We start from the raw sequence: 72,089 nt of genomic DNA, 5'->3' as shown, positions 1-72,089 counted from the left end.
CGTTCTGTATTCTATTTGTTTCCCTCCTTATTTCCTCCTTTTTGCTCCTGTGTTTTAGATTTGTTGGTGATATTCTGTGCTGTTGCTCTCAAGTGCTTTTTTAGATGGATGGACTGTCCCCAGTAAGTGTCAACCTTCCTATTATTTTGCACATACTTTGCAAATAGTGTTGACTATTTAATGTCATGCACTGAAGTTTTCCATTCAGTATCTAGATTTAAAAAAAAAAAATCCAACTGCTCTTCAATACCATCTGGTTAAGCTTTGAAATTTTTAGACAGGAAAATATAAAATGTTGGTGATATTTAGCTGCAGGTTTCTTGCCAGGTCCTATTCAAGTTTTATGTCACAACTGAATTTCTCTTCTCCTTGAGGCTATGATTTTCACTCTTGGGGTATGGGAAAGTTGAGATCAGAATCATGCTCCAAACCTTCTAGATTGAAGTGAGACAATCTGGCAGTGTCTCAGACACTAAAAAGGTCTAATTCCGGACACAAATGGATTGGTATCCCAAAGCCATGGCCTTGGAGGAGGTGATAAATGATCTTGTGCTGAGTCTTGCTCCATCACTTTGTTTGGTTTTTGGCTTTTGACTAAAACTTTTCTTTTTTCCATGAGGGTATTTATCATGATAGACATATGTTTTTAATGGATCAATCAGGAGGGTGTGTGGTCTTGTTTGTTCCTGATTAAAAAGCCTATGTCAAATAAAAATTATTTCAAAGTTGCAGTAATAATTGGAGCAATAAGATGGTACGGGGTAATTAAAGGATGCGGCTTTCTTTCAGAAACAGAAACGAATCTGGGGACCACATGTATTCTCCTCCTCTTCCTTAATGAGTGTGATGAAAGCTGTCATAGGAAGAAACTCTGAAGACTGGAGATACACCAACTACATGCTAACGTGTCAGGTTCCAGCCCAGATTCCCGCACGGACTGCACTCAGGAGTCTGCATCGCGTAACGTGACTATTTCATAGCATTTCATGCCATGGGGATGCTTGAACATGGTGGTACTGCTGAATCCCACATCATCCCTCCTGTCCACACACACATTTCAGATGGGAAGCACAGTTGCCTTCTCTCCCTATCATGAGCTCTTGGACTACAAACTGTACATTATCCAGGTTATTGCTCTTGAATTCTAGACATTTAAGGACTTTATATTTTAAGTGGTTTGACATGGAAAATTCAGACCAACTAGAAAGGAGAAATTGTCTTGAGGACAGACTTTTTTTTTTTTTCAATAAAAAATGTCATCCTCTTTGTCATTACCTTGTTGGGTATATTTCCCAGCAAGAAAAAAAGAAATCCAATGGTTTTGGTCAGTATTAAAAAACTTGACCCTATGTCTTCATGTCTTTTGAAAATTGCCCAATCAGTTCATTATAACAATTAAATAGCCACTTGTCTATTTTATGAGTTACTGGCCAATTCCCATTGGTTTACATAGTTTCTGTAACTTTTAATGATACTATATGGATTTTTAATTTTATAATATGGATTGATAATAGTGACCACAATCCTGGAATGATAATGACACACATGTACTTAGAATTTGGTTCAATTCAATAGCACTAGACAATTGTATTTTGAGCTCTCATCAAAACAAAATAGAAAAAATAATGCAGTATTCTGCTCATCTTCTCACTCAATAGGGAAAGAAAATGTATAAAAAAAGTACCAAAAACAAAAAAAAACCCTCAAGAAAAATATAAACCATAATCTCTGTGTGCTATAGGAAGCAAATGCTGTGAGAACAGCAGGAGTAGGTTCTAAGCAGTTTGTCTATTCATACTGAGAGCCTATAGGACAGGCTGATGCTACCCTGTCACTGCATAGATGAGCAAGGAACTAGGAGGACTCATTCCTTTCTCCATGACTCTGAACCGTTGTTTATGAGGTTACTTACATCCCATTTCTTCTTGGTAATTACTCTGCCAAATGACTAGAGGACATTTTCAAATAAATTTTTTTTTTGACAGGCAGAGTTAGACAGTGAGAGAGAGAGAGAGAGAGACAGAGAGAAAGGTCTTCCTTCCATTGGTTCACCCCCAAAATGGCTACTATGGCTGGCGCTGTGCCAATCCAAAGCCAGGAGCCAGGTGCTTCCTCCTGGTCTCCCATGCGGGTGCAGGACCAAAGCACTTGGGCCATCCTCCATTGCACTCCCGGGCCACAGCAGAGAGCTGGACTGGAAGAGGAGCAACTGAGACAGAATCCGGTGCCCCAATCGGGACTAGAACCCGGGGTGCTGGCGCTGCAGGCAGAGGATTAGCCAAATGAGCCATGGCGCCGGCCTCAAATAAGTTTAAAATGTATTTTAAAAACTCATTTATAAGTGAGTCTAGCACATGATTTTATTTATGATATTTTGAGGACAACTGCTTCATGAGAGAATAAATTAGGATATCTTTTTTCTTATATCCAATAACTGCACTGCATTTTATTCTGAAGAGCAGAAAACACATCTACATCTGTTATCTCACATTAAGTAGAGAGATAGACATTCCCTTTGGACAGTTAAGAAGTTTCACATTTTAGAAAACTAGAAGACCTCATAATCTCAGGGGCCTATTGGAGCTATGGTTTATTAAAATTAGGGATCAAGACTTTGAGACCTCAATGAAAAATCAGGACAAACAGAAGCTGTGAGCTTCCCTTTGTGTTTTTCATTCACACTAGGGTCACATTTCTACATCTTTATCCCCTAAATTCCCTTTCCTTTTGAGTCCCCCTCCAAAGAGTTCTATGCTGCACCATCTCTCTGGGCTTGGTGTGTCTGTAGTCATGTCTTTTGGCTTTGCCAACTCTGTGAGACCGAGTGTTTGAACAATGCCTTGAACTCAGACACTGATACCCAGGCCCCAGTTGCCCAGCCTTTCTCCTTAACTTAAAATATTCTGGCCTGGCCTTTTGACGACATTAAAATTGACTCACTGAATTGAGGGAGTGGTACAGCCAGCCCTACATGGTTCTAATCACCAGACTCACGAGGACATTCGCTTCTCTGATACATAATGCCAGTATTGTTCTGAAGGATTTCGTTGAAGGAGAATTCCAGGTCTGAAACAGAAAGTAACTACCACCTGGAAGGAATCCCAGACTGACTGAAGCCCACTTACTATCATAGACGTTCTCTGAAGAGTATGGCCTTGCTGACCAACCAAAGGAGGCCATGAGTACCACTGAACAACGAGGAGCTTGGACATGAACTGAACATGCACTGCATCAAGTAAGCACGGTGACTCCAACAGGCCCCCAACTGCCTGGCCAGAGGCGAACGTGGAGTTGTCCCCACCCTTTGTTCTCCTTATTCCTGACTCCCCCCACGTCCTTGTAGCCTCCTGGAAAGCCCCATGGCACCCTCATTGAGGAAGATGAGAGTTCTTGAGACGCTGAGTCTGCCACAACCTCATCTATCATTAGATCGAAATTCTTTCTTCTTTTATCCTCAAACCTTGTCCACATTTTGATTTGCCACTGTTGACAAGAACTTAGCTTTTGGTAAGTAAGCCCAGTTTGTCCATCTAGAAAATGAAGAAGAGCTACTTTGTACAGATAAAGGAAATGGAACTATGTCAGGGTCTGGAAAATAGTAGATGCTCCAAAAACCATAGGTAGTGTTACCACAGCGCTGACAAGAGAAATAATAGCTAACACTTAATGGAATGCTCATGCCAGATCGCAAGGAAGGTAGAAAGAGTTTAAAGTAAGTTGTCTCCGGGCTGGTACTGCGGTGCAGTGAGTTAAGCCACCATTTGCAATGCCAGCATCCCATACTGGGGTGCTTATTTGAGTCCTAGCTGTTCTGCTTCTGATCCAACTTCCTGCTAACATACCTTGGAAGGCAGCAGAGGACAGCCCAAGTATTTGGGTCCCTGCCATGACCTGGGAGACTAGGGTGGAGTTCCTGGCTTCTGGCCTTGACCTCGTCTAGACCTGGCTGTTACAGCCTTTTAGGGAGTGAACCAGCAAATAGAAGATGTCTCTCTCTCTCTCTCTCTCTGTCCTTTCCTTTCTCTGTCACTTTGCCTTTCAAATAAATAAATAATTATATATAAAAATATATGTAGTAATATATATTCATACACTATATATAGTAATCATATTTATATATATACTGAAACATTATACATGCTTCCCTGAAATTTAATGGGCATAAAGAATTATTGTTATTAATAATGTATACATTTTAAATACATAAGAAACTTAAAATATTATCACTGGGAGTGATGAAAATTAAAATTTTGGTCTACTTTTCTCTTCTTTTTTTAATTTATTTATTTTATTATTATTTTTTTAAATTTTTTATTTTATCTTTTATTTTTGACAGGCAGAGTGGACAGTGAGAGAGAGACAGAGAGAAAGGTCTTCCTTTTGCCGTTGGTTCACCCTCCAATGGCCACTGCGGCCGGCGCACCGCGCTGATCCGATGGCAGGAGCCAGGTGCTTCTCTTGGTCTCCCATGGGGTGCAGGGCCCAAGCACTTGGGCCATCCTCCACTGCACTCCCTGGCCACAGCAGAGAGCTGGCCTGGAAGAGGGGCAACCGGGACAGGATCGGTGCCCCGACCGGGACTAGAACCCGGTGTGCCGGCGCCGCAAGGCGGAGGATTAGCCTAGTGAGCCGCAGCGCCGGCCCTACTTTTCTCTTCTTAAGCATTCTGGGTAATATAAGCAATGGAAATTGTAACAGTTTAATACTATAATGTTAATCAATTGATTAATTGCTTCTGATGTGTAGTATGCTAATGACAGTTTGCAATATTTGGTCTTCTATTTCCTTCCCTTGACAGGTTAGAAGTTTAATGATCTTATGTGGATTATTTCATTTGTTATTATTATTGTTATTATCATTATGATTATTATGGTTTTAAAGACTCTTGGAATACGTCATTTCTTGGTATTGGAAATCTGGATTTAGAGAATTTACATGAATTCTCATTACAAGTGTACTTCAGGGGCAGGTGTTGAAGAAGGGTCCATGCTACCACGGCCTTGCTGACATTCTAACCAGCGGGGATCAGTTCAGTTGGTGATCTCGTTTCTATGAGGGAACCCTCTCAGTGCCATAGAAGCAAGTATTGACTTAATTTCAGTGCTCTTGTCACTCTTCAATTTGTGAGAACAAAAATAAACTCATGTGCCAGGTTAGCATCTGGAATTAAATACATTTATAATAGGCAAGCAACCTACATTGACACATAAACAATATCTATGCTTTCTTGCTACTGTCACATGTTCAAAATTATTTAAGTCTTTTTATTTGATTTGAAAATAAGACTTAGTGGGGTATAGTTACATATAGTGAAATTCTTCCTTCTTAGGTGTATGCTTCAATGAGCTTTGGCCAGTGAATGTCATCTGTGACCACCACCATAATCAAGATAGCTGCTCTTCCATCACCCCATGCATGGCCTTCCCTCCTGTGCCTGCGTAGTTAATCTCCTCTTCCTACCCCAGCCTCGGAAACCTCTGATTGGACCTCTTTTCCTATCGATTTTCTTCTTTCACAATATATGTTGCATAAATAAAACCATACATCATGGGAAGTTTTTTTAAAATAACTTTTCAGCAAAGAAAATAATACCAGGACTTGCTGCTCCTTCTGCCTGGTTATGTTAGTGTTCATTTCTGGACTGCTTTTGTTTTGGATGCTGGGAGAGGATAAGAAAGCCAGTGAGGAAAACACAGATAAAACCACAAAGGACTGTTTACAGGGGAGTTGAGAAGAGGGATGTCAGTATGACAAGTGAGTGGGTGGAACAAGTCCATCTGTGGAAAGAAGCTGATGCCCCGTTTCTGTAATGTCCATTCAACAGCATTAGCCTATCCTCTACTGAGGTTATAATAAAGTAATGTGATGACATATTCCCCTCTCTCGTCTAGATAAAAAGGAGCTTCCTAGCCAACAGAAGATTTCAAAATATTTGGATCTTTCAACATCCTGGCCCTCTCTGGTGGGGCTAATTTGTTTTTTCTGGAACAGAGGCACTCCCTTTCTTTGAACCTCGCCAACGGGGAGATGGTGAGGTACAACAGAAACACAGCTTGCTTAGGTTTGTGACCTTGAGCACGTCTCTTACTCACTTGGAGGCTCAGTTTTCTCACTTGGAAAATGTGCATGAATAATGCCTCTTCCTCCTAGGGTTGTTGTAAGCACTGAATGAGATAAAGCAAATAAGGCCCCTATATTATCTGGGCATAGAAAGCACAGAGAACATGTTAGCTCCTTTTAGTCCCCTTCTTCTCCCATGTGTGCAGCAGCCCCTCTTTATCTGCAGCAGACATGTTCCAAGACCCCCACCCGATGCTGGCAACGGAGGGTAGGACCAAACCCTAAAGACACTGCTTGTTCCTGCTAAGTGCCCAACTAGGGGATAGCATATACAGCATGGATACACTGAGCATGGGGACAGTTCACGTCCCAGGTGAGATGAAGTGGGATGGCTATCATGCTATTCAGAATGGTATATAATTTAAAACTTAGGAATTTTTATTTCTGGAATTTTCCTCTCAATATTTTCAGTCTACAGTTGACTGAGGTAATGGAAACCGGAACTATGGAAAAGGGGGCACTGTAGTCACACAGGATAAAAAATAGATTTTTAAAATAACGTGTGACTCTTACTGCTGTATCATTAAGAGGCAATACTGTGCAGTCAGAAAATTAAAAGATGTGGTACCTATCTTTACAGTGTCTTCATTTTAAAAGAGAAAAAAAAACTCAGCTTAAAAAAAATCTGAGAATGGTTATAAATCAGCATAAAAATAAGAATGTGATAATTCAGCAGAGAATACAGACCACACGGCTGGATCTAAGGGTTGGCATCAGAAATTTGTGTTATCAAAGTTTTCTGGATGTTTGATTTGAGTCTTTGAGCAGGGGATTGGTCCAGGTTTCCAGTCCAAGGAGAAGGGACTATGTGGGCAGAGGCAGGGGTGGGAATACATGAGGATGGCAGGAATGATGAGGAAAGCTGGTGACTCACTTGGAGGGGCTGTGTTGTAGGGAACAAGAGGGAAGAAATGGATGACCTACGGGGAGAGTGAGAAAGGGCGGAGGTGGGGTAGTCAGACAATGTCCTCAGTTGATATAAGACTATAACTAATGCTATAGTTGATCTGCAGTGCAATCTGGAGTTACTTTAAGTTCTGGAAGGGAATAGTGACATGATGAAAACTATGTGTGAGGAAGACTGCTTCCCGTGCCATGAATAGTAGTTCTAGCCATGGACACCTGCGGGGATGTGTGAAAATGTGCAGTACATATGTCGCCACTCCTGCCTCCCTCTCCCATTGCAGACATCAACAATCAATCAGGACTCTGATACCAGATGCAGTCTCAGAATCCTTCTTAAGGAAGCATTCTTGAACTTACTATTTGCCGATCAAAAGTGGCAAAAAAAGTAAAAACCTACTCTCACCTAGACTTCCAAGTTAAAATGTCTACCACTTGTTAATCAGGCATCACTCTGAGTATGTTTTGCAGCCCCTGGAGTCCCTGAGAATTCTGGATGCAGTCAGTCTCATGACTTCCATCAGAACTCTGTCAGAGTCTGTCATCAGCAAGCTTGACGAGGGTATCATTTGATGTATGATATGACACGGCCCTTCCCTACATATTTTCCAATCTTTGCAAACTTGGAGGATAACATTACCAAATCATATACTATTTGTTTCCCATTATTTTGTATTTTTTCCATAGTCATTACAAATTCATTTGTTAAAGGTTTAATACATTCTATTACCCTACAGAATTTATATTTGCACCAAAATTATGTTTCAGAGCAGTCCAGAATTAATGTGACAGGTTCTATTTATCAACATGGCAGTCCAGCTGCTGGAGGACAGCGGTGATTTACACCCAGCCATGAGAGTGTGTGCATCATGTGTGTGTGTGCATATGCACATCTTGCACAAACCTGTGGGCTCTGCCCTGGTATTTCTTTTGCAATGGAGAATTCCTGATAATATAATCCTCTAAATATCTCAACATGTGGTTTAAATCATCAAAGACAAAAAACACTTGTAAAAGCACACAGAGGGCACCCCAAACACGTACTTCTTACCCGTTAACTCCCTTTGTAGTCATTGTAAACCATGAAAGACAGTCCTTTTGAGTCAAATCCCAACATATGTATATTTTTAAAGTATCTTGCTAGTTTGAATTATGGTAGGTGCTCCAAGTAAGGGCAACATGGGAAGAGCATTATACTGATGCTGTGTGCTTATAATTAGAATATTTTTGACAAAAGGTCAAAAGTATTTTGAATGCCTGTGTCACTATGGAATTTGTTTGTCTTAAGAGTAGATAACCAGGAATTAGTAGGGCCAATCATTTCAGATGCTTACTGTATAGTAATCCAGGGGCTTGCCATTGCACAAGGTAATAAGAGCTAAGTAGTAATTAAAAACCAAAGTTAAATTGCTTGTTACACAACCAACATTTGGTATTGTTAGTATTTTTGTCCTAGAAACATGAAATGACCTGATTTTAGATCTGGAGGGGTCAGAGATGAGGTAATAGCCCCCTCATTTTGTAGATGTGCACACCAAGCTTAAGAGTTGCTTCCGGTCACCCAGTTCGTTAGTGAAGGGCTGTCACTGGGATCTGCGTCTGTTAACCTAAGTTCTATGTCATCAGGCATTTACTTGGTTTTGTGCTTCATTCCCTGTCTCTTTAAAAGCCTCACATTTGAAAGATCTATGGTCCTTGAGATATGGCCCCTGCGTGGATGGAGTTCCTTGCTGGCTGCCAAGAAGAGCTAAGAGGAGGGGAAGCAACTTGTCCCTGTGACCCGGGGTGAGCTGGTACCAGAGGCATGGGAGCAGGGGCGGGGGTGGGGGCGTGGGGTTCCACTGCGGAGGCTGGAGCCAGGAAGGCTGGAGAAGCCAGGTGACTCCCTTCTCTGCAGTGATCTGGAGTCACAGAATGTGTGCCCTTGCCACGTGAGCTGACACTGTGGGTACATGTTGTCCACTTCTCCGCTGTTGCAAGGACTGGCCTATTCATCCTTCTAGCTGGAGTACAATGCCACTTCTCAAAACCCATCCAGGACTATTCTTCCTTCTCCTTCCATTATGCTCCCAGAGAAACGTGTTTGAAGTGAAGTGGCTGGATGGTTTCTGAGGTCAATTCTGGTGTGTATGTATGTATATATATATATAATATACATATATATATTTTAATACATAATATTTTCTAGTTCTTTTGACTCTTTAAAGTCTTTTGGGACATGTGACTTTGTGCACACACTGGGTTTTGTGGGTAGAGAAATCACTGGACCAACTCATGTCTTTGTTTACTTGGCATAGCACTGCCTGCTCCTGGTGACCAAGCCCTCCAGCTGGGGTCCACCCAGCACTGAATAAGAACTGGGAGGAATTTTCCGCTCAAGGCACGGACCGCTGGGATGTGGCTGCTTGAAGATGCCAGGAGCTGCACATCCCAAAAGCTGCCTGTTGAGCGATGTCTCCGCAGCTGCACGAGAGGGCCTGTGTCACTGTTCCTCCCAGCTGTGCTCCCTCTGTGAGCAGATGACCCACGGGGCTGGCCACGTCGGAGGCATTCTTCTCTCCCCTCTTGCCCTTTCTTGCCGTGAGATGTGTTCTAATCACATCTAATACAAAGTCGAGGAGCCTCCTCTTCACCACTTCTCTCCTCTCCCGAGGAGTATTTCTTCCTCCAGGCTCCAGCTCCTCACCCATCCGCACTGCCCCTGCACGCACTCAGGGGTATGGGAGGCATCTACAGTTAATCTCTACATTGAACTATTAGCAGGGGAATGGCTGGGGAGACTGCATTTAATTATATGAGGGGTCCTCAGACCTCAGAGAATTCATAGAAAATGCACATGATGAAACAACTATGCACATATTTCAAAGAACTTTTGGGGGCTGGCTCTGTGGCATAGTGGGTAGAGCCACTGCCTGCACTGCCAGCATCCCATATGGGCACTGGTTCAGGTCCTAGCTGTTCCACTTCCAATCCATCTCTCTGCTATCGCCTAGGAAAGCAGTAGAGGATGGTTTAAGTCCTTGGGCCCCAGCACCCACGTGGCAGACCCAGAAGAAGCTCCTGGCTCCTGATTGGTGCAGCTCTGGCCACTGCGGCCATCTGGGGAATGAACCAGCGGATGGAAGACTTTCTCTCTCTCTGCCTCTGCCTCTCTGTAATCCCGCCTTTCAAATAAATACATAAATCTTTAAAAAAAAAACTTTTGGCACCAAAGCAAATGTCTCTTTTCATTCCATTTTCCCACAAGCATGCAGCAGTACCCTTGTATGTGCTCACCCTGGCTAAAACCAACGCCATCACAGGCTGTCCCCTGGTCTGCTTTCCTCATGGTGTTTGTGCTAAACTAACCATTTTGTGAATGGAGCCTTCTTACCTGTCCACCATGACTAGAATATAAATTTCAAAGGACTCCAGGGTTTTGTTTGTTGCCCTCTCTAGGGAGCCTGGAAGAATGCCTTACACACAGTGGATTTTCCATAAAGAGATGCAGGGGGCTTGGAATCTCGGTTTCCCTGAGCTAACTGTCTTGGGCTTACTACCTCACCCCTCTGGGCCTCCATGGAAGCTTAGGGGGCAGGAAGGAAGCAGCGGCAAAAACTCCAAAGTGATGGAAGGTGGACCTGACACAGAAGCAGTTTGCTCCTTACCTCCCAGCTGAACTCAGCAAGAAGACAGTCTCGCTGGGACCCCCAGACCAGTACAGTCCATGTAGCTAGAAACATGGCTGCCTGGGATGCTGAGCAAGAGACTTGATGAATCAGGGCCCCACGTTTTCTTGCTCCTCCAGCATGGAAAGATCCTGGAAGGGACTTCTGCATCTTGTCTGTCCCAGTGAGATGTCGAAGCCTCGAGAGCAGAAGTCAGGATTAGGAGGCTGTAAATGGCGGAGACGTGCAGATGGAGTCTGAGAGAGGGACCACAAACAGTAAAGGCTGGTGCCCAAAGAACCATGTGGGACCAGCTGCGCCTCCAGGCTCAAAACATGAGCCAGTTCATTCAATAGAGAAGATCCGCAGCCCTGAGGTTCTTCCCCCAGGCTCCCACAGTTATGTAACTTCCAAGGCACTGGCCCCAGGGCAGAGAAGGAAGGTGAAGAAGCCTCCTGGAAACAACAGTCAGTGCTGAACTTTGACTTGACTATTCAACCCACCAAGGACAGCACGAGAGCAAAGGGGGCTGTGACAATTTTAAGTGGTAAATACAGAAAAATCCACCTTTTTCTTTTGTCATCGTTGGAGCATATGGGCTGCCTAGCAAGACAAAACCCACTGTAGGTAACAAGGATAACACCTTTTAAAAGGAATAGCTGAGTGTGGGGTAAACTGAGGCCATGTTCCCTCTTGCCTTGTGATCATTAGCTTCAAATAATGTTTTAGGAAATGATTAATGAGTAGAAAGTAGAATTGACCAGCTTAGACATGTAGATTGTGTACGGAGATAGTTTCAAAAAGGCATGGAAACTTCACTAGCACTCTTAGTCTCTCAGTAGACAGCAGGGGCTCTTTCTGTCTTGGGTTGTCCTGAGTGTCCAGTCTCGAGTGTCCAGTGTGCACTGCCTGGGAGACCTTCCCCTTTTGCCCTTTTCTGGTGACGTGAGTCCTCAGAGAACATCTAGCCTCTCCTGCAAACCTGCTGTTACTCAGGGACACAGAAAATGTCTTCTGGGGACATTTTCATTCTTTTTGATTCCTAACATAGCATAGTGACAAATTTATTATCCCAACACACAAACCCCAAAGTCCTCTTGCTTACTTTGTATAGGAAACAGCTGATAAATGCTTAGGGACTCAATGCTGAGTGCTGGTAGGTTGGCTGCAGACAAGACAACAAAAGGGCTAAGTAGCCAGGTCTGTATGGGAACAGAAGGGAGCTCTGGGTAGGGAGGTAGGATGAGGGCCAGGGGGAAGGGTGAGCAGCTCCAGGGAGTGACAAAGGACCTTCAACCACAAGGCTGGGTGTCACAGTCTTGTGTGAGAGTTTCTGCTTTTGCTGCTCTGGTGTGGAAATCATGAAAAGCAGCTGATTTCTCTATCTGCACTGGAGGGGGAGAAGATGACCCCCAGCTGGAAGGAATTCTGCAGATGACCATGAGAACACAGAGAGCCCAGGAATTCAGAGAAATCTCAGGGAAAGCATTGGACTTTCTTCAAATGGCGGAACGGTGGCTTCAAGATCATCTTATCTAGATTTTAGACAGACATCTGGATTACATTAATTGAAAGTCATGGCCAAGCCTAACATCTCTCCCTCTTCTCTCTTCCCATCGCAGGGAGCTCTTGTTTCTGAGGCATTGTAAGTTTTCATTCCTTAGGTGGAGCTGTTTTCTCTTCTCATCAGAAGAAGAGTAGGTGGAGGGAAGCAGGAGGGCCCATATGCTCTCTTCGGGTTTCTTGTTTCCAGGGTGGAACCACGGCCCGATTCAAAGAATGTTACATGAGACACAGAAAATTCTCAACACAGGTCCATATGGAAATCACATTTTATTGATTTGGCAGTGAAGATATTATGTGTGCAAATATTGAAAGAATTCTCTAATTGAGGGGTCTGAGAACTGTGATGGTTTTCAATCTGGCTGTCCTTTCCTCCTTAGATATGTGTGTCTGCCACACACCTGCATCAGTTGCTGAGCATCCAGATTGCTGGGGAATTTCTTTGCAACAAAAAGATTGTTCCAGTGTGTGACATTCCATAAGCTTTTCACTGTGTCACATGGCAGCCAATGGTCTTCAGTGCTTTTGGAACTTTTATGTTAATAATAAAGATACATACACATTTTTGGTCACTTAGGAGTAAGAGGAACCCTTTTACTCATATAACTGCAAGCTCCTGGAAGAGATCTCTCTTCAGGCATGGCTGGATCCCAGAGCTCAAATTACACCGTTAGCGCCAATCTTGCTTTCTATGTCCTGGTCAGTCTGTCTTCAGATGATGAATGTGGGAGTTGGTAAAATCCATACTCGTATTGTATCTGAATAGAAATGCTTGGGTGAAGAGAATGTCTGCTTTGATGGCTTTGACAGAAAAGTCTTGGGGAAAATTATGTTTGGTTTGCTTTGTGAATATATCTCATGCCTGAACCAATCATTGTGTTTAGGTTGTGGAATACTCTGATTAGCCAAGCATCATGTGCCCAGTTTTGAGGTCAATGGGTCAAGGGTATTGATGAGTTCTGGTGGCACAGGGGGAAGGGAATGGCATATAGGCACAGCCAGCAGCAACCCACGTCCATAGAAGAGCTAGAACATAGAGGTTCTGTGTTTGGACAGATTGGGACATGGGACCCCATTTGCTGTAAGAAGAGGAAACCTGTCCTGTGTTTGCAAGAGGAAGACTTATAGACACAAGAACACGGACAGTGACTGTCAGAATTTTATAGGGCAGATACATAACCATATGAGGCAGCAACCACTAGTAAAATGCCAGCCTTCAGAAACACACATGTAAAACATAAAGACAGACTTCATATGTGCCAAATAAATGTTGGGAGTAGCTGGGTGAAAGAATTTGAGCTACTTTGTTATACACTAAGAGTTAACATGAAGATATACAATAAAAACGCCATCAAAATATTCTATCACTTTCTTTTGTATTATTTCTTTCTTTGGAAGGCAAGGGGGAAGAGGAAGAGAGAGGAAGAGAGGAAGAGAGAGGAAGAGAGAGGAAGAGAGAGGAAGAGAGAGGGGGAGAGAGAGAGAGAGAGAGAGAGAGAGAGAGAATGAGCAGTCCCACCTACTGGTTTATTCCCCAGATGCCTTCAACAGATGGGCAAAGCCAGGAGCTGGAACTCAGTCTTGGTGGCAAGAACTCAATTACCTGAGCATCACCACTGTTCCCAGGGTCTGCATTAGCAGGAAGTTGGAATCAGTACCAGAGCCGGGAACTGAACCAGGGGCACAAACGTCTTAGTCCCTAAGCCACATGCTTGCTTCTTGCTTATGTATTTATCTTCCTATTTCTTTACTATCTACCTATAGTTTATCTGTTGTATATGACTAGGTAACACACACACATGCCTCCACACACTCTTCCACTTGGTGGAGTTTCTCAGGAAACTGTTCACAAATCTGTGAATGAGACACTTGCTCAGCTAGTTTAGAGTCTGATGTAAATGAATTCTCCACTAACATGCATTAGATACCTATGCTGGTGCACACAGGTGCCAGTGCAAAACTGTCTTCCCAGGGGTTGTGCAATTAAGAAGATGAGACATGCAGGACATGTTATTAGCCAAATGTGGTTTTGTGCTGCTGGCTTCAGAAATGAACTCCTCACAGCAGAGAGAGAAAAATCTGTCAGTTAAATAAGCCAAGCAGCTAGTACATGCAGAATCACTCATCTGGCTTCAGAGCCTGCTGGCTTTGGTTGTGATTTCCAAGCGATAAAAATTTAAATGTTAAAAATGTCATCTGGCTAGCATTCCAGGAGAGGCCAGTGCAAAGTGAAGCTTCCACTGTAATACTTTCCTTTAGATTCTTAATCGTTGCAGATGTCATACACACAACAGTTTAGAGCATACATACAATTTAAAATACACAGTTGTGTACCCAACACCTAGATTAAGCAATAGAACATCTGCAAGCTCACCATGTGCCCCTCACCAAAAATATTTTCCACTCTCTCCACTGAGATACAAACACCATTCTCAATTTTGTGCTAATCACTCATTCTCTTGCTCTTCTTGATAGTTTTATCAGCTCTCTGGGAATCCTTAAACAATGTACCACTCCACTTTTCTTATTTACAAACTCTAAGTGAAATAATCCTGAACATATTCTTCTGAGACAAATTTATTCTGCTCAACACTAAATTGAGATTGTTTATGTTGAAGAAGGTAGCTGTAATTCGTTCTTTTTATTCTTTTTTATTTTTATTTTTTTACTACTGCAGAGTGGTACAACATCTGACTACACAACCTAGCTCTACCTTCTGTGATGGGTGGGCATTTCCCCATCTGGGACAGTGATGCTGTGAACATTTTTATCTCCTGGTACCTGTGTTCAGGAATTTTTCTGGGAGTTGTTGAATCATGGAAATGCACGTTCTCAACTATTAGACATTCTCCTCTCCTAAAGTTTCCTGGAGGAAGTGCTTAAATATTAATTGACTTTACCATTTTTTGCCAATTTGGTGTGCATGGAATAATATTTTGTTGTAGTTTTAATTTTCCCTTGCCAGACTCCTAATGAAATTGACATTGTTTTCTCCTTCCTTTTCAATTTATTTTCTTCTGACATAATTTTTTCAAAAACTTTTTTCTTGCATTTAACCCTTGTTCCATTCCACCCCCCAACTTCTGCACATTTCTGCACACAGTTTTTTGGTTTCTCACATCAGAGTTGTTTTTTTTTTTTTTTAATAGCTCCAAATACATCTTTGAAAGCATTTAGTTCCATCTGAAGTACATGATCTCTGGTTTTATAGATTTTTGGAGGGGGGTGATTTTTATCAGGTGAATTGTTTTGATATACATATTCTATTTTCTTATTGAAGTGCAGTTGCATAGATTTATTCTGTTTTCCACTATTTTTAGGTATTTTACAGGGGGTTCCTAATTCAAGATCATTTTCTTCTGTCAGTATAGTGAAGAGTGGTTTCCAAAAGAAGTTAATTTTTAATTGAGGGAGGGAGTGAGAGAGGTAGGGGGAGAGAGAGAGAGAGAGAGAGAGAGAGAGAGCGCTTCCACCTGCTGGCTCTCTTCCCAAATATCCACAACAGCCAGGGTTGGGCCAAGCTGGGTCTGGGAAACCCAACTGTGGTTTCGCACATGGGTGGCAGGGACCCAGCTACTTGAGCCATCACCTGCTCCCTCCCAGGGTGTGCATTAGCAGGAAGCTGGAGTCAGAAGTCAGAACCTAAGCAATGTGATACGGGATACAGATGTCCCATCCAGAGCCTTAATCTCTAGGCCATACATCTGCCTTGTGTAGCTTTTCTGCGGATGACTGCTGGTTGGACAGTAGAGTTGTCGGCTTGTCTTGTGGTTCTCGTTATTTGTGTAGAATCATTACTTTTCCCTCCTTACTTCATTTCCTTCACTTCCACATACCGGAAGAATATATCATTTATCCCTTTCTATTGGAGAAGGAATGCCTCTTCAAGACTGCTACTTTGAGGCTGGAGTTGTGGTGCAGCAGGTTAAGCTGCCGCTTGTCACTGTCATCCCATTCCAGAGTGCCAGTTCAAGCACTGGTGACTCCACTTCCAATCCAGTGTCCTGCTAATGTCCTGCCTGAGAGGCAGCTGATGATGGCCCAAGTGCTTGGGTTGCTGTGGGAGACCTGGCTGGAGTTCCTGGCTTCTGGCTTCAGCCTGGCCCAGCCCTGACTTTTGTAGAAGTGAACCAGTGGGTAGAAGACCTCTCCCTGTCATTCTACCTTTCAAATAAATAAACTTCTAGTTTTTCCAAATTCCCTGTCACTGGTGCCAAAATCCACACAGCTCAAGATCTGTATCTGTCGGTTTAGTGCTGAGTGTTAATCAAGTCCTTGGGCCCCGGGTACCCACGTGGGAGACCCAGAGGAACCTCCTGACTCCTGGCTTTGTACTGGCTCAACTCCAGCTGTTGTGGCCATTTGGGGAGTGAACCAGCAAATGGAAAATCTCTTTCTCTGTGCCTGCTGTGTAATTCTTTCAAATAAATAAATAAATCTTTTAAAAAATAATATTTACTCATGACAAAGGGGTAGGGAAACTGTCAGTGTCATATGTGCTGAAGGTAATAGAAATTGGCACAATCTTTTTGTTTAAAAATATTTGTTTACTTGAGAGACAGAGAGAGCAACCCAGAGAGTGATTTTCCGTTTGCTTTTTCACTCCTCAAATGCCCTAGGAACTGGGAAGTCAATCCGGGTTTTCCAGGTGGACAGCAGGCACCCAAGCATTTGAGTTATCAACTGCTGCCTTCTAGGGTGCAATAGAATGAGTGCTAGGTGGGAACCAGGAGGCTTTTGGTCTAGGAGTATAACAGGATGTGAGGCAGAGGACAAAGCACCTAATTTCTCCAAGTTATTGTCTTTATAGTGACACTCTGTACAGGTTGACGAGTGGATCTTTTAGATTTGTGAACAACTCTGCTATTTTGCGAGTCAGTGAATCACTTTTCATGACTTACGTAATTCAGGCACTTACATCTGCTTGACTTCCATTTTCTTTACTTCCTCTGTGAGAGATTTAATGCTTTTAAGTATGTGCTGTTTTAAAACCACTTCTCAATACAATCCAATTATTAGGATTCTTACCTTCCTAACTAAGTTCCCTTTGTTAAGTAGAAGAAACTGCTGAATATATGTTGACTTCTTGCTCTGATGAGTCTGGCCGTGGTGTAGTGTACAGACACAGCTAAGGGGCTATTTAATTTACCACTGTGGAAGAGGGAGGCAAGATGCTATAGGCAGATTTCTCAGCTAGTCCGCATCTTTTCTAAAGATATACACCCATTATCGGGATGGAAAGAAAATATCTGGACATAATTAAAACATTAACATCTTTCATTTTATTAATTGATTCTTTCCAGTGATTCTTATATAAAAGTATTCATATAACATTTTTGTGTTCCCTTCATTCCACTTGCTTCCCCATGTACCTTGGAGGAATCATTAGAATCCTTGGCTTTTTTTTTTTTTAAAAAGTCATCTGTTAAATTTTTTGGCTGAGATAATCCAAGATACTCTCTTGGCCTAAAATTCTTATTTGTACATCAAATCCAATGATGATGATAAAAAGAATTTATAGCGGCTGGCGCCGTGGATCACTTGGCTAATCCTCTGCCTGCGGCGCCAGCACCCGGGGTTCTAGTCCCGGTTGCTCCTCTTCCAGTCCAGCTCTCTGCTGTGGCCTGGGGAGGCAGTGGAGCATGGCCCAAGTCCTTGGGCCCTGCACCCACTTGGGAGACCAGAAGGAAGCACCTGGCTCCTGGCTTCGGATCAGCGCAGCACGCCAGCCATAGCAGCCATTTGGGGGGTGAACCAATGGGAGGAGACCTTTTTCTCTCTCTCTCTCACTGTCTATAACTCTACCTGTCAAATAAAAATTTTTAAAAAAGAATTTATAGCTTTGTTTTTACTGTACATGACAATTATAGAAGAATTAAAACAAAGATGTAAGGAAAGAAAGAAATTACCATAATCTTACTACCTAACGATAATTATTAGTAATATCATTGTAATGGTAGTATATAAATCACTTTTTTTTTTTTTTGACAGGCAGAGTTAGACAGTGAGAGAGAGAGACAGAGGTAAAGGTCTTCTTTCCAGGTTCACCCCCCAAATGGCTGCTATGGCCAGTGCACTGTGCTGCGCTGATCTGAAGCCAGGAGCCAGGTGCTTCCTCCTGGTCTCCCATGGGGTGCAGGGCCCAAGCACCTGGGCCATCCTCCACTGTACTCCCGGGCCACAGCAGAGAGCTGGACTGGAAGAGGAGCAACCGGGTATAAATCACTTTTAACTCTAGGATAAAGACTAACAGATGCAAGTATTCAAATAACTATAACAAATTATAATAGATACAGATTATAAAAAGAATAAATTGGGACATGAAAATTAAATATTGGGAGGGAGAAATAAAAGTGTAGGGTTTTCGTATGCCATCTAAGTTGAATCACTATCTTAAAATAGCCTGTCACAATCGTAAGATGCTTTATATAAACACAAAGCATAAACCCCTAGTAGATCACAAAAGATAAAGAGAAAATAATCAAAGCACACCACTACAGAAAATCATCAAATCACAAAATTAGCAAAAGAGGAAGAAAGGAATTGCAAAAGTCAGAAACCAGTGAACAAAATGGCAATAGTAAGTCCTTATCTATCAGTAATTACTTTGAATGTAAATGGACTATACTGTCCAATCAAAGGACAGAGTGGCTGAATGGATTAGAAAAATAAGACCCAACCATATACTGCCTAGAAGAGCCTCACTTTAGCTGTAAGGATACATATAGGCTAAAGGCAAAGTGGTGAGAAAAGATACTACGTGGAAATGGAAACCACAAGAAAGTAGAAGTAGTTATATTCATATTTGACAAAACAGACTTTAATTCAAAAATTGTCAATTCAAGAGCATATAACATTTATAAATATATATTCACCCAACATCAGAGCACATAAATATATTAACCGATCTGAAATGAACAGGACACAGCAGTGTGGTGATAGTAAGAGATGTCAGTATCCCTGCTTTCAACAACAGATACGTCATGTGGACAGAAACACTGGATCTGAACTACATTTTAGGTCAAATAAACCAGACAGACATACACAGACTGCTCCATCCAACAGCACAAGACGATAGAGCATACGCAGAAAATTGTCCAAAAGAGTGTCTGTTGGGCTACAAAACAGGTTTTAGCACACATAAGAAGATTGAGGTTGAATCAATATTTTTTCCTGACAACAACTAGAAATCAGTAAGTAGAGGAAAACCAGAAAAGTCACATATTTGTGGAGGTTAAACAACATGTTACTGAGGAACCAATGGGTCAGAGAAGAAAGCAAGAGGGAAATCTAAAAATACCTTTAGACAAAGGAAAATGGAATCTCAACACATGGAAGTATACAGAATACAGCAAAAACAGCTCTAGGAGGGAAGATCACAGCCTGAACACTACCTTATGAAAAAGAAAGATTGCAAATGAACAGCCTAACTCTATACTTCAAGAAAGCAGACAAAGAACAAACTAAGCCCAAAGTTAGTAGAAGGAAGGAACTCGCAAAGATCAGAGCAGAAGTAAATAAAGGATATTAGGAAAACAAAGAAATGATTGGTGGAACTAAGAGGTTTTTTTTTTTTTTTTTTTTTAACTGAAAGACTTTAGCTAGACTAAGAAAAAGGAGAGAAAACTGAAAATCAGAAATTAAAGAGGACATGTGGCACCTGACACCACAGAAATATGAAAGATCAGAGATCACTATAAACAATTATAACCAATTTGAAAAACACAGAAGTGCTTTGGATAGAACCTTTTTGTTGATGCATTTTTCCCCAGCACAGCTCCCGTTAGACCATGCAAAGTATTTTATGATCTGCTCTTTATTTAACAACATCAAAAATAGTTTTGCATATCATTAATAACTATAACACTTTATGTTTCATGTATGAATTATGAAAAATAGAGAATATTATAATTTTTTGCTTTATCGATCTCCAGAAAGGAAACATCAAACCTACAGTACTATATTTTTCATTGAATTTTTATAGTTAAACTCATCCTTTTCAGAGAATAGCTTTTTGAGTATTGAAAAATGCATATGGTCAGGTAACAACCTCAAAAATAAAAATATAGAAATTTCTGGCCGGCGCCGCGGCTCAATAGGCTAATCCTCCGCCTTGCGGCGCCGGCACACTGGGTTCTAGTCCCGGTCGGGGCACCGATCCTGTCCCGGTTGCCCCTCTTCCAGGCCAGCTCTCTGCTGTGGCCAGGGAGTGCAGTGGAGGATGGCCCAGGTTCTTGGGCCCTGCACCCCATGGGAGACCAGGAGAAGCACCTGGCTCCTGCCATCGGAACAGCGCGGTGCGCCAGCCGCAGCGCGCCCACCGCGGCGGCCATTGGAGGGTGAACCAACGGCAAAAAGGAAGACCTTTCTTTCTGTCTCTCTCTACTGTCCACTCTGCCTGTCAAAAAAAAAAAAAAAATTAAAAAAAAAAAAAAAGAAATTTCTACCAACTCGAAAAGTTCTTTCTTGGTGTTTTGTAGTCAACTCGTCCCCAGTTCCCAGCTCCTGGCAACCTCTAATCTGTATTCTGTCCCCCTAGTCCACCTTTCCCACGATGTCATTTAAAGGGAATCAGAGTACAGTGTCTTCCATTCAGCTGGATGAATTCGAGGTTCATCTATATTTTGTATACCAGTAGATTGTCCTTTTATTGCTGTGTAGTATTCCATTCCTTGTGGAGGAGACCAGAATATGCCACCCTAATATGTGGTTCTTTTGCATAAGAATTATTTTGGGGCTAATTATCTTGAGAAACTCAGGTACACTTGCCAGAAAATCTGGAGAAATGAATAAATCTCTAGAGTAAATCTTTAAAAAAAAGGATTTAATCTCCAGGCTTGAATAACTTTATTCTCTGAAACAAAGTTAGAAGAGTGTGTGAGGGGCCGGCGCTGTGGCACAGTGGGTTAACTCCCTGGCCTGAAGAGCTAGCATCCCATATGAGTCCTGGCTGCTCCATTTCCGATTCAGCTCTCTGCTGTGGCCTGGGAAAGCAGTAGAAGATGGCCCAAGGCCTTGGGCCCCTGCACCTGCATGGGAGACCCGGAGGAAGCTCCTGGCTCCTGGCTCTGGATTGGCGTAGCTCCAGCCATTGGGGCCATCTGGGGAGTGAACTATCGGATGGAAGACCTCTCTCTCTCTCTCTCTCTCTGCCTCTCCTCTCTCCGTGTAACTCTGACTTTCAAATAAATAAATTTAAAAAAAAGAAGAAGACTGTGGGAAAAGGCCCAGGTAAGCAAAGATGGACAGGGAAAACACAATAAAACAAAGGTAAGATTTGTCATGCAGATGTAAGACTTTGCCTTCCTGGGTGATTAAATCTCTAGTGAACTAGCCAGCCCTTTCTTCCTGGGGCAGAGAGGAACAAGAGCTTACAAATGAAGATCCTTTACAAGTGTAATTTCTCTTACAAAATGACAACTTTTCAGAGTTACCCTGTGTCTGTCTGCAGTTTCTCACAATAATCACTAAGCTAGAGGCTATGTGGGGGTGATACATGCTGGCCTCCTACAGCTGCATTTTGTGGCAGTGTGTCCTGAGCTCCATCGCTTTGTCCACCCACCCAGTCACCAGTTAAGTGACATATTGGTTGTTTACAATTTTGGTGATTATGACTAAAGTCATTATGAACGTTTGTATTTAGATTTTTGTGTGAACATTTTTCCTGCTAATTTTGTACTTAGATGGGAGTTGCTGGGTCATTTAGCAGGTGTGTATATTCATTTTTAAGAAACTTTCAAGCCATTTTCCAAAGTGGCTGAACCAGTTTTCATTTCTAATAGCAAAGCATGCAAGTTTTAACTGCACAGCATCTATGTAAGCATTTGATACTGTCAAATTTTTGTGTCAAAGTAATAGAAATGTACTGGTATTTCACCATGATTTTAACCAGCGTTTACCCAATTACTAATGATGCTGAGCATGCTTGTTTTCTTATTGAGAGGCGCATGTGCACACACACACACAGAGAGAGAGAGAGAGAGAGAGAGAGAGAGATTGGGCTAGGGCCAAGGCCAGGAGCCAGGAATGTAATCCACATTTCCCACATAGGTGGCAGCAACCCAACTACTTGAGTCATCACTCCTGCCTTCCAGAGTTTACACTAGTGGGAATCTGGAGTTAGGAGCCAGAGCTGGGAATTGAACCTAGGCACTCTGATGTGGGATATGGGCAACTTAACCTGCTAGATTAAATGCCTGCTCGCTGAGCATCTTTGAATATACTTATTTGGCACTTGTGTATCTTCTTAAACCTTTTGTTCATTTTAAAACTGGATTTTTTTTTTATTGTTGAAATTTAGAAATTCTTCCTATATTTTGGATAGAAGCCCTTTATCAGACTTGTGTTTTGGAATTTTTTTTTTAACCAGTGTTTGATTTGTGTTTCACTTTCTTTACAGCATCTTTGCTGAACCGAAGTTTTTATTTTTTATGAAGTTTGATTTATAAATTTTTTTCTTTAATGTATTTATTGTACTTGTCATACATGTAACTGAGATGATAAACTGTGCTTGGAAAAAATAATCAGTGCTTTTTAGAGCAGGTGAGTTTTAACATTTTTCTCAAGTGTTTTAGCAAACACATTCCACTATTTTGTCAGCAGACTCATTTAGAAGTCTTGACTTCCATTCGACAAAAAGGAAAATATACTCTTTATCTTTGAGTCTCTTTAGTCTTTGGTCTAAACTTTTAAAAAAATATTGTTTTAATTATCTATATGAATGAGAGAAGGGAAGGAAGAAGGGGAGAGAAGGAGACAGACAGAAAGAGACTGAGAGATCTTCAATCCTCTAGTTTTCACTCCTCAAATACCTGCAACAGCCAGGACTGGGCCAAGCCAAAACTAGGAGCCTAAAACTCATTCTGAGTTCCATGGGGTGCAGGAACTGAAGGACTTGAGCCATCCTCTGTGGCCTCCTAGGGTGAGCATGAGCGGTAAGTTGGATTAGAAGTACAGCTAGGACTGGCACCCAGGAACCAGGAGCACCTGAACCAGTACACCTGGTTCACTGACTTCAAAGCTTTTCATAATTTTATAACCAAACTAGAAGAAATTCCAAGTTTAATGGCTCTCTGGAATTTAGAATATACTTTTACATAGAAATAGTATCCGTGAATGATGGTTACATATCAAGTCTATCCCATAAATACCCGATTCATCCACCATGAAGAAATACCATATATTTATACCAAAGAGAAGAATCAGCAAGTAGATGGATGCTTGTGAAGGTTTTCATGGGAACTTAACTTGAAGATTTCAGGTATCACAGACATTGATTCTTTAATCAAACCTAAAAAGTAGTGCTTTCCAGTTTTTTGCTACTGTAGCAGGATTATGTTGTGCTCATCCAATATCAGTATGTGCAGATAGGTCTCAGTGCTTTTCTGAAGCAACTTCAATTAAGCTCTTTCCTATATCAAATCTATGAAGCGCTCATCTCCACTTTACTGAGTTGGAGACGTTATGCAGTCTTCTCAAGCTGTCAATATCAGTGTGATTGATCTAGAATTCAAATCCAGCTCTGACTCCAGAGTCCACCACTCTTTCATGATTAGGTCGACTTTTTGCCTAAGAGAATAAATGATGGGGGTGGGGAGAGATCTTCCTTCAGAGAGAAAGAGGGTAAGGACAGGGAGTGAGAGGGGATGAGGTGCGTATGAGTGAAAAAGTTGAAGGAGAACTGAATGACCCATGAGTGACGACTTAAAAGAAGAGAATAGATTTTGCCAAAAAAACAGGGCCAGCACTGTGGCGTAGTGGGTAAAGCTGCCACCTGCAGTGCTGGCATCTCATATGGACATTGGTTCTAGCCCTAGCTGCTCCACTTCTGGTCTGGCTCTCTGCTGTGGCCTGGGAAAGCAGTAAATATGGCCCAGGTCCTTGGGCCCCTGTGCCCGCATGGAAGACCTGGGGGAGGCTCCTGGCTCCTGGCTCCAGATGGACACAGCTCCAGCCATTGCGGCCAATTGGGGAGTGAACTGGCGGATGGAGGACCTCTCTCTCTCTCTCTCTCTCTCTCTCCTCTCTGTGTAACTCTGACTTCCAAAGAAATAAATCTTAAAAAAAAAAAAAACCCACACAAACAAAAACAGAAACACAACTCTCTTGAAGAGGAAAAAAAGAGGGTGCAGAAAAAAGAAGTCAAATAAACAAGTTCCTCTTTCTGACCACTAGGTGACACCATTGACAGAAAACACCTAGGCTGCTGTGGGAGGTGGTGGGAGGATGGTGGTGGTGGTGGGCAGTCCGAAGCAGCACAGCAGGGGAAAGATGCTGAAATGACTTTAGGAGGATGCTAGGGAGCATCCCTACTGGACACTCGAGGCAGTCAGAAGCGATGTAAGTCCCATGGGGAATACCTCCTGAGAAATGGCCTATTTGGGCGATGCTTTTGATCTAGATGCGAATCATTGTGTTTCTATTGAACTGCAGGAAGCAGGCTGTTAGCTAGAAGAGCACAGAATCTGGAGGTTGGCAGCACAGATCAGGAGCCTGGCTCTGCCACTGCTGTCTGTGTTGTGTCAGGCCAGACACTTAACCTTTCTGGCCCCACTTGGCTATTCTGTAAAAGGGGTACAGCAATGTCTACCTCAAATAGATGTTGTGAAGATGGAATGAAATCAAAGATGCAAAGCACTTAGAAGGGTGCCTTCTTCAAAGTTCTTGTTGGATGCCATCAATGCTAGTGTTGGTGTCAGGTACAATCTTGAAAAACAGGCCAGATAAATTTAGAGTAACAGTGATTTGAGGGGGTCGGCGCTGTGGCGTATCGGGTAAAAAGCTGCTGCCTGCAGTGCCGGCATCCCATATGGGTTTCAGTCCCAACTGCTCCACTTCCAATCCAGTTCTCTGCTATGGCCTGGGAAAGCAGTGGAGGATGGCTTAAGTCCTTGGGCCTCTGCACATGCGTGGGAGACCCAGAATATGCTCCTGGCTCCTGACTTTGGATCAGCTCAGCTCCGGCTGTTGTGGCCATCTGGGGAGTGAACCAGCAGATGGAAGATCAATCTCTCTCTGTACTGCCTTTGAAATTAAATAAATAATTCTTTAAAAAAAGTGAAATGTGGCTGCCGCTGTGGTGTAGTGGGTAAAGTTGCTGCTTGTAGTGCTGGTTTGAGTCCTGGCTGCTCCACTTCCAATCCAGCTCTCTGTTACGGCCTGGGAAAGTAGTAGAAGATGGCCCTAGTCCTTGGGCCCCTGCACCCACATGGGAGACCTGGAAGAAGCTCCTGGCTTCAGATTAGCCCAGCTCCAGCCATTGCGGTCATCTGGGGACTGAACTAGAGAGAGGAAGGCCTCTCTTTCTCTCTGCCTCTACCTTTCTGTAACTCTGCCTTTTAAGTAAATAAATACATCCTAAAAGAAAAAAAAGAGTAAAAGTGAATGACGGGGCTGCTCCTCTCCTCATCCAGCTCTCTGCTATGATGGCCTGGGAAGGCAGTAGAAGATGCTGGGCCCCTGCACCTGTGTGGGAGACCCGGAAGAAGCTCCTGGTTCCTGACTTCAGATCTGCTCAGCTATGGCTGCTGTGGCTATTTGGGGAGTGAACCAGCAGATGGAAGACCTCACTCACTCTCTCTCTTAATTCTTTCTTTCAAATAAATAAATCTTTTTTTAAAAAATAAGTGAATGAGTTGGGGCCAGCATTGGGGCACAATAGGTTAAAGCCACCACGTGGATGCTGGCATCCCACATGAGAACCAACTGGAGTCCCTGCTGCTCCAATTCCTATTAAGCTCCCTGCTAATGTGCCTGGGAGAGCAACAGCAAATGGACACCCATGTGGAAGACCTGGATGGAGTCCCAGGTTCCTGGCTTTGGCCTGACCCAACCCTGGCTATTGAGGCCATTTGGGGAGTGAGCCAGTGAACAGAAGACCTCCCTCTCTCTCTGTCTATCCCTCTCTCTCTCTCTGCCTCTGCCTTTCAAATAATAAATAAATAAGTAAACAAATAAAATCTTTAGGAACAACAAAAAGTGAAATGAGTCAACATAGTTCCAAAATAGGAAGTGGGAGACTTTTCAGTTCAGACGGTAATCATTCGTTTTGCTTTTATTTAAACAAAATGCCATTGGTTGAGATGATCCTTATACTGCATAGTTGAAGGAGTTTGTGGAACATGGAATTAGAAAATGTTCATTTTAGTGCAAAACATTTTGGAAACTCATGCAGTTTCTATATAATAGACATTTCCATGAACTTTTTGAAGACCCTTGGTATATGCCTTTTAATTTCTTAGGAGAAGAAAAGCTGTATCCTTTCCTACTTTGCTGAGAATCCCCCCTAAATATTGCAATGGGCGTGGTCCAAGCTGGAGAAAATTCCAAGATGGTAGAATGTCTCCGCAATGCCTCAGCAGCCTTCCCTCCCCCCCACCCCGTCTGCTCTGCAGACCTTCTCTCCGTGTGGCCCATGGCCCGCCTCTGCTCTCGAGCTCTGTCACTCTATGACACACCCCAGAATGCTTCTCTACTCATGTCTTCTCAATTCCAAAGCTGTTAACTCAGCTCCTGGGTTCACCACTTTCCCCACCAAGTTCCAGTTCGGTCCCTCCTTCTATCTTTGGAAATAAAAAATTGGATTTGGTTAATGCATTGAGAATCTTATTTTAATTTTATAATCAATTGAAAATGAATGGATATTTTTGCTACCTCCTGGGAAGGTTTGCATTTTTTTTTCAATTTATTTTATTTATTTGAAAGAGTTACAGAGAGAGGTAGAGACAGAGAGAGGTCTTCCATCCACTGGTTCACTCCCCAGATGGCCGCAACGGCCGGAGCTGCACTGATCTGAAGCCAGGAGCCAGGAGCTTCTTCCAGATCTCCCACGCAGGGGTAGGGGCCCAAGGACTTGGGCCATCTTCCACTGCTATCCCAGGCCATAGAGAGAGCTGGATCAGATGAGGAGCAGCCGGGACTAGAACTGGCACCCATATGGGATGCCAGCGCTTCAGGCCAGGGAGTTAACCCACTGCACCACAGCGCCAGCTCCAAGGTTTGCATTTTGTAAAGATGTGTTAACTGAGCCATATCTGTAGTTGATGGCATTTCAGGCCACAGAGGAAAGTTAAATGAAAGATTTTTGCACAATGCAGAGGAGCATTTAGGGAGTGGATTTCTTTAAATCATAGCACTTAGGTGGCCGTCAAGAAAATATACAAATCACTGAAAAAGATAAAAATTGATGAGATTTTCAGTTATTCAATCATCAAAACTTTTAAACTTTTTACCAGTCTTGTTTGCACTGAAGAAAATTAATTCTCCTTAATCTCTGTTTATTTCTCAATTTGTCATTTTTTTTTACACTGTTCGTGTGACAGAGGTTCTGGTGACTTTGCCAGAGCCATTTTCTCTTAATTCTGCAGCACAAAAACCCCTAATTTCATGGCCATGAGAACAATCGCCCTCCTCCCTTGCAACCAGGAGTAGCCATGTCTTCACATTTTGGACAGCATGACACAAGCAGGAGTGTTGTTTTCAACTGAAGGGAGAGCCTGAAAGTGCAGGGCCCACACCTAGGGTTCCCTTCTCCTCCCAGTAGACTGACAGACAGATACAAAGACTGGAGCGCTAGACACTGCCTTCCTCCAGGCACCCAGGTTGATTCCTAGGGGTGACTTACAAGGAAGTGGGCAGGAACCCAGGTCCATGATGAATTAATCAGATGACTGTATCTTTTGCACTTCTGATCACTGGAACTTTGACACAGGAGAAAGCTTTGTGTGTTTACGTCCATGTTCACTTGTGTTTTTATCAGCTACAGTTGAGTTTAATTCTAGCTACATGCAGCTAGCAGAAAGCTGAACTGAATAAGGAGCTCATGGATCATGGTGACTACAGGAACTGTCTACCTCAAGTTCACTCAGACAGTTTGGTGGCGTTTTTCGTAGTGAACATCTGTAATGCATGACTTTAATCTCTTCCAGGAAAATCTCTTGCTCCTATGCTCTGGACTACAGATCAGCACAGTTCAACAGAACACTCTGTGATTGTGGAAATGTTTATGTCTGTTATTTCTGTAGAAGCCACTAGACACGCATGGTCACTGAATGCTTGGAATGTTGCTTTTGTGACCAAGGGACTGAATTTTAAAATTTATTTCATTTTACTGAATTTAAACGTAAGTCATAACACACTGTGGCTACTGAATTGAATAGGGTAGCTTTGTTCTGAGAATTTGACTCATACTCATTCACCCACAGTTCGCCTTGATGTGAGTTTTACTTTATGCAAAGAAACTGTATTCTGAAAGTGATCAAGAGATTAGTGAAGTTAACTGCAGACGCCTCTTAGAAAGCCACAGTGAAGACTGAGGGTGTTAAGATCTGTCCCTGTGTCCCCACAATAAGATGCCAAATACTGCACAATTACCTTCCGTGTATCACCTGGAATATTTTAGGATGTTAAAACATGGAAGGTCGAAATCCACATACATCTCTTCTGATAACAGCCTCAGAGCCGAGGGGGATGTGTAGCAGACTTCGCTCCTCCTCCGTCTCCCCCAAGATTGACCTTGACTGTGTGCTATTGTGGTCTTAGCCTTTCCACTGGGATCTAGGTTGGTTTCTGTGCTCATGGTGAATTACAAGGCTTCTAACCTGTATCTCAGGTGTTCTTTGAGATGACCAGGCTCTGAGCCAGGTGCCACAGTGCGAACGTGCCTGTTTGTTCTGGTCTCTTTGCATTCAACTGTAAACCTGGAAATGGCTTAAAACAAGCACCCTTTGCTGGTAGCTTGACTGTCATGTGCTCCAGCCACATCCCTCTGAGCCGGGGCTGCTAATAGCAGGTTGGACCCTGCTTATTTTCTAACTTTGCACTGCAATCAGATTTGCAAGAGTTGATGGGGCAGAACCAGGTATTTTGGCTACTGTGTGCGTAGCAGGGATCCTGCCTTTAAACACTACTTTCAAATTCAGAAAAGAATGCAAAGATTCCAAAACAACAACAACAAAACAGAAAAAAAAAAAAACAAAAAAACAAAAACCCAAGATCGTCACTGAAGGGTCACATTTACTAGACGTAAAGGCACTTTAAAATGCTTGTGGAAAAATGGAGTACAAAGATAATATGTGTTTTCCACGAATTTTTTGAAGATCCTTCCCAAATATATACTGAAGGTACTTCAAAATACTTATGGAAAATTAATTATTAATCAGTTATTAAAAGATAAGTTAAATTTTGGTGCAATAATTTTGAAAGCCATACAAATAAGTGTCTTCAAAAAGTTCATGAAAATGCCTACTTTGTAAAAAGTATTACGGGCTTCATCATATTTTGCTTCGAAATAAACTTTTCTTTCTATTTGTCCACAAACTTTCTGAAGAACATGCCTTTCTATAATGTGTTGAGCTGGATGCAATAATAACTTTATGAGCAAGTGGATCTTCTGGCTTATGAACTATTCCATGGAGAGGTCTCCTTGATTCTCCCTGATTCACAGAAATGAATGTTTGATAGATAATAAAGGAAGTGGTTGAGTGGCTCTATTTGCAAAGGCCAAGAAATCAAGTCCTGAATTGATCTTGTCTTCTTGTGCTTATCTTTTCCCACCCAAACCAAGGACTGTTTGTGGAAGGCTATCTTCCACACTTAAGGCACTACCACCTGGAAAATTTCTGTTCCCTTTGTGGGTTCAGAGTTTTAGTGTCATCCAGACAGATCCTGACTGCAACACCTACTTCCTGTGTGATCTCTGGCAACTATTTAACTTCTTGTGCCTTGGTTTACTCATCTATAAAATATACATAAAATAGCTCCTCCATTGTGTGATTTAAATGTAACAATGCACTTTAATGTGGCTGGTATTGTCCCTGCAATTTAGTAAGCATTCAATAAGCGACTTAATGTTTATCATAAATTGTTTCAAAATTACTGAGAAAATCCATTGTTCTTCATTTAATTAAAAAGCCTTAAAGTGCTTATTTACACATACTCTTTTTCCAAAGTACTCATAGTTTCTGACATAGATTCACAAAACTACAAAAATTATATGTGAACTATTATTATGGTGTAATTGAAATCAGATTTCTGTTGAGGTAGGAAGTGTTGGGGGATGCTTGGTTAGAAAATCATGTCACGGGACAAAGTCAAAGCTGTAGGGGAAAAGGGGAATTAGCTGTTTGGAAGAAAAACTAGGTCAAGTGCATAATTAAGTACTAAGGCTATGTAATAATTCATTCTGTCCTGGAAGATTAAAAAAAAAAAAAACAGTTTAACTGAGTAAGGTCATACAAAAATCTGAACCCATCTTTGTAAGTAGGGTAAGAAGAAACCTGTCCGGAAGACAAGTTGGTGTCACAATGGGCCTTGGAAAGTTGGTGGGAAATGGAGGTAGGACTCTCAACTGAGCCCAAGAGCTATGGAGAAGAATCAGCATAAAAGGTCAGAACAGGATGAGGGTCAGTTTGGTCACAGAATGAGTAAAAGGAACTGAAGATCAAGGAATCTAGGATAGGAAGATCCCAAATAACATTGGCTAAATGGAAAAAAAAAAAAAACACAACAACAACTTAGTTGCCTATTAGGTTAACATTAATCAAACGTACCCTAGTGGGGCAGATGTTTGGCCTTGCAGTTAAGACAAGGCTACGATGTCTGTGTCACACACTGGAATACCTGAGTTTGATTCCCTACTTTGGCTCGTGACTCCAGCTTCCTGCTCATGTAGCCCTTGGGAAGCAGTGGTGATGGCTCAAGTAATTGGGTTCATGTCATTCATATGGGAGATCTGAATTGAGTTCCAGGCTCCTGGCTTTGGCTGGGCACAGGCCAGGCTGTTGCAGGCCTTTGGGAAATGAACCAGCAGAAGGGAGCTGTCTCTGTGTCTGTCTCTGTTTCTCTGTCTCCCAAATAAATTTTTAAAAAATCAGTAGATGAATCAGTCAGATGAACATACACACCTCTGTCCAACAGTGGCTTCGATCAAGCAAATGCTTACAAGGGTTTACAAAGTTCACAGAAAATGCATATTATGAAAAACACTGCGCACAGATTCAAAATTGTTTGCAACAAATAAACTTATCTTTTAATTCCTTTTTCCACAAGCTTTAGGAAATGCCCTTGTATTTCTCTCTCCTGTAAGTGAAATCTTGAATTGGGAAATTCATGGATGGTTTAGTGACCCCATGAAGTTAGGGAGTTAGTTTCTATGCAACTGACTTCTCTACCATCCCTAAGAGGCCTTATCCTCGTGGCCCAGGATGATGGCTAGAGTGCTGGCCATCAAAACCATGTTCCAGAAAGAAAAATGGGAAAAAGGGAAAAGTGGCAAGGGGTACATATCAATTGTCTGTAGAGTGAACTTCCTGGAATCTGTCATATAACAGTGTTGCTCAGGTCTCAGTAGCCAGAATTTGGATGCACATCCTCACTTATCTAAGATGGGCTGGACAGTGGGGTCTTTAACCCTGGCGAATGTTTGCCATGCAAAATCTGGCATTCCCCCATTAAAGAAAAAGGCAAGAGTGAATCTGAAGCTAGACAGCTAGTGATCTCTACCAGCATCCACTCACCCTCATCCTACCAAAATCGAGATGTCTTCCTTTAGGGAGCTATTGCTCTTCCATTGTGTCTTGTGTAGCAGCTTTGACGTTTGGGCAAGATTGGATTCACTTCAGTTCCAGAAGTAGATTGTGATTGGTTAATATTAGTGAAGTCTGGATCCCCAGGCTTTCCAAACACTTATGTTAGTCATTTTCTACCAGGAAGAGAAGACAAATCTGCTAATTGTCTGACCAAGAAACTCATTCCATTGCCAGGACAGAGACACAGGCATATACTATTATTGTGTTTATTAAATATGTAATACATATATCCTTGACATTTCTATTGATCAGGATGATATGGGCTTGAGGCTCATGTGTTATTCCCCTTCTCCTATTTTCCTACTAGGATTTTTTTTAAATGCATCTGCCTTGTTCTCTTTCTACTACTGTGCATGCCATTGTATCGATGGAGCGTACCTGACAACTTAGCCATATGTCACCGGGCCATGAAGAGCTACTGCAAAGTAGCCTGAACAGCAAGCACAGTTCCTAGCCTTGGAGCTGGACATAGAAATTGCAAGCCCCAGTAAGCGTGTTCATCTTACATAGGTGTGGGTAATTTCAAAATGTATGAGAGGGTGAATGTGTATGGACGTTGGGCAGCTAAAGGAGTGGACTGCAAAGGGCGGTCATTGGTGGCCCGCTCAGCATTTCTCCCTCTTTTTTCTCCTTCTTGATAGTCCCCAGCTTTTCATTTGGGAAAATCCCCTCCTATCCACTGGATTACAACTATACTGTAAAACCTGGGTTGATGTGTAAGAATCCAATAACCCATTTTCTTTGGCACAGAGATAGGATTGCGTGACCCCCATCAAAGTCACTCAGTGTCCCTATCCTTTCCCTAGCCTGCAGACTGATTCAGCTGGGCTACTAAGCACAAAGCCTATCTTTCTCAAAGTCATTGACAGGCCTCACCCCACCCCTGTCTCTCTCTCTCTCTCCTCCTCTCTCTCTCTCTCTCTCTCACACACACACACACACACCCCTTCTCCTTTCCAGTACCCCCCTTTCACCACATCCTGGATATAAACAAAGATGCTGGAACGTAAATTGCTACTGACAAACACCTTTCATCAGGAGAGGAGTCCACTTAAGCAGCAATCTGACATACAAAGGAGCATAAATCTAAGAGACGCAGCACCAGAGCCCTGATCAAACTGTACCCAAAGCCTGCATTACTGCTGCTCTTTTCACTGAGTTAACCAGTACATCCTTTCCACAGACGGTCGGTTTGACTTGGTTGAGCTGATCCTTGCAACCTACCTGTTGCAAGAATGAACCGAGAAATGACAGGTACTACACAAAAGCTGGAGGTCAGGGGCTGAAACTACCTAATAGTCCCAGATTCAGAGATGGTCACAGTGCGTTTGGAATACGCTCTACTTGAAAGAGGAGTCATTTATGTAACAGGAGCAAAAAGTGTTTCCTCACCAGGGATTTGGTCAGCCACGGCCTGCTGATTCCCAGTGTGGCTATGTCGCACCCCAGAGACATCCCTAGGTGACCCTGCTGGCAGCTAGGTTCGTGCTTATGATACAGATGCTGGCCACTAGTCCAAAGCCTTTATAGAAGGTGTTAGGAGAGGAAAGAGATAACAAAAGAGAGAGGGAGAGGGAGAGAGTGAGTTCAGACTCCTCAATTATCCTCAGAAAAGAAGAAATAGAATAGTGTCGACTGTACAGAAAGACCTGGCTTTACACACTGCCTCTGCCACTAGCTAGTAAAACAAGGCTTGAAAACAAGGCAAAAATCCTGACACTTTGCTCTGAGAGTGGTTACAAATGTTGAATACAAAATGTTAAAGTAAAATCCGGAGCAGAAAAATTCAACTAATGAGGAATAATAATTATTGCTTGTTACTCACAGAGTTAGGACTGTATGTGATGATAGGCTATTTAAAAGTTGGGTGTGCTGCAAGATTTTCTGACTTGAGCAGGAAGGCTGCCCTCGGCTCCAGTGGTCCCATGACTGGTCACCTTTGGGAGTCTCTGGGTCATTTTTACGACCCTCATGCCAAGCTTTAGGCAAGAACGAAGCTGTCCTGGGTTACAGCAATTTCTTCTTGCCCCAAGAATTGTGACACTTCTTTTACTGGAGCCACACTTGGTTCTCTGGAAAGAAGATGGGAACCAATAGTAAAACTGCAGTGCCAGGCACGTAGTAGGGGCCTAATTAATTCTGCCTGAAACTTGGGTGCAGCACCCTCATATTTTCCATCAGATACACTGGGAAGGAAGCTGAGACAGAAATCCTTCACATTCTGTTACTGTTTCTACGTTTTAAGATCTTGGGCCCAGAGATTATTTATGTGCTGAAGGGGGGTGCAAACTCACTGTGCAGAAGATAAATAAGTTGACTGTAGCCTACCTCATCCACAAACAGCTCTGCTCCCAGGGGCTGATCTCAGAGTTTCTCAGAGCTCAAGCCCTCACAGAGGGCTGAGGGGGCGTGGCAGGTTCTACCGTTGCTGTTAGCTCACCATAGCCTAAGGCAAGCCATTTAACCTCTTGCTGTCTGGATTTCCTCATCTGTGAGCCAGGGATAATAATACTTCCCTACCTCACAGGTGTGTTGGGGGCATTAATTAATGTTTGTCTATTGCTTAGGGATGGGAGATGAAAGGCAAGCATCATTACTGTCGGTTTGCTGTAGGCAAGACGAGATTATAGTCCTCCAGATGGGTTGCATATGGGAAGTGGTTTTAGCAAAAGATTTTCCCAAATGAAATGCAGGCTTTAAGGTTTGGGGCCACTTCAAAGCAAAGGTGCCAGTGGAACTTCATCCTCTCTCTCTTGCCCTAGTTGGCTGGGATTTTACTGTGCTAGGGAGGCAGAAATCAACGTCCCAGCACTATGTTAATTTATGCCATGAGCAACAGTTAGACAGTTTCTTCAGGGGTCTCTGCTCTGCACAGAATTTTACTGACCTGGATTAACAAGATGAGGTTACTGCTGCAGAAAACTGTCCTTGTGAAGAGAATTCAGAGTGCGGGACCCATTAGTGTGTCTATCCTATAATCTATGGGATAAGTACAAGCATTGTTTCAACAGCATTAAATGCACAAGTCCAGCAGGCAAGAAGTTTCAAAGTTTCATTTTTCACTCCCTCCTCCCACTAAGGAGTGGGGTCCCCATTACTACACTAAAGAGCACTGGCAGGTTCTTGAAAGCTTTTAAAGAAAGCTATTTTGAGAAGGAGCTTCTGGGTAAACAGACAGCAGAGAGTCCAGATACACTAAAGCTTAGGAGGAAGAGTGTTAGATAAAGTTCTATTTTCTAAAAATTGAAAAATATGGATACAATTAGTACATTTGTCAGATTAAAGGGCAATTATAACCTTTCTAGAAAAGAAGTGTTTTTTTTCCTTATATATTTTTGAAGACAGAAAAATGTAGTATTTCATTAATACTATCAACCCAGGTAACACAAGAAATATGAAAATTTCATTTTCGGTGAAATGTATGCCAGAGAAAATCTGCGGCAACAACAATTCCAGGGGAGAAATGCAAGAGATGATGGCCCGGCTACTGCGTGTGATTCAGTGGCAAAGCACCCAGCAGTTCATTCACTTGTTCATGTGTCTAGCACCTGTATCCTGGGTGTACTCTTAGGGGCAGGCTCCAGGAAATGAGCAACAGGGACAGGTCCCTACACTCACAGAACTTACATTGTGGTGGTGGTGCTGCTGCTGGGAGCAAGAATGCACAAAGAAACAAGTGCAAACGCAGAGGCCAAGATGAGGTCCTGTGTGATAACGGTGTTTGATAGTGATTTCGTTTGAGTGATTAGAAGTGTTCTCCAGGAGGTGGCTTTAAGCTGGTAAGGTCCCAAGGAGGGAGTAAGGTGTATTAGACTGTAGAGCCAGAAAATGACTCCATGGCACTGAATCGACTTTCAGGAGGTACAGGGTACAGCTTGGGAATCTAGCATGCCCCTCCAGTGTGGGGTCCAGTTGTCTGTTCCTTAATCCAGATTTCTCTGTCACCTATTGCCTATAGGGGAAAGTGGCTTCTGTTTGGAACTGTCCCAGCACGACAGGTTCCTGGTGCTCTGGAAGGGACTGAGAACCATGTTGGGACACCTGCTTGGGCTTGGATCTTCCAGTAACTCACTGAGTTAACCACTCAGTCTCTATAATTTGATTTGCTTACCTGAAAGAAAAAAGTGAGGTCCTTTTCTTTGTACTTCTAGGAAGAATATGAAAGCATGATTCGATGCTTGTAAACTCATTGTTTTCAGACACCTGGGAAGCCTGATAAGTGTGTCTATCAGTGGCTCAAAAATTTAGGACAATTAGGCAGAGAGCTGGGTCCATAAATTAGGTATGGATATTTTTATAGTGAGTCTTTCTTAGGAAATGAAATGTTTTAAAAGATTCTGCAGTAGAGAGTTTTCAAAATAACAGAAAAGTAAATAAATACTCATTACTGCTGTAATGCTACTGGTTTCTTTACTTCTGGGATTTTCCTGCTTTCACAAACAGAAATGATACATGCTTAATGTCTTAATGTTTTACTTCAATAATTTTATCCTCAACAAAAATTAGACTACTGAAATTCAACAAGTACTCCTAGAAGGATTAATTTAATTCTCATATCTCAGACTTTCATAAGGAATGAAGAATTTTCAGGGCTGGAGTTCTGGCCCAGAGGGTTAAGGTGCCTCCTGCAGCACCAGCATCCCCTATGGGCACCAGTTTGAGTCCCAACTGTTCCACTTCCAATCCAGCTTCCTGCTAAAGTGCCTGGGAAAGTAGTGAGAGATGGCCCAAGGGCTTCTGCTACCCGTGTGGGAGACTGGATGAAGCCCCTGGCTCCTGCCTTCAGCCTGGCCCAGCCCTGGTCATTGTAGCCATCTGGGGAGTGGCCAGCAGGGAGAAGGTCTCGGGGTCGGTCTCTCTCTCTCTCTCTTTCTCTCTCTTCCTCTCCCTCTATAATTCTGCCTCTCAGCTAACTAACTAAATGAATATTTCTTTAAAAGAATTTTCTTCAACCATATAAGGGCACTTCATTATGTTCATGGAGAGTGGAATTAAAATATATATTTATTTGGTTTAAAAGTTTGAAATCCCTGCATATGAGAGATCTTCAAAAAGTTCATGAAAAAAATGTGTACTATAGAAAAACTATGCATTTCAAAAATATCTGGCACCAAAAAATATACTTCTTTTACTTCCATTTTCCACAAACTTTTTGAAGTCCCTTTGTAACATCCCAAACACAATATCGTGAGCAAAGGAAATTATCTGGTCTACAGGCTAATAAATGACACTGACAATATGGCCATCTACAGCAAGCTGCACTTCAAAATAGTTTCACATTTCTTATCTCACCTGACCCTCAGAACCACTTCAGCAGCAAACCGGACAACATTCATTACTGCCAACTTCACATAAGAGAAAAAAGAGGCTCAGGTGTTAAACTTCTGGAGACAGACACCTTGCGACTTGACCTCAAACCCATGATGCTGACCCTGGCCAAGAGCTCCTGCTTCCAGAGATGGGTGCACACACAACCTGAGCTGCGGTCTCTGATTCACTGTCTTTGCTAACAGAGGACCCCGGAGTCCTGCCAAGGATTTCTGGAAGGCTCTGAGGTTGCTGTGTGGCACATGAGCTTAGGAACAAGTTGGGCAGCCTTCGCCATGATCCCGCTCCTTGTCCTGCGTGTCTGGCCCGGCTGTCACTCTTCCTGAACCCCTTACAGATGGCAGTCTCAAGGCCTTGGTTGTGTTGGGGCCTTTTCCTCATTTTGGAAAAAGCGAGGCAGGAATGGTACATCTCACTCTGAAGTCATTTGTAACATATTATGGCAATGTCAAATGGAACCAGACCCTTTTAAACAACATTTTTTTTTTTCATGGAGAATAAAATTTTAGAAAACTAAATTCAAGTACCTGATTATCTTTGCCTCACATGACTCAGTCAGCAGCCATGTTCAGAGTGATAAGGAACAAAGAAGGTCAGATCTGTGTCACCCATCAGAACCGCCATTCCACTGTGGGCCCCAAATAGCAAGCCCGTCAATTAGAATATGGCGAAATGATCGCAGTGGCTGTATCTCTGTGAAACACTGATGTAAGACCTGCTAAATGCATCTACAGGTCAGAGACGGAGGAAGGGGGAACAGTCTACTCAATGTTGTGGAGAAAGATGGAAGAAACACGAGGGAATATGAGTTGAGTTTAGAGAGAAGAACCAGGCATAATTTTGTTGAAAATTTGACTCTTTATTAGCAATAAATTAAAATAAGGTGGTGTTTTCTGATGACTCATAAGATAAATGTTGCATGAAAGGGCACTGGAATCAACAGGCACAAAATAAGACAGTCAAACATGGAAAAATGATCATAGGTAGAGCATTTGTTCCACTTGCCTTTTATCTTTTACACCTGTGTTTGAATTCATCCAAACTTGCATAAATCCTTTACACAGCTGTCGAAATTGCACCTGAAAAAAGGCTGAAGTAGTCTCAGACGGGCTAACATTTCATCATCCTGAATACTTAAACCCAAACAGGTTTAAACACTTTGCCAAACAGAAGGATAACGGGCTTCCCATTGATCTTTGCTCTGTTCAAATGTTCAACTGTGTGTGCCAAGAGGTACACTACAGACTGCCTCGTACAGACTGCAGCAATGTTAGCTGCCGATGGGCTCCAAAATAGTTTAAGGATGACAAGTCTCTTTTGAAATCTACAGGGAAACATGTACTTTGATAAACTTAATTAGACGAAGGGCAGTTGTCCGCTTGTACAAAACAATCTACTGCATTTCATTTTCTTTTCTTGCAAAAAGTAGCTAAATTTAGTATATAAGAGCTAGTCAATTTTCAATGTACTATTTCAAATGTCTAGTCTGACCTCCAGAATTTTATCACTTTTAACTTGGGTCTGTAATTAATTTTCTCATTAAAAATTATAACTGTATTCATTGACATATAATAAAGTTTACAAAGTGCAGAAAGATACAGAATGAATAGTACAAATCTTCCTATACTCTTTCCTCAAAATTTCTGGGAAATCTTTTCAACACCTTCATGTTTATTTGTTCTAGATCTTTTGTAAGATACTGTACTTGAACATGTGTTTGTGATTTTGAATAAATGCTATCAGAGCATACATTTAAAATTTTTTAAATTACTTATGCTCATTTTATTTGAAAGGCAGAGAGATAAGAGAAATAGAAATAGAGAGAGTGAGAGACAGATACAGACACAGACAAACTGTCTTCTGGTTTATTCCCCAAACACCTGCATCAGCCCAAGCTGGCTGTTCAAAGCCAGGAGTTTGGAACTCAGTGTGGGTCTCCCACATGAGTGTCAGGGGCCCGAGTACTTGAGCCATCACCAGGGTGCATATTAGGAGGAAATCGGATTGAAAGTGGAGGAGCTAGGACTTGAATCCAGGCACTCCAATATGGGATGTGGATATTTGGTCACAGTGTCAAACGCTGCCCCCAAAACATCAATGTAGTTCCACCATCATCTTTTACTTAAATATCATAATACACTGTCAATCTTTAAAAACTTTGCCAACCTAATGAGTGAAAGTTGGTGTCTCTGGATTTAGGATTTGCACTAGATGGGCTGAAATATACTTAAGCTCTTTTCAACCAAATTCTGTTCACTCTGCTTCCTTGATCACATGACCAAAAGCTGGGAAGCTTGTTTTCCTGGGAAATGTGGTAGCGGGAAGAAGTGAGGCTGAAGGTTGACTCTGAAGAACATTTAGGGCTTGGCTTCACGAATAGAAAAAAAAAAAAAAAGGAAATTACATGAAGTGGGGGAGGGGCTTCTTGAGAAAAGCCACAGAAACCTGAGCCCCTTCCTGTTTTCTTGGTCCAATCTGTCCGTGGCCATGATAGAGAAAAGCCTGGACCATCTTCCTGGTGGACTTGATGGCTGCTCCTCCGCTGGCCTCTCCCCGAGGACTGTGTGCAGCTCTACGTCTGTGATGGAGTTGCCACGTAGCAGGCTTCCCTACCCCTGTTGGAGCACTTCTTGCTCGTCCATAGAAGGTGTCCCTTCCGAAGGGAAGCGGTGCATTTCCCTTCGTTTGGCAGAGAAAATCCTAGTGTAGGTCCTCGCCTGAACTTTATGAATTGATCTGGAAATAGCCACAGGCTGTTCTGGCTGCTGGGAGAATTTGGAAGTGACCTCCTTGGCAAGAGAGTCTGGAGGCTGCTGAACGCCATACGGGTCAGGCGCTGAGGGTTAGCGGGTGTGCTAGAGGCAGGAGGCAATGGGTGCAGGCAGAGGCTCAGCAGTGTTGAGGCACGAGGCTGGAAACCCAGGGAAAGAACAGTGCTTGGCTTTGGCACTTGGGCTGAACCCGAAGAAATTAAGACGAGAGTCCGGTGAGATGAAGTGATGTTCATTCATTATGTCACCATGTGCCATCTGTCTTTCAGCTTCAGGTCTTCCCTTCTGTCTTCTGGTGACACTGGGCCTGGGGCTCCGTGAACGACTCTGCTTCGACACTGGATATGCGTGAGATGCTCAATGGAGAACAGAAGGCTTGGCCCTTCCTGTCTCCTGCGAGTGTACTGGTTCGCTTCCTGCCACTGTAATCATCACCCCATCACCCGGTCTTTTTTACAAAACCTGGTAGCGATACTTGATTCCGGAAGCAGCTACACAATCCAATCAGTTTTTCCAACACTTGCAGAATTTGCTTCCTCTCGCCCTCAACTCCTGAGCCACCAGCGATAACCAAGAAGCTCCCTTACCCAGAGGGCTGGGATTCTGAGCTCCCTGAGGGCCCTCAGCCTGAACTGTTAGAATTCTGTCTGGTCTGGTCTCTTTGTTCCTGAAGCCTTAGGCCTGGCGCAGTTTCCTGTCATGGTTACCTCTGTGAGGTTTTTTGCTTCTCCTTTGGATTTTCTGTTCTTCAATATTTAGTTAACAAGTCTGGGTTCCACGCCCACCTCTGGCTCCTGACTCCAGCTTCCTGCTAAAGTAGACCCTGGGAGGGAGCAGTGATGACCCAAGACATTGGGTTCCTGCTACCTGTGTGGGAGACACAGATTGGGTTCCTGGGTCCCAATTTTGTCCCTGGTCCCACCCAGCTATTGTGAATTTTTGAGGACTGAACCAACGGATGGGAACACTCCCTCTCTCTCAAATAAATACATAAGAATCTTAAAAAATAAACAAGTACCAATTCTTTGCAGTACAGTATTTCTGTTTACTAGACCCTGACTGGTGTAAGTTCTCCTAACGAGGAGTGCAGATGAGAGTCCCTGTGTCACCCTGGAACAGCACTGAGGCCTGCACACTGTGGGGACTGGGGAGAACACAGGGGAAGAAGTGTGTTGGGCAATCTTTGGGAGCCAAAGAACTTGATGGATGGAGACAGGGAGTAAGGAGAGAGAAGACTTACGGGGACAAGGTCTGCACCCCGGCAGTTGGGAGATGTTACAGAAACCTGGGCGTGTCGGGAAAAGAGGCGAACCTAGGTAATGGGATGGTGCAGGGGAGAGATTTTAGAGGGCTCTGGTAGAATGGAGCTGAAATTCAAGTGAGAACCAAGGAGGCAGAGGATGGGGACTGTGGCTTTGCTCCCTGAGGATGCAGGGCGAGGGGCTGCTGGGTGACTTGTGGGAAGAGGCTTCCTGCCCTCAGCAATTAGGGATTTTGCTTTTCATACCCAGGATAGGCTAAGGAGATTTTCGTTTTAATACCCAAGACAGGTTAAGAAGACGAACTCTACTTTAACGTTTTCACTGGAAGGAGGTATTAGTGACTATTTGAGATTCTGTTATCATCCCCACAGCAAACCACACTTCTGATTGAGTCAATCCAGAGAGTGCCAATGAACAACACTGCCTTTAATGTTTTAGGACGGAAGCAGGTGAGAAAGCTACACCAACAGCCGCGTCGCATGAGTAGCAGAGTGGGAAGCCTGTTGTCATCATCTGACACATCCATAATTCTATTCATAGTCATCATTGGGTCACACTGTAATTAGGTACAGGCAGTAAGCTGTTCTTCTCATATTGTCATTTCTATTGATGGAAGTCAAACCAACTTTTTAAACTTTCTCTTTCCCCAACTAAAGTGGATCTGTCAGCAGTTTTCATCAATATCGTGCACTGTAAATTATGATCCATTTATTAAATATTTATTGAGATTTTATTCTAATGACTTATTGAGAGGGGCTCTAGGGGACACCAACTTGAACTCTGAATATGGGTAGATTTTTTGTGGACCTTAATCCGAAGTACATACATCTGCTGAGCAACTGACTCCTGTTCCTGCAGAACGGACTTGCGTTCTGAACTCTACGCTCTTCTTTATTCAAACCCCGACTTCCTCAGCGAGCCCTTCTTCAACTGACAGCCTTGCTCACCTGCTTTCTCCAGCCCTCTCGTGAGTGCTGAGGGCTGCCCTGCCAGCACTGCCCATGCTAGGTGTTCTGCATGTAAAGATCTCAACACTAGAGAGCGCTGGCCCAGGGAGTTCTTTTGCTCAGGAGAATACCAGACATACAGTAGAGTAAATGGAACAGGGAGCAGAGAAACACGGGGTGGGGGAGGGGTGCTTCTCCTTAGAGAAGGTGAAGGTAAAGGATAGGACAAAGAGCCTACGCTTGGTCTGGGAAATCAGGAAAAAACAGGAAGAGGAGCTTGACCAGGGAGGCGTGCTGGTGCAGGGTGGTTCCCAGCCCAAGGAGAAGCCCTCGACCAGTAAGTAACAGGGGTTGGTACAGCCTCTTACTGGCTCTCCTGGACAGGTCACGTAACCACCCTCAGCTCTCAGTGGTGTTCAGCTACACAGATTTCTGTCTCCCTTGTCCTGCATGTCCAACGCAGGCTGCACAGGTGCTTGGCTCTCCATCACTCTCACTCTGGATACAAACAGAGCCTCGACTACATAGAAACATGAGTGATTTCTCAGTAAGGGGGCAAGAAAGGGAAGGACTCCTGAAAGTTCTGCCCAGAGGCTATCTGTCACTTCACTCACATGTCATTGGCCAAAGCCAGTGACTACCAGGGCTGCCTTTCTTCAGAGCGTGCAGAGAGAGCCCGCCCCTTCCAAGTCCCTGCAGGTGGGACTAGAAACCTAGAAACGGCCTTTCTGAGACATCTGCTCACTGTGCAGTGAGTTCCTCAAGATTCTTATGGGCCGGCGTGGGCAGGAACAGTGTGATTTTCCAGGATCTCTGGAAAGAGAACTCTCGACCATTCTTGAAATATCTGTTCACCTGCACATTGATGCCTGATACCAGATGCAATTAAGGAAGTCTTATAAAATCTAATGATCTAATAAAATTCATATCAGTTACAAATCTGGTCCTTTGTGTTTTGGTCAATGGAAAGGCTGTTACACAGGGCAAGAAAGAGCAGATGTGCTGAGGCACTGAGCACCTGTTATGTACCAATCAGCTTCTACACCTGCTATCAGGTCCACGCTTCCGGTGACTCAAGTTGGTATGGAGTAAAGAACACAGACTCATGTCGAGACAGGCGAGGCCTGAGTCCTGGCTCTGCCCCTTAGCACTTCAGTGACACTGGGCAATTCCTTAATTTCTCTGTGCTTCAGTTTCCCTAATCTATAACATGGAGATTATCTAGACTATGGGGAGGAGTTAATGCTTGTAAAGTGTTAAGGACAGTGATTTGGCAAGAGCAAAGCTCTCTGTATAAGCAATTGTAAAATAAACTATTTTACTTACAGTTTGTTACCAATTAGCCTCACTTGGCAAGAACAAAGGGGGGCTCCTAGGAGTTAGATGATGTTCTCTTGGGGAGAGGAAAGAGCCAGTTTGCGCCATTTCTCTCTGGAGCCCATGTTCTTTGCTTCACAACACATTGGTGCTGGATGCCCACATGAAATGGAGAAAAGGGCAAAAGGCAAGTTTCCCACAAGCTACATGCTGCGTGGCTGTTTGCTGGGAACCCGCCAGGGCCCAATTTAAGGCCACCTTCACTGATATTCCTAATGTGTCAGGGACCTGCTAGGGGGACAGTGGCCCAGAACACCTCTCAGCCTTTGGCTGGGGGCTAAGGATTTTACAACCTTGGGTAAATAGCAATACTGCTCCAAATGCAAGATGTTTGGTTGAAGTGTAAGTGACACATTTTCACCTTGAAAGGGAGGTGAATATTCATCCGTGGCTATCTGCAGCACAGGAAGAAAACGAGATAAATGCAGCCTGGTTCAAATGGTAGTTAAAGGGATGGGAGCAAGTGAAGACCTTCCCAGGACAAGTTGCAAAGAGTCAAGAAATGTGCATTCTGAATTCTCACTTTCTTTTGTTGAAGAGCCCAGATGTTAATGGGGGAGGGGGGGAGAAGTGGGGCAGGGGACCACAGCTTGGTGGCTAAGATTAAATTCTGACCTCAGAGAGCCCGAATTTGGATCTAAGCTTTATACCTTATTAGCTTTGTGGCAGTCACCTTTCTTGTATTAAAAAAATAGAGTCTATGACATTGTGATTGCCTCGCAATCGTCATTGTCATTCCTTCTCCCCTCTCCCAGTGAGTAGCATGTGCTTTGGGTGAACCTGACCCAACTCCTGGCTTCAGAAGTGGGCCACGATTCACCTTGGTCAATCACTATACTCCCACTCTCATCCCGGCAGGTAACTCATGCTTCCTAAGGGAGGTCTGTAGAAAGAGTCATTACTGTTCAATAGTTCGAGATGGTATCCACAGCCTGGAATATGAACGAGGAAGCAGACGGTCCTGGGTCCTGATCATTGCCAGCAACAATCTGCGACCACGTGGAGAATAAACCCCACGATAAATGTAACACAAAGAGGGAGGGCAGAGATGCAGAGTAATTCATCCAGAGCACGGATCAAGCCAGGCCCGAAGCCTACAGGAACACTGGAATTTCCAGTTCTGCGAGCAATGAATTGTCCTGATCTGTTAGGCTGGGTTGAGTTATATTTGCCGTGGAAAGCACTACAATTTGTGTGCTGATTTCTAGGGTGTCTGTGAGGATAAAGTGAGACTGTGTAAACAGATTTCTTAGCAGAGTGCCTGCTGAGCGTCGTGGCAGTGCAGTCACTGTCACCTGGTGGACGACAGGTGGGAGGCTGCAGATCATGACGTATAACCAAGCTCCAGGGAGAGGGTGGTAGTGGTTTTTGATGCAAAGAATAGGAATTAAGCATAGAAATAATCACTTAAAAATTCCATTTCATTCCTCTCTCAGACTAATTACTAATTAGTGTACTTTTAATTGGTAAGTACAGCCATTAATTAACAAATAAATAGATTTTAAAGACACTGTCTCATATATTGTATAATTTAGGATCATGAATCAGAAGGAGGTGAGGCACATGATTTGCTGGTCCATTTGGAGGGCTTAGGACTTCAAGATGCCTTACGGTATGGAACACAGCAGAGACCTGAAATATCTGTCAGCAGTCAAGTGTTTAAAACAATACAGAGTTTTAGCAGCTGAGACCACAATATTCTCACCGTCTTCAGCTGTGCAGGAGCGTGGAGGCCAAAACCTGCACTGCCGAGGCACGGGGTGGTGGGCTGCTGTGGTCCCATCTGGGAACTCCAGGGCCTGGGGCCTGGGTCAGGGTGCTACTGACAGCCAGAGGAACAGAGAGGGGTGGGGTTGCAGAGATAATGAGCTCTGCTTCTGACATGTTTAGTTTTAGGAGGTGGTGGGACACCCAAGTAGAGATATTCTGAAGACAGAAAGAAATATGGGACTGAAGAGAGGGTGAGAGGTCAAGGCTGGGGCCAGAGATTTGGGAGTCGTCCTCAACCAGGTGGTAATTAAAGCCATCTGACGGGGAGCTTCCAGGAGGAGTGTGCTGTGAGGGAAAAGAGCCCAGGACCCCAGGCTGAGAGAGGCACTCGCAGAAGGTTCGGGAAAGACAGGAAGAGAGAAGAAGAAGTCTGCAGACTATGGCCCTTCCGGTCAAGGGAGGGAGGAGATGACGGAGACCCGTGAGAAGGTTCACGAGGCTGGAAGAGCTGTGATGAGGGCTTGGGTGACTGTTTCCATCATTTTACAGACACGGCTCAGAGGGAGCAAAGGTCATTTACCCTGCCAAGGATCACTGATAGAAGATGAATGATCTGGGGAGGGCTGGGATCTGACTGCTTTCTTTCTATACCTACAAAGAAAACCATGAAACCATGTTTATCAATTTGGGAGGTTTATGAGGCTAGCCAGCATTCAGGAGGAAAACAACATCAATGAGACGCTCTCGTTCCCCATCATGTAGTAGAGATTATCACCATAATGCTACTAAGATGTTTTTCAGATATAAGAGAGGGTACTTGAAAAAGCTCACAGAACATAAATACTACCAAAAAAAAAAAAAAAAAAGCATGAATTTCAAAAATCTGTTGACTAAAATACTTATCTTTTGATTCTATTTTTTGATGAACTCTTTGAAGTCCCCTTGTAGTTCTTGAACATTTGAGAGAGTATGGCAATTGGGATACACAAAGTCCCAGGAACCAAAGCATTAAGAAAAAATCTGGGGGGCTGGTGTTGTGGTACCGCAGATTACATCTCCACCTATATAGGAGTGTTGGTTTGATCCTTTGCTGTTCCGCTTCCAATCTACCTTCCTGCTAATGTGCCTGGGAAGGCAGGAGATCTGTTACCCATGTAGGAGACCCAAATGAGGTTCCTGGCTCCTGGCTTTGGCCTGGCCCAGCTATTGTGGGCATTTTGTGAGTGAACCAGTGGATGGGGGAATCTCTCTCTCTCTCTCTCTCTGACTCTGACTCTCAATGTCATGCTTCCTTTCAAATAAATAAATTAAAGAAAAAATTTAAAAACCAGAGAAATACCTGCCTATAAATGTCAGATGTCCAGTAGATTTATTCACAGCAGTGGTGTTGCTGAAATAAGCTAAGCAAACTGAACTGTAGCTATGGAGTTAGGAGTTAGAAACCAGATACTGAAAAAAATGTTTTTGGTGTGACAGAAGTCAGTGGGAAGTATATTTTTATTTATTTACTTGAAAGGCAGAGTTACAGAGAGGCAGAGGCAGAGCGAGAGAGAGAAAAAAAACAGAGAGAGAGAGAGAGAGAGAGAGAGAAAGAAGTCTTCCATCTGCTGGTTCACCCTCAAATGGCCACAATGGCCAGGGCTGGGCCAATCTGAAGCCAAGAGCCAGGAACTTCTTCCAGGTCTCCCACATCAGTGCAGGGGCCCAAGGACTTGGGCCATCTTCTACTGCTTTCTTGGGCCATAGCAGAGAGCTGGATTGCAAGTGGAGCAGCCAAGATTTGAACTGGTGCTCATATGGGATGATGGCACCACAGGCGGTGGCTTTATGAGCTATGCTATAATGCCGGCCCCAGGAGTACATTTTTATACCCTGATGTATCTTTACAATACCAGGGGTGAAAACCCATGGATTCACTCAATGTATGGCCTGGAAAGAATTTGCTTAAAGGAAGAGTGACAAAGGAGCTGGGAATTGTTTCCCTCTAATGGGTGAACAAATCCCTTTAAGCAAGATGTACATTAAGAATAGGGTGATGACAAGGTCCTTTCCTCCTGACCTCCAGACCTGGTGGGTTGATTAAGGTGATGTAGGATGACTCAGGTGATGGAGATGACAACCCTTATCCAGGTGTTAAGGGGCACTGTCTCATATGCAGCCAGAACACTGCTTTGTCAGATTGAGCAGTCAACCCCTGGGGATAACCCAGAGCCATTCCACTATGGAAGAAGGCAAGTGTAACTTCAGAGAGAATCCGAGAGGTTGGCTAAGGCTCGATTGCGCAGCTCAGAGGGAGGTTTGCATTGGGACCAGACACAAAAGTCTCCCTTACACATTAAAAGCATCAATTTTTGCTCTGAGGCATGAGGCTAACCTTGCTGTAATTTTTGCATTAATAGTTTCATATAGCACTAATTTTTTCCAGGCCTCTTAAAAAATTCCATGAATTGAACTTGATTGAATTTTTATAAAAGTAGACTGCCTCACAGAAGCTAAAAGGAAAGATACCCCACACTTAGGGTAGCCAGAGCGGAGGAGGGAAAAGGCTGGAAAAAGTGGGGCAGGACAGTGGTGGGGGCTGCATGGGAGCCAATAATCTCTGCCCACTCTTGCAGGTCATGGTAACCTTGCTGTGTTTCAGGAAGAAGGGTGGAGGGAAGGAGAGAGATGGCTCTAATAACCCTAGAGTGCTTTTTCCAACCTAGATCTAGCACCTATTAATTCACAGCAACTCTGCCAAGTAGGACTGCACCTTCTACAAATAAACAGAGACCCATATTAGTCGATTACCTTGTCCCAGAAAGCGGCAGAGTCAGGATATGAACTGTGTCCCCCTCTCTTTCTCCTTCCCTGCCTCCCATCACTTCGTTTTCCTTCTCCTCCCCGCCCCTCTCCCATGAATGACTTTACGGCTTTATGAATGAATCACAGGAAAAAGCTTGCGTTTCCTCGCCTGCCTTTTCTGTAGCAGACTCTCACCTGCCACAGATGGGCTACTTGTTCAATCTCAGTGCAGTGGGCACTCACCTGGGCAAGCCATGTGGCATGCAGGTGGCAGGGGGATGTTCCGGAGGAGCCTGGGCACCTTTTGTGATTCTAGGCTGCTCCTATGCTAGTCCTTACAGGGGAAACACAGGATCCTCTATCTGACAGTGATGAGGCAGGATATGGGGACCCAGGTCTCAGATGAGAAGTGCTGGCTAAGCTCGGCCTAGGGAGAAAGTCTAGGGCACCAGGCTGAAATGGATGAGAATGTAAGAGGATGAGAACAGAATCTAGTTTTACAATAGGCCTGAGGTGGGGGAAGGAAACCTGCCCCTATGACTTACCCCTGGCCTAATGTGCCCCAGCTGTCATTGTGGAAACGGGACTGGGGTTAACAACCGAAGGTAGGGACCCAGGACAAGGCTGGTCTAACTGACCCCAGGAAATGGAGGGAATGTTGGAGATTACAAAGACATGGCGGTTAGATGGAGGACGAGCTACAATTCTTATTTCAAGTAAGAATAATAATAAAACACTCTAAAATATAAAGCAAACTGAATGGAGAATGAGGAATCTGGAGACCTATGCTCACTAGCACCAGGAGGAGTGTTCTTGGCCCTCAGAGAATTCCAGGCCAGAGAGGAATGCATGTGGCAGAAGTGGCAGATGAAATTGGCTGGTTCTTTGCTGCCATGTGAGTTCTGTCCTGCATCTTCTGGTTGCTTGGTTGCAGCACGGCTCCATCACCAGTTCTCAGTCAGGGGTAGTTCTGTCCTCCAGGTAGGGTGACCAAATAAAACCCAGGATGCAGGAATAAATTCACACTTCAGGTAAACAAATGATCATTTTTAGGGTAAATATACCCCAACTATTGCACAGGAAAAACTTACACTAACACATTATTCACTGCTCACTGGGGACCCTGGAGGAGACACTGAATCTGGAAACCTTGTGCCCAGAGGATTGGAAGTGTCTTGGGAGATTTCTGATGATTATCACAGGGAGGAAGATGCAGTTGGCATTTAGTGGGTATAGGTCAAAGGTGCAGGTCCAAATGTCAATACCAGGTTAATCCGCCACTTGTAACACTGGCATCTCGTGTCAGCGTGATGGTTCAAGTATCAGCTGCTCCTTTTCCAATCCAACTTCCTGCTAATGGGTCTAGGAAGGAAGTGGCAGGATGGCCCAGGTACTTGGGCCCCTGCCAACCGTGAGGGAGACCATTACGGAATTCCTGACTCCTGGTTTCTGGTAAGGGGGTCGGCACACAGGCAGTATAACACTTTCCTTCAAAGTCATCACAGACCTGGAAAGAAGAGTTCTAGCTGAAATGAAATTACTTTGCTCTCAACAGACTAATGCCTGCTAATGGCAGGCAAACAGTGTGTACTCAATAAATATATGTTGACTTGATTTGCAAGAAAAACCACAGATAAGTTCTTCCAATATAGATGCAGAGTGGATACCTGGCCCCTCGGTCTATGTGGTACTCATCCAGATAAGATTGAACCGTGCGGTTAGGACCGCAGGAAGTGACTTTTCTTTTAAGGTATTTGACATGGTCCTTTGAAAGGAATCAGCGTCTGAATCTTTAAGATTCTCTTTACTGCCCTGGTGCTTTCCTTCTATGTTTAGACATGAAAGTGAATGTCACTGTTGAACAGTAAACTCAGGGGAATAACTATGTGACAGAAGTATGCAAAGTATCTTGTAATGCAGTCAGAGAATCAAAGTCCCCTTCAGTTCTTTGCATTCTCAAGGATTCAGGAAGGATTAAGGTAACAATAGCTAGAACGTAGGTAAGAGAATGACTGAAGGATAGCCTTCCTTGAACCTCAGAAACCTGGGTGAAAGGAATTGGGCAATTAAGGTCTTTAGGAAATCTAATGGGGTCATTTGTGAATGCCATCTTCATGGAACTTGGCAAACTGTCATCTCAGAGATCAAGGGAGGTCACTGGCTCCAGGGCCGGGGAATGAGAGTGGAGTGACTTTGCTGCCAAGTGTGCTTAAAGACTCTTAACTCTGGGCTGATGGTAGCTACAGGGTCTTTTCCCCTCCTTTCTTCTTTCTTTCTTTCTGATAATACATGGGAGCTAAAGACTTGATGCCTTTGTAAAGTGAGCTTTCTTGGTTTTCTACCTGAATCGTATTCTATCCAAAGAATCTAGATACTTCCCCCCACCCATGGAACTACTCAATCACAGTTATTCATAACTAACTGAAGTTTAGTCAATTACCAAATATTAGGAAATATAAATGATGGGTCACACAGAACATAAAAGTGCAACGTAAAAAAGAAAATTTCTGACATTAGCTTTCATTCTTAGATATATTCACGTTATTACCAATTTATCAAAAACCTGTATGGGGAGATTAACTATTACTCTGGTTAGGCATGGAGGAATTTGAAAGCAGGAAACAGTACAGTTACAATATTCAGCTCAGTCCTGTATATTTGTTTAAGGTATTCTAGCTTGTTTTAAGTTAGTCATGATCTTTTAAAAATTTTACTTTGAAAAGAAGAGGGAGAGAAAGAGAGAAGAAGGAGAAGGGAGAGAGGGAGGGAAGAAGAGAGAAAGAGGGAGGGAGGAAGAGAGAGAGAGAAAGGGAGGGGGAGGGAGATGGAGAGAGAGGGAGAGGGGGACAGGGAGAGAGAGGGAGGGAGGGATGGAAGGAGGGAGGGAAGAAGGGAGAGAGACAGAGAGAAACAGATTTTTCATCTATTGGTTCACTGACCAAATGCCTACAATAGTCGTGCCTGGACCGGATGGAAGCCAGGAGCCTGGAACTCCATCCAGGTCTCCCACATTGGTGGCAGGGACCCACATACTTCAGCTATCACCTGTTGCCTCCCAGGAGGTACCTGAGCAGGAAGCCAGATGGGAAGCAGAGTAGCCAGGACACATACCAGGCACTCCAATACGGCATGCAGGGGTCCTGAGCAGAACTCAAGTTGCTATGCCGAATGCCCATGAGTGTTGTTCATTTCTTAAGTAGGGTTATGACAGTTGGTCTAAGTGAGGAGGATAAGAGATCTGCAAGAAGAAGTCATCTGAAGAGAAGAGGAAGAAGGCAGAAGGAAAGAATATCTAGCAAGTATTGAAGAGTTGTTTTCAAACATCTGAAGGGCTGTCTTAATGTAGTGGTCTCATCTTCTTGATGCGGAGCAAACAGGAGATACAGAGAGATAATTAACTTTATAAGGAAAACGGTTTGATTTGACCTGGGAAACGTCTCCATGCTTTTATAAGTACATGAGGATGTGAGGTCTGATCAGGTGGGCGGCTTGCAGCCATCAAGGGCTTACGGTAAAGTGGCTGTGTGTCGACAGTAGTTTTTTAGCACGTCTTTTGCCAGGGTGTAGGGAAGTTTGCAGCACAGGAGAGCTCATCATGAGATGGGCTGCCTGGCAGCTGTCACAGCAATCAGTGATGGGAGCTCTCCTAGGATAGCTAAGGCGGGACTGAGGCATGCACTTGAGAGATGTTTTCCGGAAGTATTCACAGGCCTTGTGCAATCACAGATGCAGGGAATGAAGGAGAAGGAGGAGTCTGGCACAAGCCAAGACCGTCATCCGGGGCACTGGAATATTGTTGGTACACAGACAGAATTAGGAAAGCCACAGGAGAGACACGCTGGGGCATTTCTGAGACAAGAAGGAAGAGAAATGGGGGCAAGGGGAGATGCATGCATGAGTGAATTTGCTTCTAGAGATGCCAATGTGATTTTCGGCAGTTACTCAAGTGGAATGCAAGGTTGGAGACTGGAAGTTGGCTTGGAGCAGATGAACATGCGGAAGGAAGCTCCCGGTGGAAGCTGCTGCAAGGGAGGTGGGGTCAGAGGGCTGGGAGGGAGCTTGTGCAGACTCTGCAGCTGGCAGAAGATTCTGTTATGTGTGTGTGCACAGGAGGAGCCTGGGGCAATGGAGAGCTGCAGGGTTACTTTGAAATGATACTGCAGTTTCTGACTTGGTCCTCTTTCATTTCAGAGACTAAAATAATAACGGCCCTCAAGACCAAGGTTTGCTGTTTGCTAATCGCAATCTTCCAATGAGCTCCTTTTTTTTTTTTTTTTTTTTTTTTTTGACAGGCAGAGTGGACAGTGAGAGAGAGAGAGAGAGAAAGGTCTTCCTTTGCCGTTGGTTCACCCTCCAATGGCCGCCACAGCCGGTGCGCTCCGGTCGGCACACCGTGCTGATCAGAAGGCAGGAGCCAGGTGCTTCTCCTGGTCTCCCATGGGGTGCAGGGCCCAAGGACTTGGGCCATCCTCCTCTGCACTCCCGGGCTATAGCAGAGAGCCAATGAACTCCTTTTTTCGGCTTGAGCACCTCTGAAGAATCAGGACTGTTGTGACTTTTTAAGGACAGACATTCTTCCTGTTCACTCTGGTAAGTCACAAAGGGAACAAGGTTACTCTAAGAAAATCCTATCCCCAAACACATCTAGCTACAAGTGCTTGTGGGAGCATCGCTCCTGCTCTGTGTGATCCCCACAATTCCTCAAGAGTGAAGGAGTGAGGGTTCAACAAAGGCCAGCTACCCTTCAACTCCCTTCTCTGGGTCCCTGGAAATTCAGGAGTGTTATTTTTCAAGTGACTGACAAAGGGCATGAACAGAAACACATTAATTCGGGTATGGCTACACAATGCAGAGATTCATTTAATTTCAATTTCTATAGCAATAGTTTTAGCTAGGTTGGAAGGACAATGACATAATAAGAAAGAAAGAAAGAAAGAAAGAAAGAGAGAGAGAGAAAGAGAGAGAAAGAGAGGAAGAGAGGAAGAGAGAGAGAGAGAGAGAAAGAGAGAGAGACAGAAAGAAAGAAAGAAAGAGAGAAAGAAAAAGAAAGAAAGAAAGAGAGAGAGAGAGAAAGAGAGAGAGAAAGAAAGAAAGAAAACATTCAAGATAAAAACCAACTTTTAGGTCAAACAGCAACTGTGCTTTCATGAACACAGACTCTTTTGACACAGAGGTTCCTTCCATGTCAGTGGAAGTTCTCATCTCAGGATTGGAGCAGGTGTTGGAGGAGTGGAGAGCAAAGAAGAGCCACTGTTTACAGCACAGATTTCCCTTCGGGATGGAAACATCCCGTCCTTTATGACTCTGAGTAAGCATCAGGTGACCAGCAAAGCTAAATGCATGCCAGTGAGTTGACGGATTCATCAGCTTGGCAACAGAGACCAGGCTGGTAGGTAATGGTGGATTTGACAGCAACTGGCACTCCCTGCCCGTTTGGTGAAAATGCTAATTTTAAGAAGCTCCTGTTCTGTCCACAGAAAGTACAAACACTGACTTTTGTGGTGGCAAGATTTCTCAAAAGTCATCTTCAGTTACTCAAAATATTTATGCATGTGTATAGCCAGCCTTAAACTTGTTTGGAAACATAAATCTTACAAATTATTGTAAACAGAAATCTTTGGTCCAGGCACCATGCACTTTCAGCTTTTCGTAAACCAAGCTGGAGTTGTTTAAAAATAACAGTTTCGTGTTTGCAGCACAGGTGTTCTTTGTTTTTATCACAAAACTCATCCCCAGTTCTCTGGGAAGAGGAGAAGTAACAATTATAAGCCTCAGGGGCCCAGGTGGCTGAACTATAAAGAGGGAGAATGAAAGTCCTTTGTCCCCCTCCTTGTCAGTGTCAAAAATTATCTGTGGGTGAACTTGTTAGAGGGTGACATCACAACCATTGGGGTGGTAAATTTCATCAGCACACCTGCAAGCTTCATGGCTCCCCTCCATAACCACACATGAATGTGAACGTCGGGGTGGCTTCAAGGGGGGCTTCTGATGTAGGTGTGAACCCGCGCAGTGCGCTCTAACATGAGCAAAGACAACCTGCTCTCCTCAAGGGAGGATGATTTAAGGCTCTATTTTCATTGTGCAGCAAATGCTGTTAGGCGTCCCGGAAGGTTAGCCGTTTCCCATCACCTTAATTCCAGAGATATTCCCAGACCTGACATGAGGCTGCTGGCTACTTGTCATAAGACGTCTCTGTCAGAGTGAATTCAGCTGACGAGCTATGAACACGCTTACAGTCAGATAATAGATGAAAGCGTCTCAAGATAAACGAGGTGCTTCTAGAAAACCGGCCAGCGTTGTTTAAAGAGGATGGCAAAGGCCGTTAATTCTCGTCCGGCAGTTTCAAAAGGCAGTGGGTACTTGACTTCTTACTTAAGAGCACATTATCTTACCTTTGTGTGAAAGGGGGCCTCTGATGTCTGTTGACAGGGCGAGCGTGCCTTTTTCAACGGACGCTAAACACCATGTTCTCCTGGAAGGGAGAAAGGGAAATTTTGATATCCAACTATGATAAAGGAATTTGCAGCCACCCGTACAAGCTGACGTTTTGATCAGGTTATAGCTCACAAAACACTCTTATTTTTCCACACTCTGTTCCTCTATCTCTCCTACCTTGAACATTTAAATTACATGTGTGGGAGATATGAATGGGAAAACTGATCATCTTTTCAAAAGTTGCTTTGGCTGATCTCTCACTTCTATCTTCTTCACACATTAGAATGCATATTTCAAAATGTAGATTAAAACAGGCTGGCCACATTTTTTTTCCTATGGAAATAACAAGATGCTGTACAAAAATTGCATTTTGGGTTGGTATCTGTTAGCATTTGTTAATAGCACACAAATTTAAAACATTAAAAAATTTATAAAAAAAATTATAATTGGATTAGGATATCTCATTTCGCAAACATAAAATTGTAAGTCTGCCTAAAGTTTGCCAAAGCAAAGACTCTTCATGGCTTTTCTTTTTCATTTTGATGTATGGGTTTAAAGCTCACAAGAATGCAGGAGCGTGTTGAAATATCATTCTCCAAAAAGCAGAGCGTAAACCAAGATGCAAGGATTCTAGATCATTCAAAATGCCTGACACGGAGAGATTCTCTTACACATATTCACCTGCTGCACTTTATTACATGGTTGCTGATTGATTCATTCAGCAAATGTGTACCAAGTGCTTTGTGTGTTGCTATAGTGATACAAGTTGGAGTCACAATGAAGATTCAGACACTACTATTAAAGAGTTGACAGTTCAGAGATGGGGATTGTGTGGACTGGATATTCTGCAAAAGTGAACCAAGTCTAGCCAGCCCAGGCAGGAGGGACAGGGAAGGTTTCCTGAATGCAGCTCATGTATACGTGCACTCTTGCAGTCTAGGAGAACAAGCAGTTGTAGGGTACTTGCAGAAAAAAATGGAATTAAAAGATAACCTTATTTGAGTGCAAAAACATTCTGAAATCCATGCATGCATTTTCCATGAACATTTTTGAAGACCCCAGGAACAAGGGCAGCTGTGGAGTTCAGTAGGATCATTCAGGCAGACTGCTAAGGAGCTCAGGACTCAAGAGGATGGAGGTGTGAGAAAGACAGTGATCAGGGAAATGTAGCCCCAGGTGAAGCAAGGGGTGGTAGGAACTCAAAGACTAGCTGGCACTGGATGCCTTTCCGAGGTTCGAGGTCATATGAGAATGGCTTAAAACCCTCTGGCACCTCCCCACATTGCTCAGGGAGTTCTGACCTTAAAGGCCGCACAAGCTGACTTCCTGCTACCTCTCTAAGCTCTCCACTGCAGCAAGGATGGGCTCTGCCATTCATTCCTCAAAACCCCCAGGGTATAAGCACCTGCTGTTCTGTTTTGCAGGGCCACCTCTCCTCCACACGTCTGCTCTGCTCACTCCCTCTCCATCACCTTTTCACTCAAAAGTTACCTTCTTGGGGCAGGGGGGCAGGGGGAGGCATTGGTGCCTCCGCTTGGGAGATATGTGATCATAATCATTTTTAATGTTAGTCCTTGAAAACTAGCACATTTGATTAGGTTAAATAAGGGCATACACGGAAACAGAGACCATGACGTGAATTTCTGGGTTCTTTCAAAGGCCACAGCACTGGGCCCTGAGTACATGCAATGCTAAAGAATATCAGGAGTTTGGGTTATGCGATGTGATAACTGAGGGGCATGGCTGCCAACACAGTTAATGTCTTCTAAGGTTGCAATAGCAGCTATGTTGCACCCAGTCCTGGGAGAGTGGTAATCCTACTCTATTTGCTTGCATCAAACTGTACCTGAAGTATTGTAATAAGTATTGGACACCACGTTTCAGAGGAATGTAGACAAACTAACACATGTTCAGAACTAATACATCAGGAGGCTAAGATTGTTAGATAACCAGAAAGTATTTAGCATGGATGAGAAGGGACTAAAAGATACAGAAGGCATCCTGTGCAAGAGGAATTAAGAGGGCTCCATAAGTAACCAAGAGATAAAATGAGGGTAAATGTAACGACGGGTGGTAAAGTGGGATAAGCAAAGAAGACAATGCTGAGGCATGTTCCTGAGCGGGGAGAAGAGAGGCAGTGGGGGAGAAACCATGCTGAATTATACTGAGTTTCATGCCAACCACAGGGTGGGACCATTAGCTGGGCACTGTGGTTCTCTTCAGAGTAAGATGATGACCCCAGGGTAGTGAGAGAGCACGCTACATTAACCACATGGGGTATTCCTAAGCTACCCCCCTTGCCAGAGTAGCCAACTCAGGCATACTTTACTAGATTCAGAGTCCAGAGTGCTCACCATTACACCATGGAACCCAACAGGCACACTTTACTATCTTTAGGAAACGCTTTCAAATTCCACCATGAAGTATTGTGCTGAAGGTAAGGATAGAGCCCCTTTTTATCAGGTTTAGGGAGTTCTCTTCTGTTCCTAGTTTTTTATGAGTTAACATATTTGAAAGTGTGGGGCAGACATTTGGCCCATAAGGATTTAATACTGCATCTTGGAGAAAATCCCCTCTGAAAACATTAAATGTGTAATTGGCACATGATAATTGTACATCTTTATGGGGCACAATGGGATAATTACAGCCATGTATGCAATGCATAATGATCAAATCACAATAATTGGCATTTCCATCTACCTAAATATTTATCATTTCTTTCTGCTGTGAGGCAGCAAACTACTCTTTTCTAGTTCCTTATAAAACACAAATTGCTGTGAGCTATAATCACCAAACAAAGCTGTAGACCACTCAAACTCATTCCTCCCTTCTGTCTTGCAGTATTGCTACCCAGCCTTTCTCCTTTCCCTGTTCCCCTCCTAGCCACTAGTGACTGCCATTCGACTTTCTCTTGAAATCCAATTTTTTAGCTTCTAAATATGAGATCACGTGATATTCATGTATCTATGCCTTATTTCACATACCATAATGTCCAGTTTCCATTCATGTTGTCACAAATAACAGAACTTCATTCTTTTTTTTTTTCAACCCATACATTCTTTTCAACCCATTGATAAATTTGCCCCTAAACCATTTCAGAAAGTTAGGTACACGTCACATATTTAAATATGTTTAGGAAACCAAATCTAAAATTTTTGTCACCTGTGTTAGCAAACACTAGCTTTCACAGTTGGGAAGTTTTTCTTTATGGCTAGATAATTATTTCTTTTGTCCCCATTACTTAGGTAATTTAGGGACAGACTTGAACACAACTTTCTTGCAGCTTGATCTTCAATGTGGAAGAAAAACTACTGATTATTTTCAACCAAAGGGAGTGATACAGGTGAAAGATCTTTAAAAAGTATTAAGTGCCGTAAAACTCTAATCTATCATTATTGTGGCTCAGATTAAATGACTATTACTGTCAATTTTTCTTCAGTGTTTACTCTTACCCCTTAGTCCTTGCATCTGTATAGGACCTGTGTTCCCTCTCACCCCATAATTCATTATAATACCTTAAGCTGAATGGCATTCATTTGAATCAAAAATGTTCATGAACACTATATGGCTTCTTTACCCTCTCAGTCTGGATTTCTGGAGTGACTTCATGTACAGCAGAATCTTCAAATAGTTCATGGAAAATGTATATGATGAAAAAACTATGCAAGAATTTCAAAGTTCTTTTGCTCCAAAATGAATACATATTTTAATTACATTTGCCTATGAACTTTTAAAGATACTCTGTGAGGTCAACCTAACAAACATAAACTTGATTTCTTAGCAAACGTTGCTATATGGCAGTAACATGCAGTGCAGGAATACTCTCATAGCTCTTGTGTTTGAATGTGCAAGCACCCATAAGGCAAAAAATACTGAAAACTTAATAAGTGCATAAAATTCAGGCATTGGCTAATGCCTATTTTGTTTTTCATTAGGGTAATTATGAGTGGGTTGAGGGGATGACAGATGGAGCTGGAAGAAGTTAAGGGGTGACCGATTGAAATGTGGGCTTTACTAACGGAGAAGAATGGGGTGAAGAGGAGGTACTGACCCCTGGACAGATGTGAAGGATGGGCAAACATGCCAGAACCTTCCAGCCACTCTCACCTGTCACGCCAACCCTTTTCCCTAGGTTCCCTCTTCACTTCTCATTTTCTAAATTTGGTCTGTTATTCAGTTTACAGCAACCAAAGATATAAAGCTCAGGAGGCTGATTGCAATTAAGTGGGATGATGTACAAATCTTCAGTGAAACATGGAATGTTCAACAGGTGATGCTGACATTCTGGTTGCACTCACTTCTTTTCCATGTGAGTTGTAGCTTTTAAGTAGTCTCATGATGGATTCAGTTTGTAAAAAGACAGCAGGGGAAGAATCTAATCTTCACTGTTAAGGACATATTGACGTTATTTTCTTGATCTGAATTCAGTTGATGATTGGCTTGCTCTCCCATCCCACAGCAAAAGTCTGTGCGACAGTCCATAACCAGGCTTTAGAAGACAGACTGCACCTTCATTCCCCAGCCTCGAAAGGATTTCTTATCTTCTGAAAGTTCTCAGCATCTGGGCTGACTGAGCCATGTCTGGTTCTGGAAAGGAAGGAAAATGAACCTACTGGCCTCATTAAGTCAAGCAGTACTTTGTTCTGGTTGATCTCTGGTGTTTGGGACTTGAAAACAAATTCTTGAAGTTCCAAAGGGGGCCCAATGTCTACACCACAGACTTCTTTAGATGTAGTTCTTGGAAGTACCTGTCTTATCTCTTTCCAGAGGTTGGATGTGCTTGTGTGTGCTAGAAAGGTAAGTCAGAAATGGAGGCTCAGAAAAGTCCTAGTGACATCAAATGCCGCTGCCTTCAGTTCAGCTTCTTAGACAGTATCAGTATGAGACTCAACTTCAAAGGAGCCGTTTTTGACTCATTCTACTGACTCCCAGTTGTTGTGAACCTGCTCTGCCTGCCCTGGGTTGGAGCACATCATCTTTGATGATGCTGTTGGGGAATCCTGAGGGATTGCACGTTTGTCTGTGAAGCCTTCTCCCTCCTCCTCTTCCCCCTCCCCCCTCCTCCTCCCCTTCTCCCTCCTCCTCCTCCTTCTTCTACTTTTATCTTTATGTGTAATTGGGCCTTACGTGTGTAAAAAAGAAAACAGAAGATGCAGTGGCAAAAGATTTTAAGGAAGAAGAGTCAACTAGAGTTCAGAAGGATTGGCGCCTCAAGGCATATGTGGTTATTTAGGGAATAAAACTCAAAATTTTACCAAAGTTAAGAGTTTATCTGCCCATGGTAAAAAGAAAAAGGACCAGTTTCTTCCCTTGATTGTCTTATTGCATACTGCAAAAGCATCAGGGAAAACCTGATTTTGAGAGGGAGACAAAGAGAGGGAGGGAGGGAGGGAGGGAGGGAGGGAAGGAGAAGAGAGAGAAAGAGAGAAGTTTATCAGAAAGAGCTTTCCTTTAAGGATTCTTCTGTTTCGGGGAATAGAGGCAAGCATAGTGTTCTGGTGTTTTGTTTTTGTGTTTTTTTTTGCTTCTGTATCTCATGTACAAAGTTCTCCCCCACCCCTACCTGCTACGCGATTTAGACGTGATGTACAGACTTATTCAAAATGATGGCAAGCTTGCTCTCCCAGCAGAAAACTAAACCAGTGCCTGGGAGGCAGCAAAGTCCAGTTCCTTGGAGTCACCAATATAGACCGGTATCTGAAGGGGATGTGTCTTCACCCAATTCCCACCGCTCCTCCAGCGGCCTGAGGAGGAGAAGCTTCCTGGGCCATTCTGTGGTACCCGGCCACTGCTGTTCAGTGGCTTCAGGTTTCTTTCCCGACGTGATTCCTCCTGGCTACACTTCCTCCCACTGTGCTGAGAGCCATTGTACTCAGCACTGGATTATATGCTAACACTGATAACATTTTAACTAGCATTTAAAAACTGACTTGTCAGAGAAGATTTTCTTCTGTAAGAAGGGTTTCTTCCATATGTAAACAGTGCTATTCATTTCTTACCGAGTCAAATTAAGCGAATGCAGAGGTGAGGCTGAATGGCTGGCTGGCTGGCTGGCACTGGGTTGGTAACTGGTTTGCCACTGGTCAATCCGGGAAACCAGAGTATAGAAAAAGGCTTGCAATCAGCCGCTGAGATTTCGCCACCACTGTCTCAGACACGAAGGAGACACTATTGTAGATTCATTCCTGCTAGCTAATTGCTTCTGGAGGCCTGTAGTTCAAAAGTGATAAAGGCCGTACATTCTGACCTACCATGGAGAAAGTGCTGCTGATAGGGCTAATGGTATGAATCAGCTGCTGCGCAAGAAGGATTTGGAAAGCACTATTTAATCAACTTGAGCATGAGAGGATTACGATTCAGTCCCAGGACACAAGGAATGAGAAACTGAAAAGCAGTCATTCTGCAGCTGCTAGTGCCTCATCTCAGTCATTTTTCCCAGTGAACCTCTAAGCTGTGAACCACAAGCCTCTGAGATATTTTGCTCATTTCCCTTTGCAAATTAAAAAAAAATGTTGATTAACATGTAATACCTACACATTTCACAGAGTATAATCTAATATTTCAACATAAGTAAATAGCACCTGCTGAGTAAGTCAGGCAATTAGTATTTCTGTTTCCTTATCTTTTCTTTATGTTTGGAGCTTTCCAGCTTCTTTCTTCCAGTTCTTTATACAGTACTTTTTATGCAGTACAATACTTACACACTACTATGAACTAGACTCATGCCCATAGTCACTACATCTATCTAACAGTGTGTTGGTACCTCTTAGTCAACCTGCTTCTATCCCCCCGCCTCCCCCACAACCTTCCCAGCCACTAATAATCACTAATAATCAGTATTCTGAGTTCAAATCAAGGTTTTTAAACTTCCATGTATGAGAAAAGACATGTGGTACTTGTCTTTACATGTCTGGCTTATTTCACTCCACATAATGATCTCCAATTCCATATATTTTCCCGGTCATGTCAGGACTGCATTCTTCTATATGGTTGAATAATATTTCATTGTGTATACATATCACATTTCTTTAGCTATTCACCCGTCAGTAGATGTGTGGGTTGACTGCACACATTGGCAATTGTAAATAACGCTGCAGTGAGCATAGAACTGCAGCTGTCTCTTTGTTATGCTGATTTCATTTCCTTTGGATATATACTCAGAAGAGGGATAACCAGATCATATGGCGGATCTATTTTTATTGAACTTCTATACTGTACTCTAAAATGGCTGTACTAACTTCTACTTCCACCAAGAGTACTTCCTTCTTCTCCACATCCTCACCAGCATTTTTTTTTTTTACCTTAAAAAAAATTTAAAAAACAGAAACGTATTTGAGGAGCCAGCATTGTAGCATGGCAGATAAGGCAACTGCCTGTGATGCCAGCATCCCATATGGGCACTGGTTCAGGTCCCGGCTGCTCCACTTTTGATCCAGCTCCCTTCTGATGCACCTGGGAAAGCAGTGGGAGATGGCCCAGGTCTTTAGGCCTCTGAACCCACGTGGGAGACCGGAAAGCAGCTCTGGGCTCCTGACTTCAGCCTTGCCCAGTCCTAACCTTTGCAGCCATTTTGGGGGGTATGAACCAGAGGTGGAAGACCTCTCTGTTTCTTCCTCTTTCTGTGTAACTCTGCCTTTCAGATGAATGGATGAATCTTTAAAACAATGCACTTGAAATACAGAGGCAGAAATCTTCTTTCTGCTGGTTTACTCCCTAAACTGCCTGCAGCAGTTGGGGCTGAGCCAGGTTGAAGTCAAGAGTTAGGTACTCAACCCAGGTCTCCCACGTGGGCGACAGGAACCCAGTCACTTGAGCCATCACAGCTGACTCCCAGGGTGTACACAGGCAACAAAAGCAAAAAAAAAGTCACTTCATCAAATGAATGAACTTCTGCATAGCAAAGGAAATGATGGGAAGAGACAGCTTACAGAAAAGAAAGTATTTGAAAGCTATACATCTGGCAAGGGGTTAATAGCTGGAATATATAAAAAACTCAAGTCAATATAAAAAAAAAACACCAAACCAACTTAAAAGTAGCAGTCATTCTAAACAGACACACATGTGACCAACAGGTACATGAAAAAATGTGCAATATAACCAATGATTAAGGAAATGAAAATGAAAGTAACAGTGAGATATTTATTGGTTACTATCAAAAAAACAAAAATTAAGTACTAAGGGGATGTAGAAAAAAAGAACTCTTGCACACTGCCAGCAGGAATGTAAATTACTATAGCCATCATGGCAAACAGGATGGAGATTCCTTAGACAATTACAAATAGAGCTATTAATGATCTAGCAATCCCAATGCTGGGTGTACAGTTAGTCTGTTGCAAAGACAACTGTACTCCCATGTTCATTGAAACACTGTTCACACAATAGCCCATAAATGGAAACAATCTAAGTGTCCATCCACTTTGATGAACAGATAAAGAAAGTATGGTAAACACAATAGAACATAACTCAGTCATAAAAAAGGATGAAATCTTGTCATTTTCAAATGGATGGAACTGGAAGTCACTATATTAACTAAAACAAGCCAGGGAAAGAAAAACAAATACTGCATGATCTCACTCATTACGTGGAATCTAAAAAAAATGACGGTGGAATAGTGGTTCCCAAAAGCTGAGGAAGGCAGAGATGAGGGAGGAGTAGAGAAAGATTGATCAACAAGCACCAAGTTATGTTTATGGCAGTAAGGAGCTCTGGAGCTCTGCTGCACAATAGGATAACTATAGATAATGACAGTGTACTACATATTTTTCTAAAAATTAAAGACTAGAATAAAGGATTTTGAATGTTTTCATCATAAAGAAATGATAAATGTGCAGGATACAGAGATTTCATCCTGATGTGACATCAAGCAACATGATTATGTATCAAAACCTCACAAGGATGCCTATGAATATGTACACTTTTTATGCATCAGCTAAAGTTATAATTTTTTTTAAAAGGGACCAGTCTGAAGGTACTGTCCTGGGGACAGGGAACATGGGTCGCTGTCTAGCACTGAGTTTCATTGTAGCAGGTCTGTTACTGGGTTCCAAGTCTAGAATGTAGGCTTAATTTCCTTTTTGGGTCCCAAGTAGGAGGTGAAGTGTCTCTCTACTCTGTGCTACTTGTAGCTGCAGGAGGGGTGACGTGAGCAAGTCTCTTCTTCAGGCCTTCTTTGATGCCTCTTGTCTTATTTTTACACTAAAACTAGGCATGGAGTCTCTCACCTGGCTTCCTTAGCTCTTGTGAAGATGGCTTGGCGGTGAACTGCTGTTCTAACTGGAGTCTGGGAGGACCCGATCGCTGCAGAATCTTACTCAGTGGCCATCTTGCTCCGCCCAAGTCTTAGCTCACTTCCTGAGTGCCTTACTCATCAGTCCTCGCGTGGGAAATAAAACAAACTTTTTGGCAGCTTACCCAGTGGTGTGTGTAGGAGTTGCTTTTCAAGACGCAATTGATCATTTGCTCCTATAAAATGTCTTTCACATGCACCTGCCTCTGTAAAAATGCACTGAACATTAAGAGTCTGACTTTAATATGGATGTTCAGTCTTACATCAAACTGTTGTGAAAGAAGAAAAGAGGAGAGGAGAGAGAATAAGAGAGGAGAATTAGATTTGGCTATGGGTGGGGTGGGTTACTGCTATTTACTTTAAAAAGGAATAGATCTCAGTTTTTTCACTTAAAATAAATTCCAAAAAGCAACAGAAAAGGTAATTAACAGATGTCGCTGCTCATGAAAATCAGGGCTATCAATATGAGTTAGGCAGGACTCATCAGAGTGAAGCTGGCAATATTCAATGGAGGAAGGAGTACTCTATTGATAATATGCGAGTGGGAAATTTTGTATATTTGTTGCTATAACGTTGGGAGTGAAGGGGTCTGGCAGCTTTTCTAATGACTGCAATGGAGGAAATCCAGAGGAGGATGATTAATGTTAGCACCTGCAAGGTTTCATGAGCAGGATGAGCCTTTCTCTTGTGATCAGCAGCATCAGCCGTGGAGGAAGTAAGTTCTCGGGTCTCCCTCACCTAATCATGACTCAGTTACACATGGGCTATGTGCAACATCACTTCTGAGAACTGAAATTTCAAATAAAACTAAGTTATATTTGCTATTTACAAGAAAATCTTTGGGTAAAGTGATACAATGAGGATTTGTGGTTTTACATTCAGTTAGGAAAGCAGTTTACCACTGCCACTGTCAACTGAATTTTCTAACTTGGACACAACAGTTGCGAAGGGTTACCTTGGTGATGATCCACTGTAGTGGCTCCTGAATTTGTTCAGAAGCTCTTTTTCTGGACTTTCTGGACTTTTGCTTGGGAATCCAGGACTCAGAAGCCTGCTTCTATTTGAAAATGCTACTTTAACAGGTCTGGCATCCTGGAACTTGGCTGCATTCAGCCACATTGCCACTCAAGTGTGTATCATTGCCAATAAAAACACATCAGTGCTACACCTCTAATCCAGCAGGTACAGAAAGACCACTTTTCAATGAAGGCGGCCTTTGGAAAAGCGAGATGACACAGAACTAGCTGGGAACAGCAGGCTAAGACAAGCTGGCGAGATATGAATGCCTGGTCCCATCAAGTGTGAAAGCTGCTCTAAGGCAGAAGTGATGTGCCATTCAGGACAGGTGAGATTTTGTGGCAAAGATGAACATACCGTCTACAAGCATGGGCCTGTTGGATGTGAAGGTTCCAACCAAGGAATCACAAAGAAGGGAGAGGCAAAGAGGCAAACTCTGAGAGTCCCCAACATGCTGGCATACAATATGGGTACCAGTTCAGTTCCCAGCTAATGTGCCTGGGAAAGCATTGGAGGATGGCCCAAGTGCTTGGGCCCCTGAACCCACATGGGAGACCCGGAGGAAGCTCCTGGCTCCTGGCTTTAAAGTGGACTAGCTCCAGCCATTGTGGCCATTTAGGGAGTGAACCAGCAGATAGCAGATCTAAGTTTCTTTTGATACCAAAAATGTGGAAATCCATGCAATTTTTTTCATAATTTTCATTTTCCATGACTTTTTGAAGACCCCTCATAACGCATGAATTTCAACATTTTTGGCATCAAAGTAAACTTATCTTTTAATTCTGCATTCCCACACCTTCTTGAAGTGTTCATGCATTAACAAGCATAAAGGAGTGTTTACTCTCCCTGATACAACACAATTTGCCTTTTGCACTCCGGTCTATGACTGCCTTGTGTTGTGGTCCTGCTTGTATCTTGTCTTTTCCTTTGTGTCATTCTCCTCCTTGCCCTGTTTTACGCCCACTTTTGGAACCCTCCTAATGTCTACCCATGCCAGTCCCATCCCCACTGCAGGGAATACCCCTGCTCAGAACTCTGCATGACTTGGCTTTCTTTTGTCATTTAAGGGTCACCTCACTTTCTTACAAATCCTTTTCTTAGGTGACAAAAGTAGCCACCCAATCCCTTCAGAGGCTGTAAGCCCATGGTATTTTTACAGCACCCATAACTATTATTTGTTTATTGTTTAACCAGCTCTGCTACAGTTTAAGCTCCATGAGAGCTAGACAAGCTTTTCTCTCATGCAGGAATGTGTCCTCAATGTCCAGGAAAGTGCCTGGAACATAGCAGGTGTTCATTAAATGGTTGTTGGCTAAATAAAGTATGTATTTCTGAATGGAAGGACTGACCTATACTACCCTTCAGATTTTTACAATTCTGAGTACAGCAGCTTGAACATGATTGGAATTCCATTAATATTACAGGCTGAATTAATGCACCTTATGAGATGGTAAGGAACTTAAAAATAAGCAGTGGCAATTTCAGAATCCTTCCCAAAACATGTGGTTATTTTATTTCTTTTTCTTTTAAGATGTATTTATTTATTTGAAAGTCAGAGTTATACACAGAGAGAAGGAGAGGCAGAGGCAGAGAGAGAGAGAGAGAGAGAGAGAGAGAGAGAGAGAGAGGCCTAGTTCACTACCCAATTGGCCACAACAGCTAGAGCTGCACCAATCCGAAGCCAGAAGCCAGGAGCTTTTTCCAGGTCTCCCATGTGAGTGCAGGGGCCCAAGGACTTGGGCCACCTTCTACTGCTTTCCCAGGCCACAGCAGAGAGCTGGCTCGGAAGTGGAGCAGCCAGGACTCGAACCGGCGCCCATATGGGATGCCAGCACTGCAGGCAGTGGCTTTACCAACTATGTCACAGTGCTGGCTCCAGTGGTTATTTTATTTCATGAAAATGTAAATTGCTATTCTCACAAACAGGAAATAAATGCCAACATCTACTACATATGAGGCACTTTAAACGGTATTACCTAATTCTCTGAGCAATCAATGCATTATTATTTTCTTTGACACACAAGAACTGAGGTCTATGGAGACACAATGAGTAAATGTAAGAACTGGGCATGGTCCAACATCCTCGCCAATGCCATTTCCATACACACACATAAATATTACTCTATGTCCTCGGAAATCAATAATAAATCGTATTGCTGAAACTATCTTACTTTGAGCTGATCATTGTAAACTTTACAAATTTTCTATTACATATCATTTTCCCTCATCAGAGTGGAATAGATTTGTTCTTTGCTTTCTTATTTCTTGATTTCAGTAATCATAGAGGAGAGGTAGGCACTCCCATTCTGGGGCAAAGCTCGCACCCATGTGCCATGGGGGTATCCATTCTTAGAAGAGAATTTTATGACCTCCCGGCTCTCCAAATGACTTTCATGTGGGTTTTAAATAAGTACTCATTTTCCTGTTTCATAGTGGCATGAGGTAATCTTTTTCGGGGATGAAACACGGAGGAGTGTGGACTTCGGTTGTCCGTCACACGCTCAGCATCTCCCAGGCTCGTTTTTGGTCTCTGGGAAAGCACCTCCCGCAGGACTCCAGGGCATGCTGCTTGGTCCGAGGCTTTACAGCTTTCTAACATTTTCTGAACTATCATTTGAAAGTTAAGGGATTTTACACACACGCGCACACACACACACAATAGGCAGCAACCTGACCCACATTCTCTGTGCCAGTAATTGCGAAGAGCTGAGCCACAGCTGTCCCCTTCCAGGGAACCTCCTTTCTCTCCTTTGCCACAGCACGAGTTCCCTGGGGGCTTTTGCAGCCCCTCCAGGTTTGAGCTGGCGAGGGCCACCCTTGCTAACCTGGCGGGGTTCCGAAATGCTCGGAGCATGTTGCTATGGCCCCGCCATCTCCGCCCCATCCGCCAGGAGCCTTCCTCGCCCCACGGCCCAGGTCTCAGCTCTGGCCTCAAGGGTGACTCACACGGCAGCTTCTGAGGATGCTGGGTCCCCAAATTAGAGATTTGAGTAATACACTCAACCAAAATAAGGAACGAAATGAAAAGGGTGTAATTATCACTGGAAGTAGCAGATCAAAGAAGGAGCAGATGGACTCCAAGAGATAAGACGGGCATCTCCACGTCTGAGGCAGCCTGCGCCCTGCTTCAAAGCTCCCGAGAGAGCGCTCTCCGCTTGTGGCTTTGGCTTTGATTAGAAGGAAGGGGATGAGCACACGTGGTTGCCTTTCTCTGGGTAGGAGCCTCTATTTATGAAACGTTCAAATGCTTACATTTCACATTCAGAGGAATGTTTGCAGAGGGACTCACTACAGTTTTCCTGTAAACCACCCGCTCTGCAAATAATTCAAGTTATATTTAAGCTGCAGATTTTACCTTTGCATTTTTGGCTATTCTTTGCTACTGCTTACAGTCAAGATTCTTTAAACTTCTATGTTTATGAATGGATGACAATTTTATGTCAGATATTATGGATAAAGATGTAACTTCAGAAGTTACTTGCCTTGTAGGTTACTATAGAAAGCTAACAGTATATTAAATCAATGCACGCTAATAATTGGCTTTCCATTAATTATTTCCTATACTATTGAAATCAAACATTCAATAAGTTTTTATATTCTCAATCATTCTCCAGAAAATGTATTTGACCCATCTAGATATATAATAAGCTCATACTAATTGAAAACCATAATTCATTTTAGTATTAGTAATATTTCATCAAAAATATGATATTATTAAATGAATCATTTAGAAATAATTTCAAACTTTCCTTCATTATGAAAGTAAATGGTTCAGCAAATCAAGTTTCTGGGTTTATTAATTTTTTATGTTAAATAAATTTTATACTTATGACACACTATTATGTGATATAGTCCTATCATAAATTTTACCTTTACCTATAAATTGTACATTTATATTTTAGCTTTGTCCTAGACAATGATGTGTATTGAAGAGAATATAACATTCATATGATTTCAAGAATTCTGTAATTCAGATTTTCTACTTGAACTTGTCTGCCCAGTTATTCGTGTTTGGTGAGGGTTTATAATCCATATCTGCAGAAGATCTCATGTAAATACAAATAACATAAATCTGCCTCAAAGAGGATGAAGCCAAAAAATACAGAAAAAGATACTATAATGGTGTGTCCAACAGTGAATTCATAAAGATATGATGCTGTTCTAGATTTTGTGATGCTTGTTAACTGCTAACTTTTAAAAAATCCACCATGGTTTTTTTTGTTCACTCTAAACAAACATTCACACCTAATTTGTACCTATGATTTTGCATTCTTTCTCTAGTGATATCTCTTCCCTTTCTCTGAGTTGTAGAAGCTTCAGGCCTCACACAGCTTAGATTCATTCCTGCCTGGGGTCAAATATTTCACTCACTACATGTTATTGAAAAACCTCTAGCACACTCCTGAAGACCCTCATCAGGGTAACATCAAGTTGAGTCATTCAGCCAGTGGAAAGTAGTCACATTACACAATTCCACATCTCCCCACGCGCCCATGGGTGCCATCTGAACCACTTGTACATTATGGGAGACAGGGTGAAACCCAACATCATTTGCTAATACCATTCCATCTTTTACTATTATTGTAGCATGCAAAGTTTGCACTTCTGTGGAAAATAAAAAGGAAATCATTTCACCATGATTTAAGTAATAACTCCATTCTTTTTACATTCTTATCAAATCACACACTTATCTACCTCTTACAGAATTTTGCCAAGCCTTGATATCTGGAGTGTGTTTATCAGTACTTAGGATCTGGGATCTATCTGTTTAGAAAAAGAAAAAATACAACAAGCTACAAATCTAAAAAGCTAGCATAAACACTACAACATCTACAAAAACAACAGTAATTTTATTTAAAAAAATTTTGGACATACCTTCATAATACCCTACTTTCCTTTATTTTTTAGGCTGCTTATTCCTTTCTAAGATTTCATTTTATTTATTTAAGAGGCAGGGAGGTAACGGGGAGGACAGAGACAGAGAAACGGGGTGCTCTCTTTTGCTGTTTCACTCCCAAATGTCCAGGAGCCAGGAACTCTATGTGGGTCTCCCCTGTGGGTGACAGGAACTCAAAGATTTGAGCCATCATCTGCTGTCTCCCAGGGTGTGCATTAGCAGGAAGCTAGAATTAGGAGGGGACCTGGGACTCAAACCCAGGCACCCTGATATGAGATACAGCTGGGTCTTAGCTGCTGCACTAAATACCTCCCCTGGCTGCTTACTCTCTGAGGTCTCTTCGAATGAGGACAGTTTTGTACCATCTTTCTAGAGAGAATGTAAGCCTAATTATCTTACCTGCAGCACAGTTAATTGAAATTTACTTTGGTAATGTCACGCCAGTATTTAGAATTGCTATCAAATTTGGGAAAACTTCTACAAGTTTTCTTTTTTGTAAATGAGATGTGAGATTTGGAAAAAAATTCCAAAGATTGACTTGTGGCTTCACACGTATCAACGTCCTCTTTCTCCTCCACTCTCAAACGCATTTGTGCTGGATGCCATAAAGCACATGTGATAGAGGGGAAGGTGGAGTGGAAAACCAAGGACTAACTACAGCTAAAAAAGCTTACTTTTGCTAATACTCTAAAAGCTTATGACCACATGGACACTTTATGAAAGCTCCTTCCAGGGACTTAGAATAAGTCTGTTCAAGTGACAACTCTGAAAGTTTATTTTATTCTCTTAAGATAAATCCTCATCTCCAACAACGGAATTCAAGCACAAAATAATCTCAGAATTCTGGACTCAAATACAGAGATTAAATTTAATTCATTAAAAGTGAAATCAATAGTTAGGGTCAAAGAATGAGTTACACAAGCACAGGTTAAAAGGCGCATGGAAATGGATCAGGGATTTCAGATGACTTCTATTTTCTCATGAATCAACAGTTTGATACAAACACAGAAATGGCTAACATAATAATAGGTCACATAAATAGAAATAGTTTCCAGATCATAAGACTTAATAATCCCTGAAAGAGCTGTCTTGGCCAGAAGCCAGCTGTGATACTACGTCCAATTCTGATGCTATAATTTATGAGGCATTGTGACTGATTAGACTGTATCCAGAATAGCCCATTTAAACTGGTGAAGACATACCAATCTATAAACCCTTTCAAAAAATTTCAGTGCAGGGAATTCTTCCAAGTTTATTTCATGAGCCAGTATTACCCCGATACCAAAGTCATACAAGGACACAACCAAAAAGAAAACCACAGGCCAGTATCCTTGATGAACCCATAGATGCAAAAATCCTCAATAAAATACTAGCAAATTGAATTCAACAGCACATTAAAAGGATCATTCGCCATGGTCCAGTAGGATTTGTCCCTGAGATGCAAATGTGGCTTAATATAGGCCAATCACCAGCACTGTGGCATGGCAGGGTAAGCTGCCTCCTGCAGTGCCCAGCATCCCATGTGGGTGCTGGTTCAAGTCCCAGCTACTCCACTTCCCATCCAGCTCCCTGCTGATGCACCTGGGCCCTACTGCCTTTCAAAAAACAAAATAAATCTTAGAGAAGATGAAAAGGTATACTAAGAATGGGAAAAAATTTACAAACCATCTATCTGATATGGAGCTAATATCTAAGATATGTAAGGAACACATAAAACTCAATAGCAAAAATGCAAATAACTCTATTTGAAAATGGGCAAATGAATAGCCAACAGGTATATGAAAAAGTGCTTAACATCTCTAAGCATAAAGGAAGTGCAATCAAAATCACACGAGCTGTCACCTCACAATTATTAGGATGGATATTACCAAAAAGCCAGATGAGGAGTGTTGGCAAGAGTGTGGGGGCAGGGCACACCTTGTACATTGTCAGTGGGACTTTAAATTGGTACAGCCACTGTGGAGGACAGTATGGAGGTTCCTCAAAAAACTGAAATGGACCTGCCACATGATTCAGCCATCCCACTACTGGGTGTATACCCTTGGGACCGAAATCCTTACTTCCAAGAGAGGCTTGCAGTCACGTCAGAGTGCAGATTATTCATAATGGCCAAGGTATGGAATCATTTGTATCACCTTGTATGTCACATTTTCCCCAACCATTCATGCTAGTCTCTATCATATAACAGAATAACATTCAGCCTTACAAAAGAAGGAAATTTGTGATTTACAAACCCATAGATGAGCTTAGAGGAAATTACGCTAAGTAAAATAAGTCAGAAACAGAAAAACAAATACTGCTGGATCTCAGTTATGGTGGACTCCAAAGAAGCTGAACTCACTGAAGCAGAGGAGAAAGGTGGTTGCCAGGGGCTGGGAGTCAGGGAAATGGAAGAGATTTTGGTCAAAGAATGCCAACTCTCATTTATAAGATGAGTAAGCTCTGAGGATCGGATG

The sequence above is a fragment of the Lepus europaeus genome, chromosome 11, assembly GCF_033115175.1.
Source record: "Lepus europaeus isolate LE1 chromosome 11, mLepTim1.pri, whole genome shotgun sequence".
Classification (NCBI taxonomy): Eukaryota; Metazoa; Chordata; class Mammalia; order Lagomorpha; family Leporidae; genus Lepus; species Lepus europaeus.
The sequence above is the reverse complement of the archived record's forward strand: the minus strand, read 5'-3'. Positions refer to the sequence as shown.